We start from the raw sequence: 72,089 nt of genomic DNA on the forward strand, positions 1-72,089 counted from the left end.
CTTTTATTTAACTCGTCACAATGTTTACATGGACGACAGAAAGATCACCCGGATTGCCTAACCACACACGGCGGCCGACCCCAAGTGAGAGGGCATACTTCGCTAAATTGTGAGCCTCGACATTCGAGCTCCTAAATTCATGGCTAAAAGAACAAATAGCAAAAAACTTGGAACGATCTACAATCTCCCTAATGATAGCACCATAGGCCGCTGCACTCCCCTGTCTGATGTCATCAATAACATTTTTGCAGTCCGAGGCCACCGAGATCATGTGCTCGTAGAGGTCGTCCGCTAAAGCGAGTGACTCCCGAACTGCCAAGGCCTCAAGCGTCGTGGGATCGTCCAAACCCTAGAAGGTAATCGTGGACGCGCCCAAGAATACTCCATGCCGGTCCCTACACACCGCTGAAACCGCGCCGATCGGTCTGTTTGTCATCAACGCAGCGTCGACGTTGATCTTGCAGGTTCCCTCCCGGGGTGGCACCCACTGGCTCAAGAGCGGCTGGTTAGCTTTAGGGCTTCCATGTGGTTGAGCTAGGACCTGGAGATCTTTGATGAAAGAAACCACGAATGCATTAGTTGAGTAAGGTGTTTGGTGCACCCCTTCATTAATCAACTTTCTCCTGGAGCTCCAAATCGCCCACAAAGTGACACCGAGCCTTGTGAAGTCCGCATGTGATAACGAATTTGCCATAGTGAACAGCCATGCTTTGGCGCTTGGGTAGTCGCAGGTGCTCATCTACGCCACCAAGGAGTCAGGTGCCAAGGCCCAGGTACTTCTCGCCATCGTGCAATCAAGTAAGGCATGCCTCCAGGAGTCCGCCGCTCCGCACATCTGGCACGCCGGTGATGTAGCCATATTGCGGTGGTGCAGCATATCATACGTGGGTATAGACTCCCTTGCCAAACGCCACAGAAACACCCGAATCTTGTTAGGAACCTGTGTGTGCCAGAGAGATGACCAGCTGTTGCTCTCCTCGGTGCTGGACGGGCCCTCGGTACCATACAGCCAGTTCTCTCGACTGAGCTTCGTATTTTGGATCATGCGATATGCAGTGCGGACAGTGAAAATCCCTCTCTTTTCTCGGCTCCAAGCCCAGAAGTCGTCAACTCTCCTTGTGTTGGAAATATGCCCTAGAGGCAATAATAAAATGATTATTATATTTCCTTGTTCATGATAATTGTCTATTGTTCATGCTTTAATTGTATTATCCGGAAATAATACATGTGTGAATACATAAACCACAATGTGTCCCTAGTGAGCCTCTAGTTGACTAGCTCGTTGATCAACAGATAGTCATGGTTTCCTGGCTATGAACATGGGGATGTCATTGATAACGGGATCACATCATTAGGAGAATGATGTGATGGACAAGACCCAATCCTAAACATAGCACAAGATCGTATAGTTCGTTTGCTAGAGTTTTTCCATTGTCAAGTATCTTTTCCTTAGACCATGAGATCGTGTAACTCCTGGATACCGTAGGAGTGCTCTGGGTGTACCAAACGTCACAACGTAACTGGGTGACTATAAAGGTATACTACGGGTATCTCCAAAAGTGTCTGTTGGATTGACACGGATCAAGACTGGGATTTGTCACTCCGTATGACGGAGAGGTATCTCTGGGCCCACTCGGTAATGCATCATCATAATGAGCTCAAAGTGACCAAGTGTCTGGTCACGGGATCATGCATTACGGTACGAGTAAAGTGACTTGCCGGTAACGAGATTGAACGAGGTATTGGGATACTGACGGTCGAATCTCGGGCAAGTAACATACCAATTGACAAAGGGAATTGTATACGGGGTTGCTTGAATCCTCGACATCGTGGTTCATCCGATGAGATCATCGAGGAGCATGTGGGAGCCAACATGGGTATCCAGATCCCGCTGTTGGTTATTGACCAGAGAGTCGTCTCGGTCATGTCGACATGTCTCCCGAACCCGTAGGGTCTACACACTTAAGGTTCGGTGACGCTAGGGTTGTAGAGATATGAATATGCAGTAACCCGAAATTTGTTCGGAGTCCCGGATGAGATCCTGGACGTCACGAGGAGTTCCGGAATGGTCCGAAGGTGAAGAATTATATATAGGAAGTGCAGTTTCGGCCATCGGGAGAGTTTTGGGGTCACCGGTATTGTACCGGGACCACCGGAAGGGTCCCGGGGGTCCACCGGGTGGGGCCACCCATCCCGGAGGGCCCCATGGGCAAAAGTGGGGAGGGGAACCAGCCCATAGTGGGTTGGTGCGCCCCCCTTGGCCCACCCCATGCGCCTAGGGTTGGGAACCATAGGGTGGGGGGGCGCCCCACCTGGCTTTGGGGGCACTCCACCCCTTGGCCGCCCCCCCTAGAAGTTCCCATCTCCTAGGGCCGGCGCCTCCCCTAGGGGGCCTATATAAAGGGGGGGAGGGAGGGGCAGCCGCACCCTTGTGTCTTGGCGCCTCCCTCTCCCCTGCTACACCTCTCCCTCTTGCAGTATAACGGCGAAGCCCTGCTGCGGAGACGCCCTGCATCCACCACCACGCCGTCGTGCTGCTGGATCTTCATCAACCTCTCCTCCCCCCTTGCTGAATCAAGAAGGAGGAGACGTCACGCTGACCGTACGTGTGTTGAACACGGAGGTGCCGTCCGTTCGGCGCTAGGATCTCCGGTGATTTGGATCACGTCGAGTACGACTTCCTCATCCCCGTTCTTTGAACGCTTCCGCGCGTGATCTACAAAGGTATGTAGATGCAATCCAATCACTCGTTGCTAGATGAACTCATAGATGGATCTTGGTGAAACCGTAGGAAAATTTTTGTTTTCTGCAACGTTCCCCAACAGTGGCATCATGAGCTAGGTCTATTCGTAGTTCTCCTTGCACGAGTAAAACACAATTTGTTGTGGCCATCGATGTTGTCAACTTTCTTGCCGCTACTAGTCTTATCTTGCTTCAGCGGTATTGTGGGATGAAGCGGTCTGGACCGACCTTACACGTACGCTTACGTGAGACTGGTTCCACCGACTGACATGCACTAGTTGCATAAGGTGGCTAGTGGGTGTCTATCTCTCCCACTTTAGTTGGAGAGAATTCGATGAAAAGGGTCCTTATGAAGGGTAAATAGAAGTTGACAAATCACGTTGTGGCTATTACGTAGGTAAGAAAACGTTCTTGCTAGAACCCTTTTGTAGCCACGTAAAACTTGCAACAACAATTAGAGGACGTCTAACTTGTTTTTGCAGCAAGTGATTTGTGATGTGATATGGCCAAAGTTGTGATGAATGATGAATGATATATATGTGATGTATGAGATCATGTTCTTGTAATAGGAATCACGACTTGCATGTCGATGAGTATGACAACTGGCAGGAGCCATAGGAGTTGTCTTTATTTTTTGTATGACCTGCGTGTCATTGAGAAATGCCATGTAAATTACTTTACTTTATTGCTAAACACGTTAGCCATAGTAATAGAAGTAATAGTTGGCGAGCAACTTCATGGAGACACGATGATGGAGATCATGATGATGGAGATCATGGTGTCATGCCGGTGACAAGATGATCATGGAGCCCCAAGATGGAGATCAAAGGAGCTATGTGATATTGGCCATATCATGTCACTATTATTATTTGATTGCATGTGATGTTTATCATGTTTTTGCATCTTGTTTACTTAGAACGGCGGTAGTAAATAAGATGATCCATCATAATAATTTCAAGAAAGTGTTCCCCCTAACTGTGCACCGTTGCGACAGTTCATTGTTTCGAAGCACAACGTGATGATCGGGTGTGATAGATTCCAACGTTCACATACAACGGGTGTAAGACAGATTTACACATGCAAACACTTAGATTGACTTGACGAGCCTAGCATGTACAGACATGGCCTCGGAACACAGAAGACCGAAAGGTCGAGCATGAGTCGTATAGAAGATACGATCAACATGAAGATGTTCACCGATGTTGACTAGTCTGTCTCACGTGATGATCGGACACGGCCTAGTTAACTCGGATCATGTTATACTTAGATGACTGGAGGGATGTCTATCTAAGTGGGAGTTCATTATATAATTTGATTAGATGAACTTAATTATCATGAACTTAGTCTAAAATCTTTACAATATGTCTTGTAGATCAAATGTCCAATGTTGTCCTCAACTTCAACGCGTTCCTAGAAAAAACCAAGCTGAAAGACGATGGCAGCAACTATACGGACTGGGTCCGGAACCTGAGGATCATCCTCATAGCTGCCAAGAAAGATTATGTCCTACTAGCACCGCTAGGTGACGCACCCGTCCCACAGAACCAAGACGTTATGAACGCTTGGCAGACACGTGCTGATGATTACTCCCTCGTTCAGTGCGGCATGCTTTACAGTTTAGAACCGGGGCTCCAAAAGCATTTTGAGCGACACGGAGCATATGAGATGTTCGAAGAGCTGAAAATGGTTTTCCAAGCTCATGCCTGGGTCGAGAGATATGAAGTCTCCGACAAGTTCTTCAGCTGTAAGATGAAGGAAAATAGTTCTGTCAGTGAGCACATACTCACTATGTCTGGGTTACATAACCGCTTGACTCAGCCGGGAGTTAATCTCCCGGATGACGCGGCCATTGACAGAATCCTCCAGTCGCTTCCACCAAGCTACAAGAGCTTTGTGATGAACTTCAATATGCAGGGGATGGAAAAGACCATTCCTGAAGTATTTGCAATGCTGAAATCAGCAGAGGTAGAAGTCAAAAAGGACCATCAAGTGTTGATGGTGAATAAAACCACTAAGTTCAAGAAAGGCAAGGGTAAGAAGAACTTCAAGAAGGACGGCAAGGGAGTTGCCGCGCCCGGTAAGCAAGCTGCCGGGAAGAAGCCAAAGAATGGACCCAAGCCCAAGACTGAGTGTTTTTATTGCAAGGGAAGTGGTTACTGGAAGCGGAACTGCCCCAAATACTTAGCGGACAAGAAGGCCGGCAAAACGAAAGGTATATGTGATATACATGTAATTGATGTGTACCTTACCAGCACTCGTAGTAGCTCCTGGGTATTTGATACCGGTGCAGTTGCTCACATTTGTAACTCAAAGCAGGAGCTATAGAATAAACGGAGACTGGCGAAGGACGAGGTGACGATGCGCGTCGGGAATGGTTCCAAGGTCGATGTGATCGCCGTCGGCACACTGCCTCTACATTTACCCACGGGATTAGTTTTGAACCTCAATAATTGTTATTTGGTGCCAAGTTTGAGCATGAACATTCTGTCAGGATCTCGTTTAATTCGAGATGGCTACTCATTTAAATCCGAGAATAATGGTTGTTCTATTTATATGAGAGATATGTTTTATGGTCATGCTCCTATGGTGAATGGTTTATTCTTAATGAATCTCGAGCATAATGCTACACATATTCATAGTGTAAATACCAAAAGATGTAAGGTTGATAATGATAGTCCCACATACTTGTGGCACTGCCGCCTTGGTCACATAGGTGTCAAACGCATGAAGAAGCTCCATGCAGATGGACTTTTGGAGTCTCTTGATTATGAATCATTTGACACGTGCGAACCATGCCTCATGGGTAAGATGACCAAGATTCCGTTCTCAGGAACAATGGAGCGAGCAACCAACCTATTGGAAATCATACATACTGATATGTGCGGTCCGATGAGTGTTGAGGCTCGTGGTGGCTATCGTTATGTTCTCACCCTCACTGATGACTTGAGTAGATATGGGTATATCTACTTAATGAAACACAAGTCTAAAACCTTTGAAAAGTTCAAGGAATTTCAGAGTGAGGTTGAGAATCAATGTGACAGAAAAATCAAGTTTTTGCGATCAGATCGTGGAGGAGAATACTTGAGTCACGAATTTGGTACACACTTAAGAAAATGTGGAATAGTTTCACAACTCATGCCGCCTGGAACACCTCAGCGTAATGGTGTGTCCGAACGTCGTAATCGCACTCTATTGGATATGGTGTGATCTATGATGTCTCTTACCGATTTACCGCTGTCATTTTGGGGCTATGCTTTAGAGACTGCCGCATTCACTTTAAATAGGGCTCCGTCGAAATCCGTTGAGACGACACCGTATGAATTATGGTTTGGGAAGAAGCCTAAGCTGTCTTTTCTAAAAGTTTGGGGATGCGATGCTTATGTCAAGAAACTTCAACCTGAAAAGCTCGAACCCAAGTCGGAAAAATGCGTCTTCATAGGATACCCTAAAGAAACTATTGGGTATACCTTCTACCTCAGATCCGAAGGCAAGATCTTTGTTGCCAAGAATGGATCCTTTCTAGAGAAGGAGTTTCTCTCGAAAGAAGTAAGTGGGAGGAAAGTAGAACTTGATGAAGTATTACCTCTTGAACCGGAAAGTGGCGCAACTCAGGAAAATGTTCCTGTGGTGCCTGCACCAATTAGAGAGGAAGTTAATGATGATGATCAAGATACTTCTGATCAAGCTCCTACTGAACTTCGAAGGTCCACAAGGACACGTTTCGCACTAGAGTGGTACGGTAACCCTGTCTTGGAAATCATGTTGTTAGACAACGGTGAACCTTAAAACTATGAAGAAGCGATGGCGGGCCCGGATTCCGACAAATGGCTGGAAGCCATGAAATCCGAGATAGGATCCATGTATGAAAATGAAGTATGGACTTTGACTGACTTGCCCGATGATCGGCGAGCCATAAAAAATAAATGGATCTTTAAGAAGAAGACAGACGCGGATGGTAATGTGACAATCTATAAGGCTCGGCTTGTCGCTAAGGGTTATCGACAAGTTCAAGGGGTTGACTACGATGAGACTTTCTCACCCGTAGCGAAGCTGAAGTCCGTCCGGATCATGTTAGCAATTGTCGCATTCTATGATTATGAGATATGGCAAATGGACGTCAAAACGGCATTCCTTAATGGTTTCCTTAAGGAAGAATTGTATATGATGCAGCCGGAAGGTTTTGTCGGTCCTAAGAATGCTGACAAGGTGTGCAAGCTCCAACGCTCGATTTATGGGCTGGTGCAAGCATCTCGGAGTTGGAACATTCGCTTTGATGAGATGATCAAAGCGTTTGGGTTTATGCAGACTTATGGAGAAGCCTGCGTTTACAAGAAAGTGAGTGGGAGCTCTGTGTTGGGGAACGTAGCAGAAATTCAAAATTTTCCTACGTGTCACCAAGATATATCTATGGAGAAACCAGCAACGAGGGGAAGGAGAGTGCATCTACATATCCTTGTAGATCGCTATGCGGAAGCGTTCAAGAGAACGGGTTGAAGGAGTCGTACTCGTCGTGATCCAAATCACCGGAGATCCTAGTGCCGAACGGATGGCACCTCCGCGTTCAACACACGTACAACCCAGTGACGTCTCCCATGCCTTGATCCAGCAAGGAGAGAGGGAGAGGTTGAGGAAGACTCCATCCAGTAGCAGCACAACGGCGTGGTGGTGGTGGAGGAGCGTGGTACTCCAGCAGGGCTTCGCCAACCACCGCAAGAGACGAGGAGGAGAGAGGTAGGGCTGCGCCAGGGAGAGATCAAATCGTGTGTCTTGGGCAGCCCAAAACCCCCACTATTTATAGGAGAAGGGGAGGAGGGTGCGCCCCCTCTAGGGTTCCCACCCCTAGGGGGGCGGCAGCCCTAGATGGGATGGAGGGGGCGGCTAAGAGGGGGAGAGGGGGGCGCGCCCTAGGGTGGGCCTTAGGCCCATCTGCGCCTAGGGTTTCCCCCTTCTCCTCCTAGCTGCGCCTTGGGCCTTGTGGGAGGCGCACCAGCCCACTCAGGGGCCGGTCCCTTCCCACTCTTGGCTCATGCAAGCCTCCGGGGCTAGTGGCCCCACTTGGTGGACCCCGGGACCCTCCCGGTGGTCCCGGTATGTTACCGATAAAACCCGTCCGGTGACAAAAACAGGACTTCCCATATATAAATCTTTACCTCCGGACCATTCCGGAACTCCTCGTGACGTCCTGGATCTCATCTGGGACTCCGAACAACATTCGGTAACCACGTATATCTATTCCCTATAACCCTAGCGTCATCGAACCTTAAGTGTGTAGACCCTACGGGTTCGGGAGACATGCAGACATGACCGAGATGACTCTCCGGTCAATAACCAACAGGGGGATCTAGATACCCATGTTGGCTCCCACATGTTCCACGATGATCTCATCGGATGAACCACGATGTCAAGGATTCAATCAATCCCGTATTCAATTCCCTTTGTCTAGCGGTATTGTACTTGCCTGAGATTCGATCGTTGGTATCCCGATACCTTGTTCAATCTCGTTACCGGCAAGTCTCTTTACTCGTTCCGTAACACATCATCCCGTGATCAACTCCTTGATCACATTGTGCACATTATGATGATGTCCTACCGAGTGGGCCCAGAGATACCCCTCCGTCACACGGAGTGACAAATCCCAGTCTCGATTCGTGCCAACCCAACAGACACTTTCGGAGATACCTATAGTGTACCTTTATAGCCACCCAGTTACGTTGTGAAGTTTGGCACACCCAAAGTATTCCTACGGTATCCGGGAGTTGCACAATCTCATGGTCTAAGGAAATGATACTTGACATTAGAAAAGCTTTAGCATACGAACTACACGATCTTTGTGCTAGGCTTAGGATTGGGTCTTGTCCATCACATCATTCTCCCAATGATGTGATCCCGTTATCAACGACATCCAATGTCCATGGTCAGGAAACGTAACCATCTATTGATCAACGAGCTAGTCAACTAGAGGCGTACTAGGGACATGGTGTTGTCTATGTATCCACACATGTATCTGAGTTTCCTATCAATACAATTCTAGCATGGATAATAAACGATTATCATGAACAAGGAAATATAATAATAACCAATTTATTATTGCCTCTAGGGCATATTTCCAACAGTTTCCCACTTGCACTAGAGTCAATAATCTAGTTCACATCGATATGTGATTAACACTCAAGGTCACATCCCCATGTGACTAAGACCCAAGAGTTCTGGGTTTGATCATGTTATGCTTGTGAGAGAGGTTTCAGTCAACGGGTCTGCGGCATTCAGATCCGTATGTACTTCGCAAATCTCTAGGTCATATTATAAATGCTGCTTCCACGCTCCACTTGGAGCTATTCCAAATGGTTGCTCCACTATACGTATCCGGTTTGCTACTCAGAGTCATTCGGATAGGTGTTAAAGCTTACATCGATGTAACCCTTTACACCAAACTCTTTATCACCTCCATAATCAAGAAACATGTCCTTATTACTCCAAGGACAATTTTGACCGCCATCTAGTGATCCACTCCTGGATCACCTTTGTACCCTCTTGCCAGACATGTGGCAAGGCACAAGTGCGGTACTCAGCATGGCATACTGTATAGAGCCTATGACAAAAGCATAGGGGACGACATTCGTCCTTTCTCTTTCTTCTGCCGTGGTCGAGCTTTAAGTCTTAACTTCATACCTTACAACTCAGGCAAGAACTCCTTCTTTGACTGATCCATCTTGAACACCTTCAAGATCATGTCAAGGTATGTGCTCATTTGAAAGTACCATTAAGTGTTTTGATCTATCCTTATAGATCTTGATGCTCAATGTTCAAGTAGCTAAATCCAGGCTTTCCATTGAAAAACACTTTCCAAATAACCCTATATGCTTTCCAGAAATTCTACGTCATTTCTGATCCACAATGTGTCAACAACATATAGTCATCAGAAATTCTATAGTGCCCCCACTCACTTCTTTGGAAATACAAGTTTCTCATAAACTTTGTATACACCCAAAAACTTTGATAATCTCATCAAAGCATACATTCCAACTCCGAGATGCTTACTCCAGTCCTTAGAAGGATTTCTGGAGCTTTGCATACTTATTAGCATCTTTCAGGATTGACAAAACCTTCCGGTTGTATCACATACAACCTTTCCTCAAGAAAGTCATCGAGGAAACAATGTTTTGACATCCTATCTGCAAGATTTCATAAATAATGCAGTAATCGCTAATATAATTCCAACAGACTCTTAGCATCGCTACGAGTGAGAAAGTCTCATCATAGTCAACTCCTTGAACTTGTCGGAAAAAATCTTAACGACAAGTCAAGCTTTCTTAATGGTGATACTTACCATCATTGTCCGTCTTCCTTTTAAAATCCATCTGTACTCAACAGCCTTACGACCATCGAGCCGTTCTGCCAAGTCTACACTTTGTTTTTCATACATGGATCCTCTCTCGGATTTTATGGCCTCGAGCCATTTATCGGAATCCGGGCCCACCATCGCTTCTCCATAGCTCGTAGGTTCATTGTTGTCTAGCAACATGACTTCCAAGACAGGATCACGTATCACTCTGAAGTAGTACGCATCCTTGTCATCCCACAAGGTTTGGTAGTGACTTGATCTGAAGTTTCATGATCACTATCATAAGCTTCTACTTCAATTGATGTAGGTGCCATAGGAACAACTCCATGTGCCCTGCCACACACTAGTTGAAGAGACGGTTCAATAACCTCGTCAAGTCTCCACCATCCTCCCACTCAATTCTTTCGAGAGAAACTTTTCCTCGAGAAAGGACCCGATTCTAGAAACAATCCCTTATTGCTTTTGGATCTGAGATAGGAGGTATACCCAACTGTTTTGGGTGTCCTATGAAGATGCATTTATCCGCTTTGGGTTCAAGCTTATCAGCCTGAAACTTTTTCACATAAGCGTCGCAGCCCCAAACTTTTAAGAAATGACAGCTTAGGTTTCTCTAAACCATAGTTCATATGGTGTCATCTCATCGGAATTACGTGGTGCCCTATTTAAAGTGAATGTGGTTGTCTCTAATGCCTAACCCATAAACTATCGTGGTAATTTGATAAGAGACATCATGGTATGCATCATATCCAATAGGGTGCAGTTATGATGTTCGGACACACCATCACACTATGGTGTTCCAGGCTATATTAGTTGTGAAACAATTTCCACAATGTCTTAATTCTATGCCAAACTCGTAATTCAGATATTCATCTCTATGATCATATCATAGATCTTTTATCCTCTTGTCACGACGATCTTTCAACTTTACCCTGAAATTACTTGAACCTTTCAATAATTTAGACTCGTGATTCATCAAGTAAATATACTCAACATCTACTCAAATCATCTATGAAGTAAGAACATAACGATATCCACTGCACGCCTCAGCACTCATTGGACTGCACACATCAAAATGTATTACTTCCAGCAAGTTGCTTTCTAGTTCCATTTTACCGAAAACGAGGCTTTTAGTCATCTTGCCCATGTGGTATGATTTGCATGTCTCAAGTGATTCAAAACCAAGTGAGTCCAAACGGTCCATTTGCATGGAGTTTCTTCATGCATATACACCAATAGACATGGTTCGCATGTCTCAAACTCTTCAAAATGAGTGAGCCCAAAGATCCATCAACATGGAGCTTCTTCATGCGTTTTATACCGATATGACTTATGTGGCAGTGCCACAAGTAGGTGGTACTATCATTACTATCTTATATCTTTTGGCATGAACATGTGTATCACTACGATCTAGATTCAACAAACCATTCATTTTAGGTGCAAGACCATTGAAGGTATTATTCAAATAAACAGAGTAACCATTACTCTCCTTAAATGAATAACCGTATTGCGATAGACATAATCCAATCATGTATATGCTCAACGCAAACACCAATCTCGATGGTAGAGGGAGCGTGCGATGCTTGATCACATCAAGCTTGGAAAAACTTCCAACACATATTGCCAGCTCACCTTTAGCTAGTCTCCGTTTACTCCGCAGCCTTTTATTTCGAGTTTACTAACATTTAGCAACCGAACCGGTATCTAATACCATGGTGCTACTAGGAGTACTAGTAAAGTACACATTAACACAATGTACATCCAATATACTTCTATCGACCTTGCCAGCCTTCTCATTTACCAAGTATCTAGGGTAATTCTGCTCCAGTGGCTGTTCCCCTTATTACAGAAGCACTCAGTCTCGGGTTTGGGTTCAACCTTGGGTTTCTCCACTAGAGCAGCAGCTGAATTGCCGTTTCATGAAGTATCCCTTCTTGCCCTTGCCCTTCTTGAAACTAGTGGTTTCACTAACCATCAACAATTGATGCTCCTTCTTGATTTCTACTTTTGTGGTGTCAAACATCGCGAATATCTCAAGGATCATCATATATGTCCCTGATATATTATAGTTCATCACGAAGCTCTAGCAGCTTGGTGGTAATGACTTCGGAGAAATATCACTATCCCATCTGGAAGATCAACTCCCACTCGATTCAAATGATTGTTGTACTCAGACAATCTGAGCACAAGCTCAACAATTGAGATTTTCTCACTTAGTTTGCAGGCTAAGAAATCTTCGGAGGTCTTATACCTCTTGACGTGGGCACGAGCCTGAAATCCCAATTTCAGCCCTCGAAACATCTCATATGTTTCGCGATGTTTCAAAACGTCTTTGGTGCCTCAACTCTAAATCGTTTAACTGAACTATCACGTAGTTCTCAAAATGTGTATGTCAGATGTTCGCAACATCCACAGACGACGTTCGAGGTTCAGCACACTGAGCGGTGCATTAAGGACATAAGCCTTCCATGAAGCAATGAGGACAATCCTCAGTTTACGGACCTAGTCCGCATAATTGCTACTATCATCTTTCAACTAAATTTTCTCTAAGAACATATCTAAATAGTAGAACTGAAGTGCGAGCTACGACATAATTTGCGAAGACCTTTTGACTATGTTCAGGATAATTAAGTTCATCTTATGAACTCCCACTCAGATAGACATCCCTCTAGTCATCTAAGTGATTACATGATCCGAGTCAACTAGGCCATGTCCGATCATCACGTGAGACGGACTAGTCATCATCGGTGAACATCTTCATGTTGATCGTATCTACCATACGACTCATGCTCGACCTTTCGGTCTCTTGTGTTCCGAGGCCATGTCTGTACATGCTAGGCTCGTCAAGTCAACCTAAGTGTTTCGCGTGTGTAAATCTGGCTTACACCCGTTGTATGTGAATGTAAGAATCTATCACACCCGATCATCACGTGCTGCTTCGAAACGACGAACTTTTGCAACGGTGCACAGTTAGGGGGAACACTTTCTTGAAATTTTAATGAGGGATCATCTTATTTACTACCGTCGTTCTAAGCAAATAAGATGTATAAACATGATAAACATCAAATGCAATCAAAAAGTGACATGATATGGCCAATATCATTTTTGCTCCTTTTGCTCTCCATCTTCGGGGCTCCATGATCATCGTTGTCACCGGCATGACACCATGATCTCCATCATCATGATCTCCATCATCGTGTCTCCATGAAGTTGCTCGCCAACTATTACTTCTACTACTATGGCTAACACGTTTAGCAATAAAGTAAAGTAATTTACATGGCGTTTCTCAATGACACGCAGGTCATACAAAAAATAAAGACAACTCCTATGGCTCCTGCCGGTTGTCATACTCATCGACATGCAAGTCGTGATTCCTATTACAAGAACATGATCTCATACATCACATATATATCATTCATCACATCCTTTGGCCATATCACATCACAAAACACTTGCTGCAAAAACAAGTTAGACGCCCTCTAATTGTTGTTGCAAGTTTTTATGTGGCTGCTATAGGTTTCTAGCAAGAACGTTTCTTACCTACGCTAAAACCACAACGTGATATGCCAATTTCTATTTACCCTTCATAAGGACCCTTTTCATCGAATCCAATCCGACTAAAGTGGGAGAGACAGTCACCCGCTAGCCACCTTATGCAACTAGTGCATGTCAGTCGGTGGAACCAGTCTCACGTAAGAGTACGTGTAAGGTCGGTCCGGGCCGCTTCATCCCACGATGCCGCCGAATCAAGATAAGACTAGTAACGGCAAGTAAATTGACAAAATCAACGCCCACAACTGCTTTGTGTTCTACTCGTGCATAGAAACTACGCATAGACCTAGCTCATGATGCCACTATTGGGGAACGTAGCAGAAATTCAAACTTTTCCTACGTGTCACCAAGATCTATCTATGGAGAAACCAGCAACGAGGGGAAGGAGAGTGCATCTACATACCCTTGTAGATCGCTATGCGGAAGCGTTCAAGAGAACGGGTTGAAGGAGTCGTACTCGTCATGATCCAAATCACCGGAGATCCTAGTACCGAACGGATGGCACCTCCGCGTTCAACACACGTACAGCCCGGTGACATCTCCCATGCCTTGATCCAGCAAGGAGAGAGGGAGAGGTTGAGGAAGACTCCATCCAGTAGCAGCACAACGGCGTGGTGGTGGTGGAGGAGCGTGGTACTCCAGCAAGGCTTCGCCAAGCACCGCAAGAGACGAGGAGGAGAGAGGTAGGGTTGCGCCAGGGAGAGATCAAATCGTGTGTCTTGGGTAGCCCAAAACCCCCACTATTTATAGGAGAAGGGGAGGAGGGTGCGCCCCCTCTAGGGTTCCCACCCCTAGGGGGGCGGCAGCCTAGATGGGATGGAGGGGGGCGGCCAAGAGGGGGAGAGGGGGGCGCGCCCTAGGGTGGGCCTTAGGCCCATCTGCGCCTAGGGTTTCCCCCTTCTCCTCCTAGATGCGCCTTGGGCCTTGTGGGAGGCGCACCAGCCCACTCAGGGGCTGGTCCCTTCCCACTCTTGGCCCATGCAAGCCTCCGGGGCTGGTGGCCCCACTTGGTGGACCCCCGGGACCCTCCCGGTGGTCCCGGTACGTTACCGATAAAACCCGAAACTTTTCCGGTGACAAAAACAGGACTTCCCATATATAAATCTTTACCTCCAGACCATTCCGGAACTCCTCGTGACGTCCGGGATCTCATCCGGGACTCCGAACAACATTCGGTAACCACGTATATCTATTCCCTATAACCCTAGCGTCATCGAACCTTAAGTCTGTATACCCTACGGGTTCGGGAGACATGCAGACATGACCGAGATGACTCTCCGGTCAATAACCAACAGCAGGATCTGGATACCCATGCTGGCTCCCACATGTTCCATGATGATCTCATCGGATGAACCATGATGTCAAGGATTCGATCAATCCCGTATTCAATTCCCTTTGTCTAGCGGTATTGTACTTGCCTGAGATTCGATCGTTGGTATCCCGATACCTTGTTCAATCTCGTTACCGGCAAGTCTCTTTACTCGTTCCGTAACACATCATCCCGTGATCAACTCCTTGATCACATTGTGCACATTATGATGATGTCCTACCGAGTGGGCCCAGAGATACCTCTCCGTCACACGGAGTGACAAATCCCAGTCTCGATTCGTGCCAACCCAACAGACACTTTCGGAGATACCTGTAGTGTACCTTTATAGCCACCCAGTTACGTTGTGAAGTTTGGCACACCCAAAGTATTCCTACAGTATCCGGGAGTTGCACAATCTCATGGTCTAAGGAAATGATACTTGACATTAGAAAAGCTTTAGCATACGAACTACACGATCTTTGTGCTAGGCTTAGGATTGGGTCTTGTCCATCACATCATTCTCCCAATGATGTGATCCCGTTATCAACGACATCCAATGTCCATGGTCAGGAAACCGTAACCATCTATTGATCAACAAGCTAGTCAACTAGAGGCTTACTAGGGACATGGTGTTGTCTATGTATCCACACATGTATCTGAGTTTCCTATCAATACAATTCTAGCATGGATAATAAAGGATTATCATGAACAAGGAAATATAATAATAACCAATTTATTATTGCCTCTAGGGCATATTTCCAACACTCTGTAGCATTTCTCATATTATATGTAGATGACATACTTTTGATGGGAAATGATATAGAGCTTTTGGACAGCATTAAGGCCTACTTGAATAAGAGTTTTTCAATGAAGGACCTTGGAGAAGCTGCTTATATATTAGGCATCAAGATCTATAGAGATAGATCAAGACGCCTCATAGGTCTTTCACAAAGCACATACCTAGATAAGATATTGAAGAAGGTCAATATGGATCAGTCTAAGAAGGGGTTCTTGCCTGTGTTGCAAGGTGTGAAATTGAGCTCGGCTCAATGTCCGACCACGGCAGAAGAAATAGAAGAGATGAGTGTCATCCCCTATGCCTCAGCCATAGGTTCTATTATGTATGCCATCCTGTGTACCAGACCTGATGTAAACCTTGCCGTAAGTTTGGTAGGTAGGTACCAAAGTAATCCCGGCAAGGAACACTGGACAGCGGTCAAGAATATCCTGAAGTACCTGAAAAGGACTAAGGAAATGTTTCTCGTTTATGGAGGTGACGAAGAGCTCGTCGTAAAGGGTTACATCGACGCTAGCTTCGACACGGATCTGGATGACTCTAAGTCACAAACCGGATATGTGTATATTTTGAATGGTGGGGCAGTAAGCTGGTGCAGTTGCAAGCAAAGCGTTGTGGCGGGATCTACATGTGAAGCGGAGTACATGGCAGCCTCGGAGGCAGCACACGAAGTAGTCTGGGTGAAGGAGTTCATTACCGACCTAGGAGTCATACCCAATGCGTCGGGCCCGATGACTCTCTTCTGTGACAACACTGTAGCTATTGCCCTTGCCAAGGAGCCCGGGTTTCACAGGAAGACCAGGCATATCAAGTGTCGCTTCAACTCCATTCGTGAAAGTGTTCAAAATGGAGACATAGAGATTTGTAAAGTACATACGGACCTGAATGTAGCAGATCCGTTGACTAAACCTCTCCCTAGAGCAAAACATGATCAACACCAGAATTCCATGGGTGTTCGATTCATCACAATGTAACTAGATGATTGACTCTAATGCAAGTGGGAGACTGTTGGAAATATGCCCTAGAGGCAATAATAAAATGATTATTATATTTCCTTGTTCATGATAATTGTCTATTGTTCATGCTTTAATTGTATTATCCGGAAATCGTAATACATGTGTGAATACATAGACCACAATGTGTCCCTAGTGAGCCTCTAGTTGACTAGCTCGTTGATCAACAGATAGTCATGGTTTCCTGGCTATGGACATGGGGATGTCATTGATAACGGGGTCACATCATTAGGAGAATGATGTGATGGACAAGACCCAATCCTAAACATAGCACAAGATTGTATAGTTCGTTTGCTAGAGTTTTTCCAATGTCAAGTATCTTTTCCTTAGACCATGAGATCGTGTAACTCCCGGATACCGTAGGAGTGCTCTGGGTGTACCAAACGTCACCACGTAACTGGGTGACTATAAAGGTATACTACGGGTATCTCCGAAAGTGTCTGTTGGGTTGACACGGATCAAGACTGGGATTTGTCACTCCGTATGACGGAGAGGTATCTCTGGGCCCACTCGGTAATGCATCATCATAATGAGCTCAAAGTGACCAAGTGTCTGGTCACGGGATCATGCATTACGGTACGAGTAAAGTGACTTGCCGGTAACGAGATTGAACGAGGTATTGGGATACCGATGATCGAATCTCGGGCAAGTAACATACCGATTGACAAAGGGAATTGTATACGGGATTGCTTGAATCCTCGACATCGTGGTTCATCCGATGAGATCATCGAGGAGCATGTGGGATCCAACATGGGTATCTAGACCCCGCTGTTGGTTATTGACCAGAGAGCCGTCTCGGTCATGTCTACATGTCTCCCGAACCCGTAGGGTCTACACACTTAAGGTTCGGTGACGCTAGGGTTGTAGAGATATGAATATGCAGTAACCCGAAAGTTGTTCGGAGTCCCGGATGAGATCCTGGACGTCACGTGGAGTTCCGGAATGGTCCGGAGGTGAAGAATTATATATAGGAAGTGCAGTTTCGGCCATCGGGAGAGTTTTGGGGTCACCGGTATTGTACCGGGACCACCGGAAGGGTCCCGAGGGTCCACCGGGTGGGGCCACCCATCTCGGAGGGCCCTATGGGCCAAAGTGGGGAGGGGAACCAGCCCATAGTGGGCTGGCGCGCCCCCCTTGGCCCACCCCATGCGCCTAGGGTTGGGAACCCTAGGGTGGGGGGCGCCCCACCTGGCTTGGGGGGCACTCCACCCCTTGGTCGCCGCCCCCCTAGGAGTTCCCATCTTCTAGGGCCGGCGCCCCCCTAGGGGGCCTATATAAAGGGGGGGGGGAGGGAGGGGCAGTCGCACCCTTGTGTCTTGGCGCCTCCCTCTCCCCTGCTACACCTCTCCCTCTCGCAGTATAACGGCGAAGCCCTGCTGCGGTGACGCCCTGCATCCACCACCACGCCGTCGTGCTGCTGGATCTTCATCAACCTCTCCTCCCCCTTGCTGGATCAAGAAGGAGGAGACATCATGCTGACCGTACGTGTGTTGAACACGGAGGTACCGTCCGTTCGGCGCTAGGATCTCCGGTGATTTGGATCACGTCGAGTACGACTTCTTCATCCCCGTTCTTTGAACGCTTCCGCGCGTGATCTACAAAGGTATGTAGATGCAATCCAATCACTCGTTGCTAGATGAACTCATAGATGGATCTTGGTGAAACCGTAGGAAATTTTTTGTTTTCTGCAACGTTCCCCAACACCTTGTACATAAGGGAATCTTGAGTATGGCTTCCGCATCAATGGGAATAAACACCATGCCAACCAGATCCACTCTCCATGTAGACGTTGTTTGGTCGATCAGCTCATGCACTCGGGTGGGAGGATTGGCAACCAACGAGGTTATAGGCCTCAGAAATTCCTGCCGCGGGATCCAATTGTGTTCCCAGATCATCGTGCTCTCTCCCGTCCCGATCCTCCTTATGACTCCTTGCTTCATTATATCTCTTCCATCAATAATAGCACGCCAAATCTGTGAAGGGTGCGCACCCAGCTCGGCCTCAAGCAGCCCTGTGTTAGGAAAATATGTGGCCTTCAGGATTAAAGAGCTAAGTGTGTTCGGATTGTTTATCACTCTCCATGCTTGCCTCGCCAGTAAAGCAAGATTAAAGATCTCGAGATTGCGGAACCCCAAGCCTCCCATGTATTTAGGTCTTGTCATGATCTCCCATGATACCCATGCTGGTTTTCTCTTGCCTTGCTTACTGCCCCACCAGAACTGCCTTATGGTGGATGTAATGTTTTCACAAAGCCCCCTTGGTAACCTGAAGCAGGCCATAGAGTAAACCGGGATTGCCTGAGCAACAGATTTGATTAAGACTTCCTTCCCCGCTGCAGAAAGGAGCTTCTCCATCCACCCCTTGACCTTCTCCCATACACGGTCTCGAAGATATTTGAAAGTGCCATTCTTTGAGTGACCCACATCTGTTGGCATCCCCAAATATTTGTCACTTAACGATTCTTTATGGACTTGGACAGCTAGTTTCACACTGTCACGAGTAGTCTGCGGACATCCTCTACTAAAGAAGATTGTGAACTTATCATTGTTTACTCGCTGACCCGAGGCTCCACAATAAGAATTCAATAGGTTTGACACCGCTTCCGCACCCTCAACACTTGCTTTAAAAAACAGCAGGCTGTCATCTGTAAACAAGAGGTGGTTTACGGCCGGGGCCGTTGGTGCCACCTTGATTCCTCCAAGCACTGATGACTGAGAACAAGATTTTAAAAGGCACGAAAGGCCCTCCGCTGCAATCAAAAACAGGTAAGGTGAGATAGGGTCTCCCTGTCGAATGCCTCTTGTAGGCTTGAACTGCTCTAATTTCTCTCCATTGAAAAGAACTGAGAAAGAAACAGAAGATACCATATTCATCACTATGTCAATCCATGTCTGTGCAATTCCCAGCTTGGCCATAATAGCCCTCAAATATGGCCATTCCAAACGATCATATGCTTTCATCATATCCAGCTTGAGAGCACATGTGCTATTAGTCTTTGCTCTAGACCGCTTCATAAAATGTAGACACTCATATGCACATATGATATTGTCTGTAATTAGCCTTCCCGGGACGAACGCTGATTGTTCCTCAGAGATGATGTCAGGGAGTATTTGCTTTAGTCTGTTCACCACCACCTTTGAAGCAATCTTGTATAGGACATTGCACAAGCTTATTGGACGAAACTGAGATAGCAGAGTTGGGTTCATTACCTTTGGTATTAGCACCAAAACAGTATCATTAATACTCTCCGCACTTTCCTCCCCTCTAACAATTCTGAGGACCGCTCTCGTGATCTCCTCTCTGCATATGGGCCAGTGTCTCTGGTAAAAATGAGCCGGGAACCCATCCGGTCCTGGTGACTTCGTTGGAAACATTTGGAAAAGAGCCATCTTTACCTCTTCGTTCGTGTACGGAGCACAAAGAGTCTCATTCATACCTGTCGTCACCTTAACAGGGACATGCGCCATAACTTCCTGTAGCCCAATGACTCCTTCTGATGTGTACAAAGTTTGGTAAAAGTCCTTAACCATCTCTCTTAGCTCTCCTGGATCATCGATGAGCACTCCCAATGAACATGCCAAAGCCTTAACCATATTATTTTTGCGTCGGATACTGGCTCGAAGATGAAAAAACCGTGTGTTCTTATCTCCCGCAGCAAGCCACTCGATCCTGGACCTTTGTCGCCACATCAACTCCTCCCGGTGGTACAGCTCCACCAGTTTGTCATTAATTTTTATTTCCACATGTGAAGGTCCAGTCCGCGATGGGTCTCCACGCAAGCGGTCCAACTCTACCTTTAATGCTCGTATTTCCTTCCGCACGCTGCCAAAAGTATCCCGGTTCCATCTTGACAGATCTGTAGCTAGGCCAGCCAGTTTGCGTCTAATCTCCGCGACGGTGTGTCCCGAATGTTTGGAGCTCCATTTTTCCATGATGGTTTCCTGCCAATTCTCGTGAGTTTCCCACATGGTCTCATACCGAAAATCTTTTCGTCCCGGAGGCGTATTACTGTCGTTTATCTCCAAGAAAATAGGGCAATGGTCCGATGTTGCAGCTGTTAGATGGGACAAGCTTGCTAGTGGAAACTGGGCACTCCACTCCGCCGACCCCAGGGCCCTATCCAATCTGACACGGGTAAAAGTGCCGCCGGCCACTCTCTTCTCGAAAGTCCAGAAGCGGCCTCTATACCCCAAATCCATCAACATGCACACGTCAATAGTGTCTCGAAAACCCTGAATCTGGGCGTTGCTGCGTTGTCCCACCCCTTCGTGTTCATCCGGATGTAGGACCTCATTAAAATCACCGATGCAAAGCCATGGCAGGGCGCTTAGGCTACTAATATTTTTCAGCACTGTCCACGTTTGGTGTCTCATATGAGTTTGCGCTTCCCCGTACACACAAGTAAGACGCCACGGATCTTTTCCGGGTTCTTGGATCGAGCAATCAATATGGTAAACAGAGTAACCCAAAATCTCCATTTTTATTGAGTTGTTTCAAAAAATACCAATGCCTCCACTCCTCCCTTGGCTATCTATAGCGAAACTATTGTTATAACCCAAAGTTACAGCAAGTGCTTCTACCCTACCTCTTTCAATCTGTGTTTCTACAATACAGAGAATAGGGGCTCAATCCGGACGACTCCGCAGCGGTCTGAGCCCGTGGGCTCAGATAGCATCCGTCTCACGCAGGCCCGGCCCAGCAGCGAGCAGAGCCCAGAAGGCCTCGCCGCCGTCGCCCCGTCCCGGACAACCACCTCTGCACATCGGTCGCCGGCCGCGGGGAGACGCCAGCGCTGTACGAGCCGGGCAGCCACACGCGGATCCAGCGCGGGTTCGGAGTCGCCCTCGCCTCCGCCCGCGAACCAGCTCCGACGCCTCAACCTCGGCTCCTCGTCGCAGCTCGCCGTCTTCCACGCCAAGGTCGACGAGATCTCGCTCCTCGCCGTCAGCACCGCCACAGTCCACAGGCGTCAGCCCCGTAAGCGATCTCCCTCCTTCCCCGTCTCCTCTTGATTCTTGGTTAACTTGGGTTGGATGGATCCGTCTGGTGTACTAGCGTCTGTACTTTTGCCTCTGATGGAATTAGTGCTTCTGTACGATTTCTCGATCTGGTTGTAGCTAGAGGGAGTAACATTGGTGCTCAATTGTTGCTGGATTCATGATCCTGTTCTAGTGGGCAGCACATAAAATTGTTTCTGTGTTAGATTTACAATCAAGACATGTATTGAATTTCTGCTAGATAGCTACAGCGTATAGTTTCTTTATGTATAATCCAATGTAATTATGTACTGTACGGGTGGTATATATCTAATTAATTAGCTCGGAACTTAATCAAAAATATTTCCTAGAAACTGTATTGTACATGTTCCAGTAACACAAGTCAGAGTCTCTGTTCAGCCAGTAGGCAAAATATGAAGATATAATAGATGCTGCTACAGTTTACCTGACGGCCTACTGCCTGCTCTAGGAAATCAGGACGTAAACTGGCCGTGCTAGTTCTCATTCGCTCTTTTGATTAATGGCAGACGAGCGCTATATTTTTAGATGAAGCACATATTCAAGATCATCGCGGTGCTGGCGGCAATCTCCGCCGTCTGGGTTGCGCTCCTTGAAACCTCGACAGTCCCTCGCAGTTTTACTTGGTTGGTGAGTGACATTAAAAATTTTCACTCCTAATGTCATGAAGACATGCTCCTTTTAATTATGATGTTTGCTTGTGGCTTTTGTTGTTGTAGCTTCCCATCTACTTGGTAGTGGCGCTTGGATGCTATGGCCTTTTTATGGTTGGATATGGGCTCATGTTCTTCCCAACCTGCCCTCAAGAAGTGGTATTACTACAGCAGGTAGCTGACGTAGTCCTAGCAGCCTAATTTTCCTTTTTGTCTGCAGTCTTATTTCCATTTTGAAAGCTAGTAGTCTCTAGAACTTGCATCCTTTGTTATTTCCTGTTTTAGTTCCACACCTGTGCATTGTCTATTATCTTTTCTCTTGGTTTTCTGCTGGCATAACGAGATTCAAGGTATTATGCAGAAAGGAAACAAGGCAAACTCTGAAAACTTCATAAGTTTATTTGTACCTTATGTGTATCATTGTATGAATTTTCATAATGGTCACTACAAAGAAAACCAAGCCACCTGATCTTGAAACTTTGAAGTTTTCTGTACATCACATGTTTTTTCTTCCCATTTATAATTCTTTGAGCTCGACCAACTATGCAGGATATCATGGAGGCAAAGGATTTCCTATCAAAAAGAGGTGTTGATGTGAGCTCTGATTGAGGTCAATACCAATGATTTATGTTTCGTGACCAGTTTGAAGCTTCCTGGATACTGGATAGAAAAAATTATGACATTTCACTGTGTCTAGATATTTGTTACTAATGCAGTCTTTGTGAGTGGCGTGTTACAGTTCTACATTTTGTTAGTTCAGTGGATGGTTTGTCAGGATATTAGTTATGTCAGGAAAACAGTGTGAGAATAGCTAAATAGCTAATTAATGGTTTGTTAACAAGTCCATCAATGTTCAGACATGTTTGCTATTTAACAATCTGGTTTTCATCACTGGATGTGTATCAATTTTTTCTGTGCAGTATCATCTTTGGTGATGCTTCGAATTGCGAGCTACTTTGATGGTTCAGTCCCAGCATGCGGAATTTGCTGTCCAGTTCAGATATCCTTCATTTGCTAAATCTGGAATGACTTCTTGAGTTTTTCAAATTTGACAAAGTTCTCAACTCATGATTAGCAAAAGATCACAAAACCTTTACCAATACCATTATTGCTCCATGTTTACATAACAATTGTAGAATGAACCAGTATACACCCTGTGCAGTGAACCTGTGAAAACTCATAATCCTATTTTATACATGTTCAGTCACATGCCAAGTTGGCAGCAGACGGTCACCTGCTACCTTGAGGTAGCTGCTTCCGACGGGGACTTGTTTGAGTCTGGTCCATCATCTTCTCCAGCACCAGGAACTCGCTCTGCCATGCGGTTCTCTGTCGCTGCCTCCTCGTCAGTTGCGCCTGCGACCTGTGCAGTGTCCTCGGCAGCCTCCCTGGAGCCCCTGCTTGCAATAGTTCTAGTGGTCAGTTGTGAGCTTGTGACACTGTCAGGGTAGATGCAGGTAGTAGCTATCATGAATGTTTACGGGGGGGGGGGGCATCAGCTGAAGAAAACAGTACTTGTATGAGTAGATGATGAGACCAATTGCAGTGCCAGCAAAAGCAACAAAGTACATCCAATCGACCTGCAGATGCCCAATTTTTTTGCTCCCATCAGTTCAGTTAGGGCCTTGTTTGAAACGCGTGAATTCCACAGTAAACAAATCAATTTTAAGAAGGAATCTGAAAAAAAAAATCCCCTGTCCCAAGATAGAATTGGGTGTGCACAAACCTTCTCATGGTAAGCAAAGATACGGATTAGAACGGCCCACATGTCGGAGGTCAGAAGTGATAGGTTCAGCATGGTTGCGCCACATATCTGAAACAAATCAAATATGAACTGAACTCTAGCAAAAATATTTCAGGACAGTCATGAATTTGACCACAAGAGAATAGTGATCTACCTTCAGGATAATAGGCACTGTGGAGTAGAACAGGAACATTGCTAGTGCAAATCCAATAAAAGGGAGCACCTGAAAGGATACAGAAGGTCAGTGTCACAACTATAATTTTGATTACATATTATCGGCGTGGTGAATCTCTAATAGCATGCTGCAATGCCTTGAAATTTGCTGGCATCCACTGGAAGTTTGGATATAGCAAAGTTTTCAGTTGGATGACAGATGCTTAACATTCAACCTCTGATAAGATTTGGAAGGTTTTGTATGGCCCAACAACATTCCAACAAGTTCATACTTCATTTTCTCTGTGCTCTACTATTAGTTAGAATCTAAAGTTCAGACAAAGAAACAATAATTGTCCCTAAAAAAGAAATCCTGTAATTGTCTATGACTGTGGTTGGTTCAGTTTGATGACCCCAAATTGGAATGACTAAAGCTCAGGAGACTCACTGCGCTGGCATTCCATTCCGTCGATCTAAGTTCTTCCCGCTCAAGTATGCTTCTGTTGTAATGTCAAGGGTGTAGCATTCCAATTTCCAAAATGCATATTAGGTAACAGAAAGTTCAACAAAACGGTAAGGTTTATAGCCTAAAACTTTCCGGTTTCACTACTTCCTTGGTCCTCAGTCCTCACATCAATATATGTAGTTCGATGTGTCTTGACTGCCAACAAAATACAGTTTCTTCTCTTATCTGTCAAATTAAGTTGAAGCGCCACCGAAGAAAGTACAGTTCATGATTGCAATAAGCCAAAGGATACATCTGTATGCCACTTATAATTGCTCCAAAAACACCTAGCATCGCCATCACCTCAATCCTGCTGCTTTTCTTGACAATATACTCCTGAAATGTTGTAGAAACCAAACCTTCAATGTATTTTCCACCCATGTACATACACTTGGGCTGACAGATGACGTTTTGTTGATACCTCGGTGACATTGCTGACGGCGTAAAGCGTGGCCCCGGCGATGACAAGCATATCACCTTTCAAGGGGCTGGGTCCTTCTGCAGGACATTCCAAGATCATGTAATGTTAGAACTATTTACATGAGTTGGAGCTGTAAGCTACCAGCGGCGTAATCCCCTCAATTGTGATAGTTGTGTGAGGACTGAAGACTCCCATATGATATTATTGTTCTTACTTGATTTTCGTTCAGAGGCGTGCACATCGGAGAAGACCACCAGCACGACGCCAGCCACACAGATCCCGACGCCGAACAGCTTCCTCAGCCCGTACTTCGTCTTGAGGAAGATCCAGGTGAGGAAGAGGACGCAGGGGATCGCCCAGCAGTCCAGGAGCATCACGCTCGTCAGGGACGTGTACTGGTAAGCCTTCACGACTTTTATGAATGAACAGTTAAAAAGCAAAGCCAATTTCAGCGCCTTGATTACCCATTGTGATGAAAAACTAGATGAACTGAGATATCATTGATTTCAGTAACGGTAGCTGCGTTGGTCGTACCGATGTAGTTAGCCTCCACGTCGACGATGCTGAGGATCAAGTAGTAGTACCATTTCACCTGCAGAAAACAGAATGTGGAAGAAAACGTTCGTTTTCAGGGATTTTGCTGATAGGAACATTCACGATTTTTTGCGTCGTTGCGTCTCGCCGCATGGACAACTTGGTGATGAAGGAACAGCATGAACAACTTGTGAAGAGCAGCAGAATCAGAATATGCATAGCTATCCCTGTCCTGGGCAACAGGGGGGATAAGATGCACTAAACGCGCATCGCACACGCAGAAAATCAGGAAAAATCCAGTTGGGTTTTTGGAGATTTCATTTTACTAGAGCATAAGAACTGGGTATAGCAAATTATGGCTGTTATTCACTTGTCAGGATTAAAATCTGAACCAAGTTAGCATCGAAGCATCTCTTTTGGACAGTAAAAGGCGGCACCATACGTACCGTCAGAAGTTGCCGTTTGTAAATCATAATTCCTCCGTAGACAAGCGCGAGGAGGATGTAGTTCAGCAGGGACTGCGACGTCGGCGCATTGACGCCTGAAAAAGCAGGCATGATCATAACACTGCAAGCCTCCACTCGCAGTTTAACCATCTTCCATTTTTGCTCACAGAGGGTAGCAGAGAACAGAAGCAAACGAGAATAAGCGATAAGCCAAATAAATGCTCGTGTTGCACTACAATTTTTCCTTTTTGGCCTAAACACATGAGAACTGGAACCAATAATTTTTCCTTTTGTTCAGAGTTTCTTTCAGAGTGGTGTGCTAGAATTCAGTACTCCCTCCGTTCACTTTTGTAAAACGTTTTATGCTTTTAAGACAACACCTAAAACAGTTCAATTTCAGCTGTCTTAAACGTCTTACAAAAGTGAACAGAGGGAGTAGATGTTGTCACGAAATTATGAATGGTGACAGAGGCAATTCCCTGTCAAGCTAGGTCCTAACTAATGTCAAATACCAAGATAATCCATAAGTAGACCAGGCAAAATGGCATTGCGGAGTAGACGGCGGAGTAGCCGTCCGGCAACGCGCACGTACCTCGGCGGGCGAGCTCGGAGGAGGAGAAGCCGGTGGAGGTGATAAGCAGCGAGACGAACTGCCCGAGCGCGAGCCCCACGAGCACCTCCCGCCGGAGCCACCTCGGCGCCGGCAGCGCCATTGCCGGCTAGCTAGCTGGTTGCTGGGTGCCTGCCCTGCTCTCGTCTTCTTCGCCAACGTCGCCGTCCGCCCACTCGTGTCGTATAGCAGGCTGATGGCTTAAACAACAAAGCTGCTTGCTAATGTATGTACACGGGCGACTTGGTTAGCGTCTCTGTCTCGTGGGCCCTATGCGCTGCCTGTGGCACAAAGCCGCCGGTTTTTTTGGTTTTGTTCCCACGGAAATGCAGCTCTTTCCAGCAGAGTTCGTGCAAAATCATCTACTCCCTCCGCTCCCAAATATTTGTATTTCTAGAGATTTCAATAAATAACTAGTAGATATGAAGTAAAATGAGTGAATCTATATTTTAAAATATGTCTATATACATCTGTATTTGGCAGTTCATTTGAAATATTTGAAAAGATAAATATTTAAAAACAGAGGAAGTACTAGTTAGTGTAAAAAAGGCTTTTATATTATGAGACGAAGGAGTAGTATGTAGTAGTAATTCTCTTGAAAATTTGCATATATTTTAAATTCTCTTGAAAAGAGTAGTATATATATAGTGCTATTCATCATCCAGGGTGCAGAATAAGTTTTCTTCACCCGAGGTAATCTTACGATCATTTCATAATTAAATTACGTGTGGAATTCAAATAGTTACATTCTTATTGATTCACTACGTAAAATTTGACATAAGAAAATAAAAATATAGGTCATAAAACAAGAAAATTTGCAGTTTATGTGTATTTTAGACTATGTTTTTACGTTTGTAATTTTACATAACATAAAATATTTTTTAACGGCGATTATATATTTTCTTACGGTCCTTTTTTGCGTCGGAAATAAGACAAAACTTACGGAACGTAAAATTACGGTGCATTGATGGTAAAATAAAGGGGGTGAAGAATAACAATTCCTCACCCAGGGTGACGAATAGCGCGATTCATCACCCAGGATGCAGAATAAGTTTTCTTCACCCGAGGTAATCTTACGATCATTTCATAATTAAATTACGTGTGGAATTCAAATAGTTATATTCTTATTGATTCACTACGTAAAATTTGACATAAGAAAATAAAAATATAGGTCATAAAACAAGAAAATTTGCAGTTTATGTGTATTTTAGACTATATTTTTACGCTTGTAATTTTACATAACACAAAATATATTTTAACGGCGATTATATATTTTCTTATGGTTCTTTTTTGCGTCGAAAATAAGACAAAACTTACGGAATGTAAAAGTACGGTGCATTGATGGTAAAATAAAGGGGGTGAAGAATAACAATTCCTCATCCAGGATGACGAATAGCGCGATCTTAGTGTTACTATTCATCACCCAGGGTGCAGAATAAGTTTTCTTCATCCGAGGTAATCTTACGATATATATATATATATATATATATATATATATATATATATATATATATATATATATATATATATTTCATACGACTAAATTTCAGTAGTACAACATTTTTTTTGCAGATCATCTTGCGGTCACAAAAAGTGATATAGTTGAGGAGGGCATAGAAGAATACACGAAGTAAATTATATTTTCTCACAAAAACTAGCAGGTGCATGTCGTCAGGCTTTGTTTCAGGATTTTTTGGAACTTGAAAAATATGTTTTTCCAAATTTCCTAATCTAACTAAAGAGTGCAAGCTAGCCCAGGAGCACAAAATTCACTCTCTGATGGCTAAACAACAAAGCTGCTTGTGCTAGCTAAGAGCATCTCCAGCCGCGCTCCCAACAAACCATCCTCAGACAAATTTTTAGCGCCGACAGGCGAAAATCGGCCCAGTCGCGTCTCCAGGACTTAGTTTTTTGCTGGGTTGGGCCGAAATAACAGCCGGCGCATCCAAGCCGAACCCGGCGCGCTGGGGGCGCTTGGGGGCGCCGGCACAAGCGAAAAGGGGCGTGGGGCCTCTCTGTCGGCGAGAGGAGAGCCTTTTCCCGCTGTTTCTTCCCGCTTCCTCCCCGGCTTCCCTCTCATTTTCTCCATTCCTCCCGCCAATCTCCCTCCTTCTCCCCTCGCCGGCAACCATGCCGCCGAAGAAATACGTGATCCCCCACGCCGTGACGGTTGCGACCGCCGCCGCCCAGCCGAAACAAAGGAAGCTGAGGGCGCCGCCGTCCAAGCCGTCGGGCATGTCCAACGCCGACTGGAGGGCGGAAGTCCAGCGTCGGGAGGCCGTCACCACCGACCGGCGGAACAGGGCCAACGCCAAGAAGGCCAGGGACAACACGACGCTCGCGGCTGCGGCTGCGGTCGAACAAGCCGAGGCGGCTCGCGTGGGGATGATGAATCCTCCCGGGGGGCATGCCCAGTACGCGCCCTGGAGCCAGCAAAGCGTCGGTTTTTCCGTCGGCTTCTCGTCGTCGTCGTAACCCCGGGGATGCACGCCGTCGCTGGGCTACGCCGACGGGGACGCACACGGTGGGTTCAACCCAACATCACCTTCCCCCATGATCACCCGGCCCAGCGCACGCCCTCGCCCACCTTCGCCGGCGTGCAGTACTCTCCATACAACTACTTGTTGGGGAACGTAGCAGAATTTTAAAATTTTCTACGCATCACCAAGATCAATCTATGGAGTCATCTAGCAACGAGGGAGAGGGGAGTGTATCTACATACCCTTGTAGATCGCGAGCGGAAGCGTTCAAGAGAACGAGGTTGATGGAGTCGTACTCGTCACCGATGACCGAGCGCCGAACGGACGACACCTCCGCGTTCAACACACGTACGGTTAGGGAAGACGTCTCCTCCTTCTTGATCCAGCAAGGGGAAGGAGAGGTTGATGGAGATCCAGCAGCACGACGGCGTGGTGGTGGAAGCAGCGGTGATCTCGGTAGGGCTTCGCCAAGCTCCAACGAGAGAGAGAGAGGTGTTACGTGGGGAGAGGGAGACGCCAGAGACTTGGTGCGGCTGCCCTCCCTCCCCCCCACTATATATAGGACCCCTAGAGGGGTGCCGGCCCTAGGAGATGGGATCTCCAAGGGGGGGGCAAGGGGGACTTGCCCCCCAAGCCAAGTGGAGCGCTCCCCACCCCTAGGGTTTCCAACCCTAGGCGCAGGGGGAGGCCCATGGGGGGCGCACCAGCCCACCAAGGGCTGGTTCCCCTCCCACTTCAGCCCATGGGGCCCTCCGGGATAGGTGGCCCTGTTGGGGAACGTAGTAATTTCAAAATTTTCCTACGCACACGCAAGATCATGGTGATGCATAGCAACGAGAGAGGAGAGTGTGATCTACGTACCCTTGTAGACCGACAGCGGAAGCGTTAGCACAACGCGGTTGATTTAGTCGTACGTCTTCACGGCCCGACCGATCAAGCACCGAAACTATGACACCTTCGAGTTTTAGCACACGTTCAGCTCGATGACGATCCCTGGACTCCGATCCAGCAAAGTGTCGGGGTAGAGTTCCGTCAGCACGACGGCGTGGTGACGATCTTGATGTACTACCGTCGCAGGGCTTCGCCTAAGCACCGCTACAATATTATCGAGGATTATGGTGGAAGGGGGCACCGCACACGGCTAAGAATATGATCACGTGGATCAACTTGTCTGTCTAGGGGTGCCCCTGCTCCCGTATATAAAGGAGTAAGGGGAGGAGGCCGGCCGGCCCCTATTGGCGCGCCAGGAGGAGTCATCCTCCTAGTAGGAGTAGGACTCCTACTAGGAGGGGGAAGGAAGTGGGGAGGGAGAAGGAAAGGGGGGCACCGCCCCCCTCTCCTAGTCCAATTCGGACCAGGGGGGAGGAGGCGCGCGGCCCACCCTGGCTGCCCCTCTCTCTCTCCACTAAGGCCCATATGGCCCATTACTTCTCCCGGTAGGGTTCCGGTAACCCTTCGGCTCTCCGGTTTTCTTCGAAATCACCCGGAACACTTCCGGCGTCCGAATATAGCCGTCTAATATATCAATCTTTATGTCTCGACCATTTCGAGACTCCTTGTTATGTCCGTGTTCACATCCGGGACTCCGAACTAACTTCGGTACATCAAAACTCATAAACTCATAATATAACTGTCATCGAAACCTTAAGCGTGCGGACCCTACGGGTTCGAGAACAATGTAGACATGACCGAGACACGTCTCCGGTCAATAACCAATAGCGGAACCTGGATGCTCATATTGGCTCCTACATATTCTATGAAGATCTTTATCGGTCAGACCGCATAACAACATACGTTGTTCCCTTTGTCATCGGTATTTTACTTGCCCGAGATTCGATCGTCGGTATCTCAATACCTAGTTCAATCTCGTTACCAGCAAGTCTCTTTACTCGTTTCGTAATACATCATCTCGCAACTAACTCATTAGTTAAAATGCTTGCAAGGCTTATGTGATGTGCATTACCGAGAGGGCCCAGAGATACCTCTCCGACAATCGGAGTGACAAATCCTAATCTCGAAATACGCCAACCCAACATGTACCTTTGGAGACACCTGTAGAGCTTCTTTATAATCACCCAGTTACGTTGTGACGTTTGGTAGCACACAAAGTGTTCCTTCGGTAAACGGGAGTTGCATAATCTCATAGTCATAGGAACATGTATAAGTCATGAAGAAAGCAATAGCAACATACTAAACGATCGGGTGCTAAGCTAATGGAATGGGTCATGTCAATCACATCATTCTCCTAATAATGTGATCCCGTTAATCAAATGACAACACATGTCTATGGTTAGGAAACATAACCATCTTTGATTAATGAGCTAGTCAAGTAGAGACATACTAGTGACGTTTGGTTTGTCTATGTATTCACACAAGTATTATGTTTCCGGATAATACAATTCTAGCATGAATAATAAACATTTATCATGATATAAGGAAATAAAATAATAACATTATTATTGCCTCTAGGGCATATTTCCTTCAGTCTCCCACTTGCAGTAGAGTCAATAATCTGGATTACACAGTAATGATTCTAACACCCATGGAGCTTTGGTGCTGATCATGTTTTGCTCGTGGAAGAGGCTTAGTCAACGGGTCTGCTACATTCAGATCCGTATGTATCTTGCAAATCTCTATGTCTCCCACCTGGACTAGATCCCGGATGGAATTGAAGTGTCTCTTGATGTGCTTGGTTCTCTTGTGAAATCTGGATTCCTTTGCCAAGGCAATTGCACCAGTATTGTCACAAAAGATTTTCATTAGACCCGATGCACTAGGTATGACTCCTAGATCGGATATGAACTCCTTCATCCAGACTCCTTCGTTTGCTGCTTCCGAAGCAGCTATGTACTCCGCTTCACATGTAGATCCTGCCACAACGCTTTGTTTAGAACTGCACCAACTGACAGCTCCACCGTTTAATGTAAACACGTATCCGGTTTGCGATTTAGAATCGTCCGGATCAGTGTCAAAGCTTGCATCAACGTAACTATTTACGATGAGCTCTTTGTCACCTCCATATATGAGAAACATATCCTTAGTCCTCTTCAGGTATTTCAGGATGTTCTTGACCGCTGTCCAGTGATCCACTCCTGGATTACTTTGGTACCTCCCTGCTAGACTTATAGCAAGGCACACATCAGGTCTGGTACACAGCATTGCATACATGATAGAGCCTATGGCTGAACCATAGGGAACATCTTTCATTTTCTCTCTATCTTCTACAGTGGTCGGGCATTGAGTCTGACTCAACTTCACACCTTGTAACACAGGCAAGAACCCTTTCTTTGCTTGATCCATTTTGAACTTCTTGAAAATCTTGTCAAGGTATGTGCTTTGTGAAAGTCCAATTAAACGTCTTGATCTATCTCTATAGATCTTTATGCCTAATATGTAAGCAGCTTCACCGAGGTCTTTCATTGAAAAACTCTTATTCAAGTATCCCTTTATGCTATCCAGAAATTCTATATCATTTCTGATCAGTAATATGTCATCCACATATAATATCAGAAATGCTACAGAGCTCCCACTCACTTTCTTGTAAGTACAGGCTTCTCCAAAAGTCTGTACAAAATCAAATGCTTTGATCACACTATCAAAGCGTTTATTCCAACTCCGAGAGGCTTGCACCAGTCCATAAATGGATCGCTGGAGCTTGCACACTTTGTTAGCTCCCTTTGGATCGAGAAAACCTTCCGGTTGCATCATATACAACTCTTCTTGTAGAAATCCATTCAGGAATGCAGTTTTGACATCCATCTGCCAAATTTCATAATCATAAAATGCGGCAATTGCTAACATGATTCGGACAGACTTAAGCATCGCTACGGGTGAGAAGGTCTCATCGTAGTCAATCCCTTGAACTTGTCGAAAACCTTTTGCGACAAGTCGAGCTTTGTAGACAATAACATTACCGTCAGCGTCAGTCTTCTTCTTAAAGATCCATTTATTCTCAATTGCTTGTCGATCATTGGGCAAGTCAACCAAAGTCCATACTTTCTTCTCATACATGGATCCCATCTCAGATTTCATGGCTTCAAGCCATTTTGCAGAATCTGGGCTCACCATCGCTTCTCCATAGTTTGTAGGTTCATCATGATCTAGTAGCAGGACTTCTAGAACAAGATTACCGTACCACTCTGGTGCGGATCTTACTCTGGTTGATCTACGAGGTTCAGTAGTATCTTGTTCTGAAGCTTCATGATCATCATCATTAGCTTCCTCACTAATTGGTGTAGGTGTCACAGAAACTGGTTTTTGTGATGTACTACTTTCCAATAATGGAGCAGGTACAATTACCTCATCAAGTTCTACTTTCCTCCCACTCACTTGTTTCGAGAGAAACTCCTTCTCTAGAAAGTTTCCGAATTTAGCAACAAAAGTTTTGCCTTCAGATCTGTGATAGAAGGTGTATCCAATAGTTTCCTTTGGATATCCTATGAAGACACATTTCTCCGATTTGGGTTCGAGCTTATCAGGTTGAAGCTTTTTCACATAAGCATCGCAACCCCAAACTTTCAGAAACGACAACTTTAGTTTCTTGCCAAACCATAGTTCATAAGGCGTCGTCTCAACGGATTTTGATGGTGCCCTATTTAACGTGAATGCGGCCGTCTCTAGAGCATAACCCCAAAACGATAGCGGTAAATCAGTAAGAGACATCATAGATCGCACCATATCTAGTAAAGTACGATTACGACGTTCGGACACACCATTACGCTGTGGTGTTTCGGGTGGCGTGAGTTGCGAAACTATTCTGCATTGTTTCAAATGTACACCAAACTCGTAACTCAAATATTCTCCTCCATGATCAGATCGCAGGAATTTTATTTTCTTGTTACGATGATTTTCAACTTCACTCTAAAATTCTTTGAACTTTTCAAATGTTTCAGAGTTATGTTTCATTAAGTAGATATACCCATATCTGCTTAAGTCATCTGTGAAGGTGAGAAAATAACGATATCCACCACGAGCCTCAACATTCATCGGACCACATACATCTGTATGTATGATTTCCAAGAAATCTGTTGCTCTCTCCATAGTACCAGAGAACGGTGTTTTTGTCATCTTACCCATAAGGCACGGTTCGCAAGTACCAAGTGATTCATAATCAAGTGGTTCCAAAAGCCCATTAGTATGGAGTTTCTTCATGCGCTTTACACCGATATGACCCAAACGGTAGTGCCACAAATAAGTTGCACTATCATTATCAACTCTGCATCTTTTGGTTTCAACATTATGAATATGTGTGTCACTACTATCGAGATTTAATAAGAATAGACACACTCTTTAAGGGTGCATGACCATAAAAGATATTACTCATATAAATAGAACAACCATTATTCTCTGATTTAAATGAATAACCGTCTCGCATCAAACAAGATCCAGATATAATGTTCATGCTTAACGTGTTGGGTTTCGTAGTAATTTAAAAAAATTCCTATGCACACGCAAGATCATGGTGATGCATAGCAACGAGAGGGGGAGAGTGTGATCTACGTACCCTTGTAGATTGACAACGGAAGCGTTTGGTTGATGTAGTCGTACGTCTCCACGGCCCGACCGATCAAGCACCGAAACTACGGCACCTCTGAGTTCTAGCACACGTTCAGCTCGATGACGATCCCCGGACTCGATCCAGCAAAGTGTCGGGGAAGAGTTCCATCAGCACGACGGTGTGGTGACGATCTTGATGTACTACCGTCGCAGGGCTTCGCCTAAGCACTGCTACAATATTATCGAGGACTATGGTGGAAGGGAGCACCGCACACGGCTAAGAATATGATCACGTGGATCAACTTGTGTCTCTAGGGGTGCCCCTGCCTCCGTATATAAAGGTTCAAGGGAGGGGGGCCGGCCGGCCAGGAGAGGTGCGCCAGGAGGAGTCCTACTCTGGGAGTAGGACTCCCCCCCTTTTCCTAGTTGGAATAGGATTCGTGAGGTGGGAAAAGAGAGAGAGAGAAGGAGGGGGGCGCCGGCCCCCTCTCTCCTTGTCCTATTCGGACTAGGGGTGGAGGGGCGCGCGGCCCAGCCCTGGCTGCCTCTTCTCTTCTTCCACTAAGGCCCACTAAGGCCCATATACCTCCCAGGGGGGTTCCGCTAACCTCCCGGTACTCCGGTAAAATCCCGATTTCACCCGGAACACTTCCGATATCCAAACATAGGCTTCCAATATATCGATCTTTATGTCTCGACCATTTCGAGACTCCTCGTCATGTCCGTGATCACATCCGGGACTCCTAACAACCTTCGGTACATCAAAATGCATAAACTCATAATATAACTGTCATCGTAACCTTAAGCGTGCGGACCCTACGGGTTCGAGAACAATGTAGACATGACCGAGACACGTCTCCGGTCAATAACCAATAGCGGAACCTGGATGCTCATATTGGCTCCTACATATTCTACGAAGATCTTTTATCGGTCAGACCGCATAACAACATACGTTGTTCCCTTTGTCATCGGTATGTTACTTGCCCGAGATTCGATCGTCGGTATCCCATACCTAGTTCAATCTCATTGCCGGCAAGTCTCTTTACTCGTTCTGTAATACATCATCCCGCAACTAACTCATTAGTTGCAATGCTTGCAAGGCTTAAGTGATGTGCATTACCGAGAGGGCCCAGAGATACCTCTCCGACAATCGGAGTGACAAATCCTAATCTCGAAATACGCCAACCCAACATGTACCTTTGGAGACACCTGTAGAGCTCCTTTATAATCACCCAGTTACGTTGTGACGTTTGGTAGCACACAAAGTGTTCCTCTGGCAAACGGGAGTTGCATAATCTCATAGTCATAGGAACATGTATAAGTCCTGAAGAAAGCAATAGCAACATACTAAACGATCGGGTGCTAAGCTAATGGAATGGGTCATGTCAATCAGATCATTCAACTAATGATGTGATCCTGTTAATCAAATGACAACTCTTTGTCCATGGTTAGGAAACATAACCATCTTTGTTTAACAAGCTAGTCTAGTAGAGGCATACTAGTGACACTCTATTTGTCTATGTATTCACACATGTATCATGTTTCCGGTTAATACAATTCTAGCATGAATAATAAACTTTTATCATGATATATAAGGAAATAAATAATAACTTTATTATTGCCTCTAGGGCATATTTCCTTCAGTCTCCCACTTGCACTAGAGTCAATAATCTAGATTACACAGTAATGATTCTAACACCCATGGAGCCTTGGTGCTGATCATGTTTTGCTCGTGGAAGAGGCTTAGTCAACGGGTCTGCAATATTCAGATCCGTATGTATCTTGCAAATCTCTATGTCTCCCACCTGGACTAGATCCCAGATGGAATTGAAGCGTCTCTTGATGTGCTTGGTTCTCTTGTGAAATCTGGATTCCTTCGCCAAGGCAATTGCACCAGTATTGTCACAAAAGATTTTCATTGGACCCGATGCACTAGGTACGACAGCTGGATCGGATATGAACTCCTTCATCCAGACTCCTTCATTTGCTGCTTCCGAAGCAGCTATGTATTCCGCTTCACACGTAGATCTCGCCACGACGCTTTGTTTAGAACTGCACCAACTGACAGCTCCACCATTTAATGTAAACACGTATCCGGTTTGCGATTTAGAATCCTCCGGATCAGTGTCAAGGCTTGCATCAACGTAACTGTTTACGGTGAGCTCTTTGTCACCTCCATATACGAGAAACATATACTTAGTCCTTTTCAGGTACTTCAGGATGTTCTTGACCGCTGTCCAGTGATCCACTCCTGGATTACTTTGGTACCTCCCTGCTAGACTTATAGCAAGGCACACATCAGGTCTGGTACACAGCATTGCATACATGATAGAGCCTATGGCTGAACCATAGGGAACATCTTTCATTTTCTCTCTATCTTCTACAGTGGTCGGGCATTGAGTCTGACTCAACTTCACACCTTGTAACACAGGCAAGAACCCTTTCTTTGCTTGATCCATTTTGAACTTCTTGAAAATCTTGTCAAGGTATGTGCTTTGTGAAAGTCCAATTAAACGTCTTGATCTATCTCTATAGATCTTTATGCCTAATATGTAAGCAGCTTCACCGAGGTCTTTCATTGAAAAACTCTTATTCAAGTATCCCTTTATGCTATCCAGAAATTCTATATCATTTCTGATCAGTAATATGTCATCCACATATAATATCAGAAATGCTACAGAGCTCCCACTCACTTTCTTGTAAATACAGGCTTCTCTAAAAGTCTGTATAAAACCAAATGCTTTGATCATACTATCAAAGCATTTATTCCAACTCCAAGAGGCTTGCACCAGTCCATAAATGGATCGCTGGAGCTTGCACACTTTGTTAGATCCCTTTGGATCGACAAAACCTTCTGGTTGCATCATATACAACTCTTTTTCCAAAAATCCATTCAGGAATGCAGTTTTGACATCCATCTGCCAAATTTCATAATCATAAAATGCGGCAATTGCTAACATGATTCAGACAGACTTAAGCATCGCTATGGGTGAGAAGGTCTCATCGTAGTCAATCCCTTGAACTTGCCGAAACCCTTTTGTGACAAGTCGAGCTTTGTAGACAGTAATATTACCGTCGGCGTCAGTCTTCTTCTTGAAGATCCATTTATTCTCAATTGCTTGCCGATCATTGGGCAAGTCAACCAAAGTCCATACTTTGTTCTCATACATGGATCCCATCTCAGATTTCATGGCTTCAAGCCATTTTGCGGAATCTGGGCTCAGCATCGCTTCTTCATAATTCGTAGGTTCATCATGATCTAGTAGCATGACTTCCAGAATAGGATTACCGTTCCACTCTGGTGCGGATCTTACTCTGGTTGATCTACGAGGTTCAGTAGTATCTTGTTCTGAAGTTTCATGATCATTATCATTAGCTTCCTCACTAATTGGTGTAGGTGTCACAGAAACAGTTTTCTGTGATGCACTACTTTCCAATAAGGGAGCAGGTACAGTTACCTCGTCAAGTTCTTCTTTCCTCCCACTCACTTCTTTCGAGAGAAACTCCTTCTCTAGAAAGTTTCCGAACTTAGCAACAAAAGTCTTGCCTTCGGATCTGTGATAGAAGGTGTATCCAATAGTCTCCTTTGGATATCCTATGAAGACACATTTCTCCGATTTGGGTTCGAGCTTATCAGATTGAAGCTTTTTCACATAAGCATCGCAGCCCCAAACTTTCAGAAACGACAACTTTGGTTTCTTGCCAAACCATAGTTCATAAGGCATCGTCTCAACGGATTTTGATGGTGCCCTATTTAACGTGAATGCGGCCATCTCCAAAGCATAACCCCAAAACGATAGTGGTAAATCAGTAAGAGACATCATAGATCGCACCATATCTAGTAAAGTACGATTACGACGTTCGGACACACCATTACGCTGTGGTGTTCCGGGTGGCGTGAGTTGCGAAACTATTCCTCATTGTTTCAAATGTACACCAAACTCGTAACTCAAATATTCTCCTCCACGATCAGATCGTAGAAACTTTATTTTCTTGTTACGATGATTTTCAACTTCACTCTGAAATTCTTTGAACTTTCCAAATGTCTCAGACTTATGTTTCATTAAGTAGATATACCCATATCTGCTTAAGTCATCTGTGAAGGTGAGAAAATAACGATATCCGCCACGAGCCTCAATATTCATCGGACCGCATACATCTGTATGTATGATTTCCAACAAATCTGTTGCTCTCTCCATAGTACCGGAGAACGACGTTTTAGTCATCTTGCCCATGAGGCACGGTTCACAAGTACCAAGTGATTCATAATCAAGTGGTTCCAAAAGTCCATCAGTATGGAGTTTCTTCATGCGCTTTACACCGATATGACCTAAACGGCAGTGCCACAAATAAGTTGCACTATCATTATCAACTCTGCATCTTTTGGGTTCAACATTATGAATATGCGTGTTACTACTATCGAGATTCAATAAGAATAGACCACTCTTCAAGGGTGCATGACCATAAAAGATATTACTCATATAAATAGAACAACCATTATTCTCTAATTTAAATGAATAACCATCTCGCATCAAACAAGATCCAGATATAATGTTCATGCTTAACGCTGGCACCAAATAACAATTATTTAGGTCTAATATTAATCCCGAAGGTAGATGTTGAGGTAGCGTGCCGACTGCGATCACATCGACTTTGGAACCGTTTTCCACGAGCATCGTCACCTCGTCCTTAGCCAATCTTCGCTTAATCCGTAGTCCCTGTTTCGAGTTGCAAATATTAGCAATAGAACCGGTATCAAATACCCAGGTGCTACTGCGAGTATTAGTAAGGTACACATCAATAACATGTATATCACATATACCTTTGTTCACCTTGCCATCCTTCTTATCCGCCAAATACTTGGGGCAGTTCCGCTTCCAGTGACCAGTCTGCTTGCAGTAGAAGCACTCAGTTTCAGGCTTAGGTCCAGACTTGGGTTTCTTCTCTTGAGCAGCAACTTGCTTGCTGTTCTTCTTGAAGTTCCCCTTCTTCTTCCCTTTGCCCTTTTTCTTGAAACTAGTGGTCTTGTTGACCATCAACACTTGATGCTCCTTTTTGATTTCTACCTCCGCAGCTTTCAGCATTGCGAAGAGCTCGGGAATAGTCTTATTCATCCCTTGCATATTATAGTTCATCACGAAGCTCTTGTAGCTTGGTGGTAGTGATTGGAGAATTCTGTCAATGACGCAATCATCTGGAATATTAACTCCCATTTGAATCAAGTGATTATTATACCCAGACATTTTGAGTATATTCTCATAGACAGAACTGTTCTCCTCCATCTTGCAGCTATAGAACTTATTGGAGACTTCATATCTCTCAATCCGGGCATTTGCTTGAAATATTAACTTCAACTCCTGGAACATCCCATATGCTCCAAGACGTTCAAAACATCATTGAAGTCCCAGTTCTAAGCCGTAAAGCATGGCACACTGAACTATCGAGTAGTCATCAGCTTTGCTCTGCCAGACGTTCACAACATCTGGTGTTGCTCTAGCAGCAGGCCTGGCACCCAGCGGTGCTTCCAGGACGTAATTCTTCTGTGCAGCAATGAGGATAATCCTCAAGTTACGGACCCAGTGCGTGTAATTGCTACCATCATCTTTCAACTTTGCTTTCTCAAGGAACACATTAAAATTCAACGGAACAACAACACGAGCCATTTATCTACAATCATACATAAACAAGCAAGATATTATCAGGTACTAAGTTCATGATAATTTTAAGTTCAATTAACCATATTACTTTAAAGAACTCCCACTTAGATGGACATCCCTCTAATCCTCTAAGTGATTACGTGATCCAAATCAACTAAACCATGTCCGATCATCACGTGAGATGGAGTAGTTTCATTGGTGAACATCACTATGTTGATCATCTACTATATGATTCACGCTCGACCTTTCGGTCTCCGTGTTCCGAGGCCATATCTGTATATGCTTGGCTCGTCAAGTATAACCTGAGTATTTCGCGTGTGCAACTGTTTTGCACCCGTTGTATTTGAACGTAGAGCCTATCACACCCGATCATCACGTGGTGTCTCAGCACGAAGAACTTTCACAACGATGCACACTCAGGGAGAACACTTCTTGATAATTTAGTGAGAGATCATCTTATAATGCTACCGTCAATCAAAGCAAGATAAGATGCATAAAAGATAAACATCACATGCAATCAATATAAGTGATATGATATGGCCATCATCATCTTGTGCTTGTGATCTCCATCTCCGAAGCACCGTCATGATCACCATCGTCACCGGCGCGACACCTTGATCTCCATCGTAGCATCGTTGTCGTCTCGCCAATCTTATGCTTCCACGACTATCGCTACCACTTAGTGATAAAGTAAAGCATTACAGCGTGATTGCATTGCATACAATAAAGCGACAACCATATGGCTCCTGCCAGTTGCCGATAACTCGGCTACAAAACATGATCATCTCATACAATAAAATTTAGCATCATGTCTTGACCATATCACATCACAACATGCCCTGCAAAAACAAGTTAGACGTCCTCTACTTTGTTGTTGCATGTTTTACGTGGCTGCTACGGGCTTAAGCAAGAACCAATCTTACCTACGCATCAAAACCACAATGATAGTTTGTCAAGTTGGTGCTGTTTTAACCTTCGCAAGGACCGGGCGTAGCCACACTCGGTTCAACTAAAGTTGGAGAAACTGTCACCCGCAAGCCACCTATGTGCAAAGCACGTCGGGAGAACCGGTCTCGCGTAAGCGTACGCGTAATGTCGGTCCGGGCCGCTTCGTCCAACAATACCGCCGAACCAAAGTATGACATGCTGGTAAGCAGTATGACTTATATCGCCCACAACTCACTTGTGTTCTACTCGTGCATATAACATCAACATATAAAACCTAGGCTCGGATGCCACTGTTGGGTTTCGTAGTAATTTCAAAAAAATTCCTACGCACACGCAAGATCATGGTGATGCATAGCAACGAGAGGGGGAGAGTGTGATCTACGTACCCTTGTAGATTGACAACGGAAGCGTTTGGTTGATGTAGTCGTACGTCTCCACGGCCCGACCGATCAAGCACCGAAACTACGACACCTCCGAGTTCTAGCACATGTTCAGCACGATGACGATCCCCGGACTCCGATCCAGCAAAGTGTCGGGGAAGAGTTCCGTCAGCACGACGGTGTGGTGACGATCTTGATGTACTACCGTCGCAGGGTTTCGCCTAAGCACCGCTACAATATTATCGAGGACTATGGTGGAAGGGGGCACCGCACACGGCTAAGAATATGATCACGTGGATCAACTTGTGTCTCTAGGGGTGCCCCTGCCTCCGTATATAAAGGTTCAAGGGAGGGGGCCGGCCGGCCAGGAGAGGCACGCCAGGAGGAGTCCTACTTCGGAGTAGGACTCCCCCCTTTTCCTAGTTGGAATAGGATTCGTGAGGTGGGAAAAGAGAGAGAGAAGGAGGGGGGCGCCGGCCCCCTCTCTCTTTGTCCTATTCGGACTAGGGGTGGAGGGGCGCGCGGCCCAGCCCTGGCTGCCTCTTCTCTTCTTCCACTAAGGCCCACTAAGGCCCATATACCTCCTGGGGGGGGGTCCGGTAACCTCCCGGTATTCCGGTAAAATCCCGATTTCACCCGGAACACTTCCGATATCCAAACTGAAGGAAATATGCCCTAGAGGCAATAATAAAGTTATTATTTATTTCCTTATATCATGATAAATGTTTATTATTCATGCTAGAATTGTATTAACCAGAAACATAATACATGTGTGAATACATAGACAAACAGAGTGTCACTAGTATGCCTCTACTTGACTAGCTCGTTAATCAAAGATGGTTATGTTTCCTAACCATGGACAAAGAGTTGTTATTTGATTAACGGGATCACATCATTAGTTGAATGATCTGATTGACATGACCCATTCCATTAGCTTAGCACCCGATCGTTTAGTATGTTGCTATTGCTTTCTTCATGACTTATACATGTTCCTATGACTATGAGATTATGCGACTCCCGTTTGCTAGAGGAACACTTTGTGTGCTACCAAATGTCACAACATAACTGGGTGATTATAAAGGTGCTCTACAGGTGTCTCCAAAGGTACATGTTGGGTTGGCGTATTTCAAGATTAGGATTTGTCACTCCGATTGTCGGAGAGGTATCTCTGGGCCCTCTTGGTAATACACATCACTGAAGCATTGCAAGCATTGCAACTAATGAGTTAGTTGCGAGATGATGTATTACGGAACGAGTAAAGAGACTTGCCGGTAACGAGATTGAACTAGGTATTGAGATACCGATGATCGAATCTCGGGCAAGTAACATATCGATGACAAAGGGAACAACGTATGTTGTTATGCGGTCTGACCGATAAAGATCTTCATAGAATATGTAGGAGACAATATGGGCATCCAGGTCCCGCTATTGGTTATTAACCGGAGACGTGTCTCGGTCATGTCTACATTGTTCTCGAACCCGTAGGGTCCGCACGCTTAAGGTTTCAATGACAGTTATATTAGGAGTTTATGAGTTTTGATGTACCTAAGGAGTTCGGGGTCCCGGATGAGATCGGGAACATGACGAGGAGTCTTGAAATGGTCGAGATGTAAAGATCGATATATTGGACGACTATATTCGGACATCGGAAAGGTTCCGAGTGATTCGGGTATTTTTCGGAGTACCGGGTAGTTACGGGAGAGGCAATGGGCCTTGATGGGCTTTAGTGGGAAGAGGAAAAAGGGCCAACGGGCTGGTGCGCCCCCCCTCCCCTCTAGTCCGAATTGGACTAGGGAAAAGGGGGCCGGCCACCTTTCCTTCTCCTCTACTTCCTTCTCCCTTCCTCCCCTCTTGGTGGACTCCTACTAGGACTTGGAGTCCTAGTAGGACTCCACATCCTGGCCGCACCAATTGCCTTGGCCGGCCTCCTCCTCCTCCATCCTTTATATACTGAGGCAAGGGGCACTCCATGAACACAAGTTGATCCACGTGATCATATTCTTAGCCGTGTGCGGTGCCCCCTTCCACCATAGTCCTCGATAATATTGTAGCGGTGCTTAGGCGAAGCCCTGCGACGGTAGTACATCAAGATCGTCACCACGCCGTCGTGCTAACGGAACTCTTCCCCGAAACTTTGCTGGATCGGAGTCCGGGGATCGTCATCGAGCTGAACGTGTGCTAGAACTCGGAGGTGCCGTAGTTTCGGTGTTTGATCGGTCGGGCCGTGGAGATGTACGACTACATCAACCAAACGCTTCCGTTGTCGATCTACAAGGGTACGTAGATCATACTCACCCCTCTCGTTGCTATGCATCACCATGATCTTGCGTGAGTGTAGGAATTTTTTTGAAATTACTACGTAACCCAACAGTGGCATCCGAGCCTAGGTTTTATATGTTGATGTTATATGCACGAGTAGAACACAATTGAGTTGTGGGCGATATAAGTCATACTGCTTACCAGCATGTCATACTTTGGTTCGGCGGTATTGTTGGACGAAGCGGCCCGGACCGACATTACACGTACGCTTACGCGAGACCGGTTCTCCCGACGTGCTTTGCACATAGGTGGCTTGCGGGTGACAGTTTCTCCAACTTTAGTTGAACCGAGTGTGGCTACGCCCGGTCCTTGTAAAGGTTAAAACAGCACCAACTTGACAAACTATCGTTGTGGTTTTGATGCGTAGGTAAGATTGGTTCTTGCTTAAGCCCGTAGCAGCCACGTAAAACATGCAACAACAAAGTAGAGGACGTCTAACTTGTTTTTGCAGGGCATGTTGTGATGTGATATGGTCAAGACATGATGCTAAATTTTATTGTATGAGATGATCATGTTTTGTAACCGAGTTATCGGCAACTGGCAGGAGCCATATGGTTGTCGCTTTATTGTATGCAATGCAATCACGCTGTAATGCTTTACTTTATCACTAAGCGGTAGCGATAGTCGTGGAAGCATAAGATTGGCGAGACGACAACGATGCTACGATGGAGATCAAGGTGTCGCGCCGGTGACGATGGTGATCATGACGGTGCTTCGGAGATGGAGATCACAAGCACAAGATGATGATGGCCATATCATATCACTTATATTGATTGCATGTGATGTTTATCTTTTATGCATCTTATCTTGCTTTGATTGACGGTAGCATTATAAGATGATCTCTCACTAAATTATCAAGAAGTGTTCTCCCTGAGTATGCACCGTTGCGAAAGTTCTTCGTGCTGAGACACCACGTGATGATCGGGTGTGATAGGCTCTACGTTCAAATACAACGGGTGCAAAACAGTTGCACACGTGGAATACTCAGGTTATAATTGACGAGCCAAGCATATACAGATATGGCCTCGGAACACGGAGACCGAAAGGTCGAGCGTGAATCATATAGTAGATATGATCAACATAGTGATGTTCACCAATGAAACTACTCCATCTCACGTGATGATCGGACATGGTTTAGTTGATTTGGATCACGTAATCACTTAGAGGATTAGAGGGATGTCTATCTAAGTGGGAGTTCTTAAGTAATATGATTAATTGAACTTAAATTTATCATGAACTTAGTCCTGGTAGTATTTTGCAAATTATGTTGTAGATCAATAGCTCGCGTTGTTGCTTCCCTGTGTTTATTTTGATATGTTCCTAGAGAAAATTGTGTTGAAAGATGTTAGTAGCAATGATGCGGATTGGATCCGTGATCTGAGGTTTATCCTCATTGCTGCACAGAAGAATTATGTCCTTGATGCACCGCTAGGTGACGGACCTATTGCAGGAGCAGATGCAGACGTTATGAACGTTTGGCTAGCTCAATATGATGACTACTTGATAGTTTAGTGCACCATGCTTAATGGCTTAGAATCGGGACTTCAAAGACGTTTTGAACGTCATGGAGCATATGAGATGTTCCAGGAGTTGAAGTTAATATTTCAAGCAAATACCCGAGTTGAGAGATATGTAGTCTCCAACAAGTTCTATAGCTAAAAGATGGAGGAGAATCGCTCAACTAGTGAGCATGTGCCCAGATTGTCTGAGTACAACAATCGCTTGAATCAAGTGGGAGTTAATCTTCCAGATAAGATAGTGATTGACAGAATTCTCTAGTCACCATCACCAAGTTAGTAGAACTTTGTGATGAACTATGATATGCAAGGGATAACGGAAACGATTCCCAAGCTCTTCGTAATGCGGAAATTGACGAAGGTAGAAATCGAGAAAAACATCAAGTGTTGATGGTAGACAAGACCACTAGTTTCAAGAAAAGGGCAGAGGGAAGAAGGGGAACTTCAAGAAGAACAGCAAGCAAGTTGCTGCTCAAGTGAAGAAGCCCAAGTCTGGTCCTAAGCCTGAGACTAAGTGTTTCTACTGCAAAGGGACTGGTCACTGGAAGCGGAACTACCCCAAGTGATTGGCAGATAAGAAGGATGGCAAAGTGAACATAAGTATATTTGATATACATGTTATTGATGTGTACTTTACTAGTGTTTATAGCAACCCCTCAGTATTTGATACTAGTTCAGTTGCTAAGATTAGTAACTCGAAACGGGAGTTGCAGAATAAACAGAGACTAGTTAAGGGTGAAGTGACGATGTGTGTTGGAAGTGGTTCCAAGATTGATATGATCATCATCGCACACTCCCTATACTTTCGGGATTAGTGTTGAACCTGAATAAGTGTTATTTGGTGTTTGCGTTAAGCATGAATATGATTTGATCATGTTTATTGTAATACGGTTATTCATTTAAGTAAGAGAATAAATTGTTGTTCTGTTTACATGAATAAAACCTTATATGGTTACACATCCAATGAAAATAGTTCGTTGGATCTCCATCGTAGTGATACACATAATCATAATATTGAAACCAAAAGATGCAAAGTTAATAATGATAGTGCAACTTATTTGTAGCACTGCCGTTTAGGTCATATTGGTGTAAAGCGCATGAAGAAACTCCATGCTGATGGGATTTTGGAATCACTTGATTATGAATCACTTGATGCTTGCGAACCATGCCTCATGGGCAAGATGACTAAGACTCCATTCTCCGGAGCGAGCAACTGACTTACTGGAAATAATACATACTGATGTATGCGGTCCGATGAGTGTTAAGGCTCACGGAAAGTATCGTTATTTTCTGAACTTCACAGATGATTTGAGCAGATATGGGTATATCTACTTGATGAAACATAAGTCTGAAACATTTGAAAAGTTCAAAGAATTTCAGAGTGAAGTGGAAAATCATCGTGACAAAGAAAATAAAGTTTCTACGATCTGATCGCGGAGACAAATATTTGAGTTACGAGTTTGGTCTTCAATTAAAACAATGTGGAATAGTTTCACAAACTCATGCCACATGGAACACCACAGCATAATGGTGTGTCCGAACGTCATAACCGTACTTTATTGGATATAGTGCAATCTATGATGTCTCTTACCGATCTACCACTATCGTTTTGGGGTTATGCATTAGAGACAGCTGCATTCACGTTAAATAGGGCACCATCTAAATCCGTTGAGACGACACCATATGAACTATGGTTTGGCAAGAAACCTAAGCTGTCGTTTCTTAAAGTTTGGGACTACGATGCTAATGTGAAAAAGTTTCAACATGATAAGCTCGAACCCAAATCGGAGAAGTAAATCTTCATAGGATATCCAAAGGAAACTATTGGATACACCTTCTATCACAGATCCGAAGGCAAGACTTTTGTTGCTAAATTCGGAAACTTACTAGAGAAGGAGTTTCTCTCGAAAGAAGTGAGTGGGAGGAAAGTAAAAAACTTGATAAGGTAATTGTACCTTCTCCCTTATTGGAAAGTAGTTCATCACAGAAATCTGTTCCTGTGACTACTACACCAATTAGTGAGGAAGCTAATGATGATGATCATGTAACTTCAGATCAAGTTACTACCGAATCTCGCAGGTAAACCAGAGTGAGATCCGCACCAGAGTGATACTGTAATCCTGTTCTGAAAGTCATGTTACTAGACCATGACGAACTTGCGAACTATGAGGAAGCGATGATGAGCCCAGATTCCGCAAAATGGCTTGAGGCCATGAAATCTGAGATGGGATCCATGTATGAGAACAAAGTATGGACTTTGGTTGACTTGCCTGATGATCGGCAAGCAATTGAGAATAAATGGATCTTCAAGAGGAATACGGACGCTGATAGTAGTGTTACTATCTACAAAGCTAGAATTGTCGCAAAAGGTTTTCGACAAGTTCAAGGTGTTGACTACGATGAGAGTTTCTCACTCGTATCTATGCTTAAATCTGTCCGAATCATGTTAGCAATTGCCGCATTTTATGAAATCTGGCAAATGGATAACAAAACTGCAATCCTTAATGGATTTCTTAAAGAAGAGTTGTATATGATGCAACCAGAAGTTTTGGTCAATCCTAAAGGTGTTAACAAAATATGCAAACTCCAGCAATCCATCTATGGACTGGTGTAAGCATCTCGGAGTTGGAATATACGCTTTGATAAGTTGATCAAAGCATATAGTTTTATACAGACTTGAGGTGAAGCCTGTATTTACTAGAAAGTGATTGGGAGCACTACAGCATTTTTGATAAGTATATGTGAATGACATATTGTTGATCAGAGACAATGTAGAATTATTCTGCAAAGCATAAAGGAGTGTTTGAAAGGAGTTTTTCAAAGAAAGACCTCGGTGAAGCTGCTTACATATTGAGCATCAAGATCTATAGAGATAGATCAAGACTCTTGATAAGTTTTTTTCAATAAGTACAAACCTTGATAAGATTTTGAAGTAGTTCAAAATGGAGCAGTCAAAGAAAGAGTTCTTGCCTGTGTTACAAGGTGTGAAGTTGAGTAAGACTCAAAGCCCGACCACGGCAGAAGATCGAAAGAGAATGAAAGTCATTCCCTATGCCTCGGTCATAGGTTCTATAAAGTATGCCATGCTGTGTACCAGATCTATTGTATACCATACACTGAGTTAAGAAAGGGAGTACAATAGTGATCTAGGAGTAGATCAATGGACAGCGGTCAAAATTATCCTTACTGGAATAAGGATATGTTTCTTGATTACGGAGGTGACAAAAGGTTCGTCGTAAAGGGTTACGTTGATGCAAGTTTTGACACTGATCCAGATGACTCTAAGTCTCAATCTGGATACATATTGAAAGTGGGAGCAATTAGCTAGAAGTAGCTCCATGCAGAGCATTGTTGACATAGAAATTTGCAAAATACATGCGGATCTGAATGTGGCAGACCCGTTGACTAAACTTCTCTCACAAGCAAAACATGATCACTTTTTGGTTCTTAATCACATAGCGATGGAACTAGATTATTGAATCTAGTAAACCCTTTGGGTGTTAGTCACATGGAGATGTGAACCAATCACATAAAGATGTGAACTATTGATGTTAAATCACATGGCGATGTGATCTAGATTATTGACTCTAGTGCAAGTGGGAGACTGAAGGAAATATGCCCTAGAGGCAATAATAAAGTTATTATTTATTTCCTTATATCATGATAAATGTTTATTATTCATGCTAGAATTGTATTAACCGGAAACATAATACATGTGTGAATACATAGACAAATAGAGTGTCACTAGTATGCCTCTACTTGACTAGCTCGTTAATCGAAGATGGTTATGTTTCCTAACCATGGACAAAGAGTTGTTATTTGATTAATGGGATCACATCATTAGTTGAATGATCTGATTGACATGACCCATTCTATTAGCTTAGCACCCGATCGTTTAGTATGTTGCTATTGCTTTCTTCATGACTTATACATGTTCCTATGACTATGAGATTATGCAACTCCCGTTTGCCGGAGGAACACTTTGTGTGCTACCAAACATCACAACGTAACTGGGTGATTATAAACGAGCTCTACAGGTGTCTCCAAAGGTACATGTTGGGTTGGCGTATTTCGAGATTAGGATTTGTCACTCCGATTGTCGAAGAGGTATCTCTGGGCCCTCTCGGTAATGCACATCACTTAAGCCTTGCAAGCATTGCAACTAATGAGTTAGTTGCGGGATGATGTATTGTAGAATGAGTAAAGAGACTTGCCGGCAACGAGATTGAACTAGGTATGGGATACCGACGATCGAATCTCGGGCAAGTAACATACCGATGACAAAGGGAACAACGCATGTTGTTATGCAGTCTGACCGATAAAAGATCTTCGTAGAATATGTAGGAGCCAATATGAGCATCCAGGTTCCACTATTGGTTATTGACCGGAGACGTGTCTCGGTCATGTCTACATTGTTCTCGAACCCTTAGGGTCCGCACGCTTAAGGTTACGATGACAGTTATATTATGAGTTTATGAGTTTTGATGTACCGAAGGAGTTCGGAGTCCCGGATGAGATTGGGGAAATGATGAGGAGTCTCGAAATGGTCGAGACGTAAAGATCAATATATTGGACGACTATATTCAGACATCGAAAAGGTTCCGAGTGATTCGGATATTTTTCGGAGTACTGGGTAGTTACGGGAGAAGCAATGGGCCTTGATGGGCTTTAGTGGGAAGAGGAAAAAGGGCCAAGGGGCTGCTGCGCCCCCCCTCCCCTCTAGTCCGAATTGGACTAGGGAAAAGGGGGCCGGCCACCTTTCCTTCTCCTCTACTTCCTTCTCCCTTCCTCCCCTCTTGGTGGACTCCTACTAGGACTTGGAGTCCTAGTAGGACTCCACATCCTGGCCGCACCAATTGCCTTGGCCGGCCTCCTCCTCCTCCATCATTTATATACTGAGGCAAGGGGCACCCCATGAACACAAGTTGATCCACGTGATCATATTCTTAGCTGTGTGCGGTTCCCCCTTCCACCATAGTCCTTGATAATATTGTAGCGGTGCTTAGGCGAAGCCCTGCGACGGTAGTACATCAAGATCGTCACCACGCCGTCGTGCTGATGGAACTCTTCCCCGACACTTTGCTGGATCGGAGTCCGGGGATCATCATCGAGCTGAACGTGTGCTAGAACTCGGAGGTGCCGTAGTTTCGGTGCTTGATCGGTCGGGCCGTGGAGACGTATGACTACATCAACCAAACGCTTCCGTTGTCGATCTACAAGGGTACGTAGATCATACTCTCCCCTCTCGTTGCTATGAATCACCATGATCTTGCGTGAGCGTAGGAAATTTTTTGAAATTACAACGTAACCCAACACAAACATAGGCTTCCAATATATCGATCTTTATGTCTCGACCATTTCGAGACTCCTCGTCATGTCCGTGATCACATCCGGGACTCCGAACAACCTTCGGTACATCAAAATGCATAAAATCATAATATAACTGTCATCGTAACCTTAAGCGTGCGGACCCTAAGGGTTCGAGAACAATGTAGACATGACCGAGACACGTCTCCGGTCAATAACCAATAGCGGAACCTGGATGCTCATATTGGCTCCTACATATTCTACGAAGATCTTTTATCGGTCAGACTGCATAACAACATACGTTGTTCCCTTTGTCATCGGTATGTTACTTGCCCGAGATTCGATCGTCGGTATCCCATACCTAGTTCAATCTCGTTGCCGGCAAGTCTCTTTACTCGTTCTACAATACATCATCCCGCAACTAACTCATTAGTTGCAATGCTTGCAAGGCTTAAGTGATGTGCATTACCGAGAGGGCCCAGAGATACCTCTTCGACAATCGGAGTGACAAATCCTAATCTCGAAATACGCCAACCCAACATGTACCTTTGGAGACACCTGTAGAGCTCCTTTATAATCACCCAGTTACGTTGTGATGTTTGGTAGCACACAAAGTGTTCCTCCGGCTTATCGAGGATTATGGTGGAAGGGGGCACCACACACGGCTAAGAATATGATCACGTCGATCAACTTGTCTGTCTAGGGGTGCCCCCTGCCCCCGTATATAAAGGAGCAAGGGGAGGAGGCCGGTCGGCCCCTATTGGCGCGCTAGGAGGAGTCCTCCTCCTAGTAGGAGTAGGACTCCTACTAGGAGGGGGAAGGAAGTGGGGAGGGAGAAGGAAAGGGGGGCGCCGCCCCCTCCCCTCTCCTAGTCCAATTCGGACCAGGGGGGAGGAGGCGCGCGGCCCACCCTGGCTGCCCCTCTCTCTCTCCACTAAGGCCCATATGGCCCATTACTTCTCTCGGTAGGGTTCCGGTAACCCTCCGGCTCTCTGGTTTTCTCCGAAATCACCCGGAACACTTCCGGTGTCCGAATATAGCCGTCTAATATATCAATCTTTATGTCTCGACCATTTCGAGACTCCTCGTTATGTCCGTGATCACATCCGGGACTCCGAACTAACTTCAGTACATCAAAACTCATAAACTCATAATATAACTATCATCGAAACCTTAAGCATGCGGACCCTACGGGTTCGAGAACAATGTAGACATGACCGAGACACGTCTCCGATCAATAACCAATAGCGGAACCTGGATGCTCATATTGGCTCCTACCTATTCTACGAAGATCTTTATCGGTCAGACCGCATAACAACATACGTTGTTCCCTTTGTCATCGGTATTTTACTTGCCCGAGATTCGATCGTCGGTATCTCAATACCTAGTTCAATCTCGTTACCGGCAAGTCTCTTTACTCGTTTCGTAATACATCATCTCGCAACTAACTCATTAGTTGAAATGCTTGCAAGGCTTATGTGATGTGCATTACCGAGAGGGCCCAAAGATACCTCTCCGACAATCGGAGAGACAAATCCTAATCTCGAAATACGCCAACCCAACATGTACCTTTGGAGACACCTGTAGAGCTCCTTTATAATCACCCAGTTACGTTGTGACGTTTGGTAGCACATAAAGTGTTCCTCCGGCAAACGGGAGTTGCATAATCTCATAGTCATAGGAACATGTATAAGTCATGAAGAAAGCAATAGCAACATACTAAACGATCGGGTGCTAAGCTAATGGAATGGGTCATGTCAATCACATCATTCTCCTAATAATGTGATCCTGTTAATCAAATTAGACACATGTCTATGGTTAGGAAACATAACCATCTTTGATTAATGAGCTAGTCAAGTAGAGGCATACTAGTGACGTTTGGTTTGTCTATGTATTCACACAAGTATTATGTTTCCGGATGATACAATTCTAGCATGAATAATAAACATTTATCATGATATAAGGAAATAAAATAATAAAATTATTATTGCCTCTAGGGCATATTTCCTTCAGGCCCCACCCGGTGGACCCCCGGGACCCTTTCGGTGGTCCCGGTACAATACCTGTTACCCCCGAAACTTTCCTGATGGCCAAAACTGGACTTCCTATATATAAATCTTCACCTCCGGACCATTCCGGAACTCCTCGTGACGTCCGGGATCTCATCCGAGACTCCGAACAAGTTTTGGGTTACCGCATACTAATATCTCTACAACCCTAGCGTCACCGAACCTTACGTGTGTAGACCCTACGGGTTCGGGAGACACACAGACATGACCGAGACGACTCTCTGGTTAATAACCAACAGCAGGATCTGGATACCCATGTTGGCTCCCACACGTTCCTCGATGATCTCATCGGATGATCCACGATGTCGAGTATTCAGTCAATCCCGTATTCAATTCCCTTTGTCAATCAGTATGTTACTTGCCCGAGATTCGATCGTCGGTATCCCAATACCTCATTCAATCTCGTTACCGGCAAGTCACTTTACTCGTACCATAATGCATGATCCCGTGACCAAACACTTGGTCACATTGAGCTCATTATGATGATGCATTACCGAGTGGGCCCAAAGATACCTCTCCGTCATACGGAGTGACAAATCCCAGTCTCGATCTGTGTCAACCCAACAGATACTTTCAGGGATACCTGTAGTATACCTTTATAGTCACCCAGTTACGTTGTGACGTTTGGTACACCCAAAGCACTCCTACGGCATCCGGGAGTTACACGATCTCATGGTCTAAGGAAATGATACTTGACATTGGAAAAGCTCTAGCAAACGAACTACACGATCTTGTGCTATGCTTAGGATTGGGTCTTGTCCATCACATCATTCTCCTAATGATGTGATCCCGTTATCAATGACATCCAATGTCCATAGTCAGGAAACCGTGACTATCTATTGATCAACGAGCTAGTTAACTAGAGGCTCACTAGGGACATGTTATGGTCTATGTATTCACACATGTATTATGATTTCCGGATAACACAATTATAGCATGAACAATAGAAAATTATCATGAACAAGGAAATATAATAATAATCATTTTATTATTGCCTCTAGGGCATATTTCCAATAGTCTCCCACTTGCACTAGAGTCAATAATCTAGTTACATTGTGATGAATCGAACACCCATAGAGTTCTGGTGTTGATCATGTTTTGCTCGCGGAAGAGGTTTAGTCAACGGATCTGCGACATTCAGATCCGTATGTACTTTGCAAATATCTATGTCTCCATCTTGAACATTTTCACGAATGGAGTTGAAGCGACGCTTGATGTGCCTGGTCTTCTTGTGAAACCTAGGCTCCTTGGCAAGGGCAATAGCTCTAGTGTTGTCACAGAAGAGAGTGATCGGCCCCGACGCATTGGGTATGACTCCTAGGTCGGTGATGAACTCCTTCATCCAGATTGCTTCATGCGCTACCTCCGAGGCTGCCATGTACTCCGCTTCACATGTAGATCCCGCCACGACGCTTTGCTTGCAACTGCACCAACTTACTGCCCCACCATTCAAAATATACACGTATCCGGTTTGTGACTTTGAGTCATCCAGATCTGTGTCGAAGATAGCGTCGACGTAACCCTTTACGACGAGCTCCTCATCACCTCCATATACGAGAAACATATCCTTAGTCCTTTTCAGGTACTTTAGGATGTTCTTGACCACTGTCCAGTGTTCCATGCCGGGATTACTTTGGTACCTTCCTACCAAACTTACGGCAAGGTTTACATCAGGTCTGGTACACAGCATGTGACGCCCCCGATTTAATCGTACACTAATCATGCACGCAAATGTGTACGATCAAGATCAGGGACTCACGGGAAGATATCACAACACAACTCTAAAACATAAATAAGTCATACAAGCATCATAATACAAGCCAGGGGCCTCGAGGGCTCGAATACAAGTGCTCGATCATAGACGAGTCAGCGGTAGCAACAATATCTGAGTACATACATAAGTTAAACAAGTTTGCCTTAAGAAGGCTAGCACAAACTGGGATACAGATCGAAAGAGGCGCAGGCCTCCTGCCTGGGATCCTCCTAACTACTCCTGGACGTCGTCAGCGGGCTGCACGTAGTAGTAGGCACCTCTGGTGTAGTAGGGGTCGTCGTCGACGATGGCGTCTGGCTCCAGGGCTCCAGCATCTGGTTGCGACAACCAGGTAGAAGGGAAAGGGGAAAAAGAGGGAGAAAAGCAACCGTGAGTACTCATACAAAGTACTCGCAAGCAAGGAACTACACTACATATGCATGGGTATATGTGTAAAGGGCCATATCAGTGGACTGAACTGCAGAATGCCAGAATAAGAGGGGGGATAGCTACTCCAATCGAAGACTACGCTTCTGGCAGCCTCCGTCTTGCAGCATGTAGAAGAGAGTAGATTGAAGTCCTCCAAGTAGCATCTCCAAGTAGAATCTCCAAATAGCATCTCCAAGTAGCATCTCCAGTAGCATCTCCAGTAGCATCGCATAGCATAACCCTACCCGGCGATCCTCCCCTCGTCGCCCTGTGGAAAAGCGATCACCGGGTTGTCTGTGGAACTTGGAAGGGTGTGTTTTATTAAGTATCCGGTTCTAGTTGTCATAAGGTCAAGGTACAACTCCAAGTCGTCCTGTTACCGAAGATCACGGCTATTTGAATAGATTAACTTCCCTGCAGGGGTGCACCAACTTACCCAGCACGCTTGATCCCATTTGGCCGGACACACTTTCCTGGGTCATGCCCGGCCGCGGAAGATCAACACGTCGCAGCCCCACCTAGGCACAACAGAGAGGCCAGCACGCCGGTCTAAACCTAAGCGCGCAGGGGTCTGGGCCCATCGCCCTGAGCACACCTGCACGTTGCATGGGCGGCCGAAAGCAGACCTAGCCTAGTGGCGTTCCAGTCCAATTCGGCGCGCGCCGCTCCGTCGCTGACTCTGAAGTGCTTCGGCTGATATCACGACGCCGGGATACCCATAACTACTCCCACGTAGATGGTTAGTGCGTATAGGCTTGTAGCCAACCCAGATCAAATACCAAGATCTCGTTAAGCGTGTTAAATATCCGCGAACGCCGAACAGGGCCAGGCCCACCTGTCTCCTAGGTGGTCTCAACCTGCCCTGTCGCTCCGCCACAAAGTAACAGTCGGGGGCCGTCGGGAACCCAGGCCCACCTCTACCGGGATGGAGCCACCTGCCCCTTCAGCCCCCATCTCCGAACAGTATCACAGGTAATGTAACTGTGTAAAGTATATCGTATATGCCCGTGATCACCTCCCGAAGTGATCACAGCCCAGTAGTATAGCATGGCAGACGGACAAGAGTGTAGGGCCACTGATGGAACACTAGCATCCTATACTAAGCAGTAGGATAGCAGGTAAAGGTAACAACAATAGTAGCAAGGACAGGCTATGCAGCAGTATAGGATTAACTGAAAGCAGTAACATGCTACACTACTCTAATGCAAGCAGTATAGAGTAGAATAGGCGATATCTGGTGATCAAGGGGGGGGGCTTGCCTGGTTGCTCTGGCAAGAGAAAGGAGTCGTCAACTCCGTAGTCGAACTGGTCAGCAGCAGCGTCGGTCTCGTAGTCTACCGGAGAGAAGAGGGGGAAGAAATAATGAATACAGAGCAAACAAAGCATCACAAAATATAACAAGGCAAAACGCGATGTTCGGTGTGCCCTAACGCGGTAGTAGGTGATACCGGTGAAGGGGGGGAAAACATCCGGGAAAGTATTCCCGGTGTTTCGTGTTTTCTGACAGATGAACCGGAGGGGGAAAATTGCGGGTTTGATATGTTAGGGGTGTGTGGTGGACGAACGGGCTACGTATCCGGGTTCGTCTCGTCGTTCTGAGCAACTTTCATGTACAAAGTTTTTTCATCTGAGCTACGGTTTATTTTATATTAATTTTAAAAGATTAAAATCATTTTTAGCATTTATTTAATTATTTTAATCCAACATTATCCAGAACAGTGCACGCTGACGTCAGCATGACGTCAGCAGTCAACGGAGGCGTTGACTGGTCAACTGACGTGTGGGTCCCGTTTGTCATTGACTGTTTAGTCTAATTAATGTTTAACTAATCTAATTACTGTTTAATTAAACTAATTAGTTAATTAGGTTAATCTAATTATGATTAATTAACTTAATTAATTCCTTAATTAAATAATTAATTTAATTATTATTTATTTATTTAACTATTTTTATTAATATATTTTTTAAACGTTTCTGGGACTGGGGCCCCCATGCCAGTGGCCTAGAGGGGCCATAGCGGGCGTGGGTTCACAGGCGTCGGGCGCCGGGTGCGGGCACACCCGAGCGGTCGCTGGGTGACGGGCACCAGCCCGCCCGGCAAGGCACATCGAGGCGAGGCCATGGCCGGCTGCGGGCGCGGGAGCAGCACAGAAGGGGGCTGCGGGCGAGGCCAGGGCGAGTGGGAGCGCGGTCGGAGCCGAGGCCAGGGGCTCCAGCATGGGCACGCGCGGGGGTGATGGAGGGCGCGGCGAACTCGGCAGGTCGCCAAGGCAGGGGAGGCTGGTGGCCACGGCGAGCGCGGGCCGGGGCGCGGTGACCGCGGGCGGTGGCGAACGGGGGTGAGGTCGGGGCGGTGACCGCGAAGCACGGGGCCACGTGAGTGCGTGCACGGGACGCACGTCGAGGCGAGGGAGAGAGAGGGGGCCGGGGCCTCACCAGGTGCCTGCAGGGAACGAGGCAGTGGGCGTGATGGAGGGCGGGGAGGGCCGACGAGGGAGATCCGGCGGAGCGGGTGGCAGTTCGGCGGGGGAGCGTTCCGGCGAGATCCGTGGAGCTTCGGGCGGCGCCAGGCGTGCGGCGAGGGAGGTGCGGTCGAGGCGGCCGGCGAGGTGGCGCGGGCGGCGATTGGCATGGCGAGCGTCGGGCGGTGGAGTCGGGGGTTCCAGGCGGCGGTGGCCTCCCCTGGACCACGATCCAGATCGGGAGAGAGGAGGGGGGCGCGCGGGGTGGGGGGGGAGGAGGCGTGCGGGGACAGGCGACGGGGTCAGGCCTCTCCCCGATCCAGATGGGATCGAGAGGAGAGGGGGGAGAGGGAGTGGCGTCGTGGGGAGGGGAAGTGGGTGACGGGGTGGTTAGGGTTTCGGGGGGGAATGGATAAGGGGAGGGGGTGGCCGGTTGGGCATGCGCCCGAATGGGCCGGCCAACGAGGCCAGTAGGCCGAGGGAGGGGGTTCCCTCTTTTTTTTGTTAGTTTCTTTCTTTTATTTATTTTCCTTTTCTGTTTTTATTTATTTTAAAATACTTAGGCAGTTTATAAAATTGTGTTTATTACACCATATTGACTTATGTAAAATATGGCATCTCCCGAACACTTTTGTTTTGAATTTTGAAAAACTTTTATTGTTTGCTTTGATTTTGAAATTTGAATCCGAATGGGATTGAATCATCGCGAGGTTTACAACAGTAAGAGTGGTGATGAGGCACCATTAGCAGAGGTTACTGTAGCTTGATTATCCGGGCGTCACAATTCTCCTCCACTACAAGAAATCTCGTCCCGAGATTTAGGAGGGGAGTAAGGGGGAAGAATAGGTTACGAAATTCTAACGATTCTTCTCGGTCTTGGTTGCTCTTCTCGAAGTGGTCGATCCATAGCGCTGATGTCTTCATTCCTATGCATCAATGCATCATGATGAGGTTGTCGTCCTTTCTTCAGGAACTCCATCGTACTTACGATAATGATAAGGGGTAACTACTGAAGAACGGACCTTCAAGGTCAACTACCTAGCAGATAACTGAGAGAATGTGGTAGAAGTAACTCTCGAATAGATACTTAAGAAATTATCGAGAGTAAAGTAAGAAGGTACCATGAGAAGTTTCAAACGGGTAGGCAGTCGTTCGATGTCTGAAACAACACGCGAAAGGGGTCCAAAGCAACGAGATTGAATATTGCATCTATTTCCAGAATAGATCACTAGGAAGGTGGCTCGTGAATTACACACGAAGCCAAGCGTGAGTATTGACTTTGGGAAAGGGGGTACAGGAGGGTCAGGTTTCGATCCTGTGGAACTGTGGGTTATGGGCCCACCATGTGGGTTAAAAGTAGGAAAGGCAATGACGTCTTGCACAATCATGTAAGCAAGGCATGTTAGAGGATAGCCTGACAGTTATGTCGGCAACAATGTCGGTACCAAGGGCGAGGGACAAAGAGAACCATCTTCCTGCTCGTTCAACGAGGCGGACCAATAGGCAAAGTTCTCGTCCATCGGTGGTTACCGGAATGTCATCACCAAAATAACAGGGTCTTTCTGACAGCATTGTACACCGAGGTGTTTACAAAAGTAGGAGAATATTACTGCTTAGATCTCATAGATCACAAGAAAGGTTAAACCAAACAATGGAAAGGAAGATATGATTATCGGATTTAACCAGATCAATGGAAAGGAAAAATGTGTTTAAACACATTTTCCAGGGGTATATCCTTCCCAAGGACAAGCAGATGATATCCATGACAGGATAGCAGGTAGAAAACCATTTTAGGTAAGGGGAGAAAATTTCATGACATTACCCATACAACGGTGTTAGGATAAATGATAAATAAAATTTAGCATCGTGCTTCAAATGTTCCTGTTGAAAATCGGAGTACCATTGACATGCTTCGAGATAGCATTGACATGGTCTTCAGGTGAAGATCAGACTTTGGAAACACGAAGGATCCATCAGGAATAACTTGTAGAATAAGTCTTACAATTTCCTCCAGGAAGAATGGTTGTCCTTGCAAAAGAAATTATAACGATAGGTCCTCCACCCAGGGGGGGGGGGGTGCTAGGCATGACATCATGTTACCGGGTCACGTAGAGATCAATGTTACAACTCTTGGAGATATGTCCCAACCATCATATCTGACCGAGATTCAGATCCGGTTGGTGTCAGGATACCTCAGACTTAGGATACCTGAGAAGAAAAAGGTGCAACGCAAATTGACGAGATCACATTGTAAGATTCTCGGGGAAATGAACTATGAAGTGATTTCCGTTATCAAGAGTCCATCATTAACCCAAGCAGAGGACAAGGAGGTGTCTGGTGAACTCAACGGCAATTCACCGAGATTCCCAAAAGATGGATGTCCACAATTAAGTGAACAAGGAGATAACATTTGTCAGATCAAATGATATAAGGAAGTATGCTCGAGGAAAACATACACAATTAAACATTGGTTGAAAGGTGCGCCCAAAATATGGGTTGGGTTGCACGACCAATGTCAGAATGGTGATGCAATAATCAATAGCCTAAGAATGAACTTTCGACCATTAACTTCAAAGAGATAGGGTTGCTAGAAGGAAAGAATCCAAACAACACCATTCACTTGTTGGAATTAACATAGGGACCAAGAAAGAATGGTGATGGTGAGAAGTATTTCTATGTCAAGAATTCTCAAGAGGTGGAACAAATCTCAGAACATTCTTGACATAAAGGACGGTAATACTCCAAGGTAAAGAAGAACAATTGCTGGATAGCAAGGAAACCAAGGTACAACACAAATTGTGAACAAGTTTGTGTTGGGAGGGGGGGGAGGCAAGAATGTTGCCGATGATAACTCGAATCATCGAGGGACAAGGATGGTATTTCTCATCATGAATTCAATTGATATCCTGGAAGAACTCATAAGGTTGATGAGGATCACGACACATTTGTCGACAGATTTCATGAAGAAGTAATCAATCAGCGACGACATCAAGTCCAAGGAATGGTGAAGCCAAAAGTCATTGGAACCATGGGTACGACACAAACTCGAACTCAAGCTTGTTGTTTAAGGTGAAAGGGTATGACGAGGAAAATCGACGTAAGGTTAGTTCATCGTCGAAAATTGGTGCTCCGAGAATAAGGACCAGGTAGCACCGTTAGAATCGTCACGACAATGATATAGCCAAACAGGCTAGGAATGGCGTGATCGGGTACAAACTCGTACTTATAGAAGCTTACTGAAGAGTTGTTGAACCGTAGAGCGGACTCGGTTCAGTTATTGGTGTCTTTGAGTGTTCAATAACTCCGAGTCCGTGAAAAATTGGAATCAGTGGGAAGGTAGCACTTGATGAAGAACTCATAAAAAGTTATGCAGTTCCATGATAATCTCGAGATACCAGGGGGTAATACTCGACACAAGATCAAAGTAAAGGTTGGACTGGGGTATTAATCCGCAGAAGACCAATGTTTAAACTTGCTCGAGAAATGGGAACAAAGAAGAACAATATGGTCGAAACCATAACTACAAGGGGTCCAATTTAATAACACCGAAAGAATTACTCGAATGAGTAAATATTTGGCAAGAAGCTACCATGATAAGTTCCACATCAGGTCCATGGGCATGAACTCAGGGTTCAAGGTCGACTCCCACTTCTCCAATGCATACCCTTTCATTCACTTCTCGCTTTTGATGAAGTTATAGCATTGAAATTTTATCTGGCAAAATACAAGAAGAGTACGACTCGTGAAAACTTTCGAGTTCACACATATTGAGGAAGGCATAGGTTCAACCCATCGGGGCATCTTAGAATCATATACCAGAATCTTTAGAAGTAATTAACTCAAGCTCGAAGACAGAGCATGGTTAAGAAAGCAGAGGATACAATTTACCAAAGGCATTATGTATCAGAGGAAAGGCTCACAAGGTTATAGAATATGAAGGGCGTTGTCAGATAAAATCCAACAAAGGATCTGGTGGTCCACAAGGGATCTGACGTGAGCATCGGTACTCAACTAGAGGAAGAAGATTGCAAGGAGATCAGATTATAGAAACAACTGACTAATCCCGAGCTCAAATGCAAAGGAATTATGATCTCCAAATTAAGGGAACAGAAGCAATGTCCTGATTAGGGGTGGATAAGTTGAATAGCCTTAGGGGTACTATCGACGGCATTTGGATTGGTTGAGAACCAGCTCATGTTAAAAATGACGTCTGAGACGGAAAGATAATTTAAAAGGATCAACTGATGATTGCGTGCATTCGCACTCATGTTGAATCAAAAGGATCAAAATGACGATGCCTAAGGATACTAACGAATATTGCCAGACATATGGAAAGCATCCATCATGCAAGTAGACAAGTATGACAGAGCAATAAGCTACTAAGGATTTTTGGAGGATTGAATAGTATTTCGAAGATCATTGTGAAACACATGAACAACTGGGGGATGAGCGGATACTCGATAAGTGCGAGAATTATCCATAGGGGTATTCAGGTGACAAAGAACAGCAAGGCGATAAGCTCAAAGGATTATCGAAACAACGACGAGTGTTTCGAGGTATCTGGTAATAACAAGACCAACTGGGGATGAATGTAAGAATAACAACTGCAAGTAGTTATCCACTAGGGTTGACGGTGGAAGGGGAATTGCAAATGCGATGAACATAAGTTCTCGGGTTAACAGCGGAGAGTATCTTCAGGGTCTTCACGTGCCGCAGACGATCATCATTAATAAGGGGCTCTCCGGCTGAAAGTGATAACGAGATCCTAATGTTAGATTTGGCAAAAATCATTTAACCCGAATAGAAGAGAGATCAGAGTCCCAGAGTAAGATCGAGGAGTAAAAGATCCTAATACCAGCCAATGGCGACGTGGGCCCATGGGCCACACAGCCAAGTTAGTAAAAGTTCTGTAAAGTCTAGACTCGACTTCGGCCAAGGAGTATGGAAGGGGGATTCCTACAGGCAGTCGGCTCTGATACCAACTTGTGACGCCCCCGATTTAATCGTACACTAATCATGCACGCAAATGTGTACGATCAAGATCAGGGACTCACGGGAAGATATCACAACACAACTCTAAAACATAAATAAGTCATACAAGCATCATAATACAAGCCAGGGGCCTCAAGGGCTCGAATACAAGTGCTCGATCATAGACGAGTCAGCGGAAGCAACAATATCTGAGTACAGACATAAGTTAAACAAGTTTGCCTTAAGAAGGCTAGCACAAACTGGGATACAGATCGAAAGAGGCGCAGGCCTCCTGCCTGGGATCCTCCTAACTACTCCTGGACGTCGTCAGCGGGCTGCACGTAGTAGTAGGCACCTCCGGTGTAGTAGGGGTCGTCGTCGACGGTGGCGTCTGGCTCCAGGGCTCCAGCATCTGGTTGCGACAACCAGGTAGAAGGGAAAGGGGAAAAAGAGGGAGAAAAGCAACCGTGAGTACTCATCCAAAGTACTCGAAAATAAATAAAAGAAAGAAACTAACAAAAAAAAGAGGGAACCCCCTCCCTCGGCCTACTGGCCTCGTTGGCCGGCCCATTCGGGCGCAGGCCCAACCGGCCACCCCCCTCCCCTTATCCATCCCCCCCCCCCCGAAACCCTAACCACCCCGTCACCCACTTCCCCTCCCCACGACGCCACTCCCTCTCCCCCCTCTCCTCTCGATCCCATCTGGATCGGGGAGAGGCCTGACCCCGTCGCCCGTCCCCGCACACCTCCTCCCCCCCACCCCGCGCGCCCCCCTCCTCTCTCCCGATCTGGATCGGGATCCAGGGGAGGCCACCGCCGCCTGGAACCCCCGACTCCACCGCCCGACGCTCGCCACGCCAATCGCCGCCCGCGCCACCTCGCCGACCGCCTCGACTGCACCTCCCTCGCCACACGCCTGGCGCCGCCCGAAGCTCCACGGATCTCGCCGGAACGCTCCCCCACCGAACTGCCACCCGCTCCGCCGGATCTCCCTCGTCGGCCCTCCCCGACCTCCATCACGCCCACTGCCTCGTTCCCTGCAGGCACCTGGTGAGGCCCCGGCCCCCTCTCTCTCCCTCGCCTCGACGTGCGTCCCGTGCACGCACTCACGTGGCCCCGTGCTTCGCGGTCACCGCCCCGACCTCACCCCCGTTCGCCACCGCCCGCGGTCACCGCGCCCCGTCCCGCGCTCGCCGTGGCCACCAGCCTCCCCTGCCTTGGCGACCTGCCGAGTTCGCCGCGCCCGCCATCACCCCCGCGCGTGCCCACGCTGGAGCCCCTGGCCTCGGCTCCGACCACGCTCCCACTCGCCCTGGCCTCGCCCGCAGCACCCTTCCGTGCTGCTCCCGCGCCCGCAGCCGGCCATGGCCTCGCCCCGATGTGCCTTGCCGGGCGGGCTGGTGCCCGTCGCCCAGCGACCGCTCGGGTGCGCCCGCACCCGGCGCCCGACGCCTGTGAACCCACGCCCGCTATGGCCCCTCTAGGCCACTGGCATGGGGGCCCCAGCCCCAGAAACGTTTAAAAATATATTAATAAAAATAATTGAATAAATAAATAATAATTAAATTAAATAGTTAATTAAGGAATTAATTAAGTTAATTAATCATAATTAGATTAACCTAATTAACTAATTAGTTTAATTAAACAGTAATTAGATTAGTTAAACATTAATTAGACTAAACAGTCAATGACAAACGGGACCCACACGTCAGTTGACCAGTCAACGCCTCTGTTGACTGCTGACGTCATGCTGACGTCAGCGTGCACTGTTCTGGATAATGTTGGATTAAAATAATTAAATAAATGCTAAAAATGATTTTAATCTTTTAAAATTAATATAAAATAAACCGTAGCTCAGATGAAAAAACTTTGTACATGAAAGTTGCTCAGAACGACGAGACGAACCCGGATACGTAGCCCGTTCGTCCACCACACACCCCTAACATATCAAACCCGCAACTTTCCCCCTCCGGTTCATCTGTCAGAAAACACGAAACACCGGGAATACTTTCCCGGATGTTTTCCCCCCTTCACCGATACCACCTACTACCGCGTTAGGGCACACCGAACATCGCGTTTTGCCTTGTTATATTTTGTGATGCTTTGTTTGCTCTGTATTCATTATTTCTTCCCCCTCTTCTCTCCGGTAGACTACGAGACCGACGCTGCTGCTGACCAGTTCGACTACGGAGTTGACGACTCCTCTCTCTTGCCAGAGCAACCAGGCAAGCCCCCCCCCTTGATCACCAGATATCGCCTATTCTACTCTATACTGCTTGCATTAGAGTAGTGTAGCATGTTACTACTTTCAGTTAATCCTATACTGCTGCATAGCATGTCCTTGCTACTATTGTTGTTACCTTTACCTGCTATCCTACTGCTTAGTATACGATGCTAGTGTTCCATCAGTGGCCCTACACTCTTGTCTGTCTGCCATGCTATACTACTGGGCTGTGATCACTTCGGGAGGTGATCACGGGCATATACGATATACTTTACACAGTTACATTACCTGTGATACTGTTCGGAGATGGGGGCTGAAGGGGCAGGTGGCTCCATCCCGGTAGAGGTGGGCCTGGGTTCCCGACGGCCCCCGACTGTTACTTTGTGGCGGAGCGACAGGGAAGGTTGAGACCACCTAGGAGACAGGTGGGCCTGGCCCTGTTCGGCGTTCGCGGATATTTAACACGCTTAACGAGATCTTGGTATTTGATCTGAGTTGGCTACGAGCCTATACGCACTAACCATCTACGTGGGAGTAGTTATGGGTATCCCGGCGTCGTGATATCAGCCGAAGCACTTCAGACGTCAGCGACGGAGCGGCGCGCGCCGAATTGGACTGGAACGCCACTAGGCTAGGTCTGCTTTCGGCCGCCCATGCAACGTGCAGGTGTGCTCAGGGCGATGGGCCCAGACCCCTGCACGCTTAGGTTTAGACCGGCGTGCTGGCCTCTCTGTTGTGCCTAGGTGGGGCTGCGACGTGTTGATCTTCCGCGGCCGGGCATGACCCAGGAAAGTGTGTCCGGCCAAATGGGATCAAGCGTGCTGGGTAAGTTGGTGCACCCCTGCAGGGAAGTTAATCTATTCGAATAGCCGTGATCTTCGGTAACAGGACGACTTGGAGTTGTACCTTGACCTTATGACAACTAGAACCGGATACTTAATAAAACACACCCTTCCAAGTTCCACAGACAACCCGGTGATCGCTTTTCCACAGGGCGACGAGGGGAGGATCGCCGGGTAGGGTTATGCTATGCGATGCTACTGGAGATGCTACTGGAGATGCTACTTGGAGATGCTATTTGGAGATTCTACTTGGAGATGCTACTTGGAGGACTTCAATCTACTCTCTTCTACATGCTGCAAGACGGAGGCTGCCAGAAGCGTAGTCTTCGATAGGAGTAGCTATCCCCCCTCTTATTCTGGCATTCTGCAGTTCAGTCCACTGATATGGCCCTTTACACATATACCCATGCATATGTAGTGTAGTTCCTTGCTTGCCTTTTCTGTTTTTATTTATTTTAAAATACTTAGGCAGTTTATAAAATTGTGTTTATTACACCATATTGACTTATGTAAAATATGGCATCTCCCGAACACTTTTGTTTTAAATTTTGAAAAACTTTTATTGTTTGCTTTGATTTTGAAATTTGAATTCGAACGGGATTGAATCATCGCGAGGTTTACAACAGTAAGAGTGGTGATGAGGCATCATTAGTAGAGGTTACTGTAGCTTGATTATCCGGGCGTCACACATCATGGCATACATGATAGACCCTATGGCTGAGGCATAGGGGACGACACTCATCTTTTCTCTATCTTCTGCCGTGGTCGGACATTGAGCTGAGCTCGAGCTTCACACCTTGCAATACAGGCAAGAACCCCTTCTTGGACTGATCCATATTGAACTTCTTCAATATCTTATCAAGGTATGTGCTTTGTGAAAGACCTATGAGGCGTCTCGATCTATCTCTATAGATCTTGATGCCTAATATGTAAGCAGCTTCTCCAAGGTCCTTCATTGAAAAACACTTATTCAAGTAGGCCTTAATACTGTCCAAAAGTTCTATATCATTTCCCATCAAAAGTATGTCATCCACATATAATATGAGAAATGCTACAGAGCTCCACTCACTTTCTTGTAAACGCATGCTTCTCCATAAGTCTGCATAAACCCAAACGCTTTAATCATTTCATTAAAGCGAATGTTCCAACTCCGAGATGCTTGCACCAGCCCATAGATGGAGCGCTGGAGCTTGCATACCTTGTTAGCATTCTTAGGATCGACAAAACCTTCCGGCTGCATCATATATAATTCTTCCTTAAGAAAGCCGTTAAGGAATGCCGTTTTGACGACCATTTGCCATATCTCATAATCATAGTATGCGGCAATTGCTAACATGATTCGGACGGACTTCAGCTTCGCTACGGGTGAGAAAGTCTCATCGTAGTCACCCCCTTGAACTTGTCGATAACCCTTAGCGACAAGTCGAGCCTTATATATGGTAACATTACCATCCGCGTCCGTCTTCTTCTTAAAGATCCATTTATTCTCTATCGCTCGCCTATCATCGGGCAAGTCTATCAAAGTCCATACTTTGTTTTCATACATGGATTCTATCTCGGATTGCATGGCTTCAAGCCATTTGTTGGAATCTGGGCCCGCCATTGCTTCTTCATAGCTCGAAGGTTCACCATTGTCTAACAACATGATTTCCAGGACAGGGTTGCCATACCATTCTGGTGTGGAAGGTGTCCTTGTGGACCTTCGAAGTTCAGTAGCAACTTGATCCGAAGTACCTTGATCATCATCATTAACTTCCTCTCTAGTCAGTGCAGGCACCACAGGAACATCTTCCTGAGCTGTGCTACTTTCCGGTTCAAGAGGCAGTATTTCATCGAGTTCTACTTTCCTCCCACTTACTTCTCTCGAGAGAAACTCTTTCTCCAGAAAGGACCCGTTCTTGGCAACAAAGATCTTGCCTTCAGATCTGAGGTAGAAGGTATACCCAATGGTTTCCTTAGGGTATCCTATGAAGACGCATTTTTCCAACTTGGGTTCAAGCTTTTCAGGTTGAAGTTTCTTGACATAAGCATCGCATCCCCAAACTTTTAGAAACGATAGCTTAGGTTTCTTCCCAAACCATAATTCATACGGTGTCGTCTCAACGAATTTAGACGGTGCCCTATTTAAAGTGAATGTAGCTGTCTCTAGAGTGTATCCCCAAAAAGATAGCGGTAAATCAGTGAGTGACATCATAGATCGCACCATATCCAATAGAGTGCGATTACGACGTTCGGATACACCGTTACGCTGAGGTGTTCCAGGCGGCGTGAGTTGTGAAACGATTCCACATTTCCTTAAGTGTGTACCAAATTCGTGACTTAAATATTCTCCCGAATGATCTGATCGTAAGAATTTTATCTTTCGGTCACGTTGATTCTCTACCTCATTCTGAAATTCCTTGAACTTTTCAAAGGTCTCAGACTTGTGTTTCATCAAATAGACATACCCATATCTACTTAAGTCATCAGTGAGAGTGAGAACATAACGATAGCCACCGCGAGCTTCAACGCTCATTGGACTGCACACATCAATATGTATAATTTCCAATAAGTTGGTTGCTCGCTCCATTGTTCCGGAGAACGGAGTCTTGGTCATTTTACCCATGAGGCATGTGTCGGTGTCAAAACCAGCGGATCTCGGGTAGGGGGCCCCGAACTGTGCGTCTAAGGCGAATGGTAACAGGAGGCATGGGACACGAAGTTTTACCCAGGTTTGGGCCCTCTTGATGGAGGTAAAACCCTACGTCCTGCTTGATTTATTCTTGATGATATGGATATTACAAGAGTTGATCTACCACGAGATCGGAGAGGCTAAACCCTAGAAGCTAGCCTATGGTATGATTGTATGTTGTACATGTTATCTATCGACTAGCCTGGCCTCAGTTTATATAATGCACTAGAGGCCTAGGACAACAAGAGTCCTAGCCGAATACGCCGATGGGGAGGAGTCTTTGTCTTGATCGCCAAGTCTTGTGGAATCTTCCTTGTATGCGGCAGCTGTCCGAACTGGCCCATGAGTATACGGCCATGGGGGTCCTCGGCCCAATCTAACAGATCGAGATACGATGTGGTGAGTACCCCCTAGTCCAGGACACCATCAGTAGCCCCATGAACCGGTCTTCAAGTTAGGGATGCTCCTCAATTCTTCCGAATTGTTCTTCATCTTCGGTTGTTGGTCTTGAAAACTGGTTCAATAAATCTTCTCATCTTCGATCTTGAGGATCGCCGAAATGCATTCAACGAGTTTACACGTCGGGTATCCGAGGAGCCCCTTTAAGTTCCGGCCTTTATCAATGCCTTGTTATTTTTATGCCACACCTCGGGTTTGAAGTTGTTCCCGGGAGGCAGTGTCCTCTTGCGTCCGAGCTCTAACGCCGGACTGCATTCGAGGTATTTTTTGCAGCCGAGCAGCAATGCCGAACTGCTTCCGAGCTCCAACGCCGAAATGTATCCGAGCTCCAACGCCGGACTGTGTCCAAGCTCCAACGCCAGACTATATCCAAGATGTCATAGATCATCTTGGTCCAAAAAAGTTGAACAAGTTTAGCTGAGATTAATGCCGGAAATGCCCTATATATATATGGAGCCAGCCACTAGCGACCGAGCTTTATGCCGGACTGCTTCCGAGATGGTGCACCACCCCGACTGTGGGCCGATTTTTTGTCAATATTTTTATTGGTGCAATTTATTCTCTGTCGAGATATACAGCCAGTAGCCCTCAAGGTGTGTATCGGTCTAAAACCCGAGATGCACCTGAAGGATGACGTAAGACCGCTGATCCCAGTAGCCGCTGAGACTCAGGTTGATTTGCAAAATCAGCCTGAGGATCAAGTCCTAGCTCGGCAGAATACTTCGGGACACAAAAAGCGGCGTGCTCAGTCCTCGAGACTCAGGTTGGGTGCGGCCGACCAACCTGAGGATCAAAATCTCCTCGGAAACTGTATTACACTTAAAGTTTTCTGCATTGTACAGGCAATGCAGTAGCCCCGAGACACTGGTCGGGTGGCAACACCAGATCAGGGGATCGATGTGCCCCTTTAATATTTGTGAATAATAAGCCCGAAGCCCAGTAGCCCCCGAGCCTTAATGCGGGCACGGGTGACCGAATTAAGGATTGATATCCATAGTAAAATCACAAATTATTTGTAATGACTCTATGTATCCAAGTACTTTACGTCATTAATGCTCGGATCCGCATTGTACAAAACTTTGTTGACCGACCATTGGCTTCCACCTCCTCGGCCAATAACCGAGGAGTGTTTGTCCTACTTTATAAAGCCTTTATGAGGGCAAAGATTTACAACAAACAAGGAAATCTGTCCATACGGTTTTATAAACAAAGGTACGCAGAAAGATATGTTATATTACTGTTTAACAGAAGAAATGTCTTCCAAAGAAAATAGTCCCGCTATCGGTTCCTTTCTTTGTGTTGTCATACTAAGCATGATCATGAAACCTCAGCTCTAATGTAAGAGCAAAATATCGAGGATTTAGTTTGGGAGGCCAGTTAATAGCCCCCCGTAGTGTTCGGCGACAGTCGGGGTCAAGCCGTAAACACTTCGGCCATTGTTATGAATGGCCCGCCATTTAACACAGGCATCGGATCGCTGACTAGTTTACGCTTATTGTGACAGTCAGTTTTCGGCTTTCTCCACTGAGGTGCTTAACCATGTGAGCTGGAAGCACAATCGCAGTGGTTCTCCCTTTGCACACCTAGCCGAACAAAGCGGAACGTAGGAGGCAAGTGCAGGAGCTGAGCAAATTGACCGAAGACACAATTCGAAACCGATGTATATATAGCAATATCCGAGAATGTTTTTGCTGAATCTCTAAAGGTGTCCGACGTTGCACTGCGAGACTCGTGCTGAAAACACACAAATAGCTTAAAAGTGCCAAAAAGCTTGAAAAACCAAAAAACGTCAGTAAAAACATGACGTCCGAACAAGATCAAGTGTTCGGTGCCAATCCGAAAATTGGCCTTAGCAAAAGAAGTGCTTCTGTCGTGCTTTAACATGATACATCCTATCTCAAGACTTCAAGCGGGTCAGCCTACGGCTTCAACCTCCTATCTCGAGGGCGGAGTACTTCTCATTAGGCCAGTTTAGCAAACTAAACTCTAGCGGCTTTGAGAGATAAATTAGGCTCCCCGACTAGCGACCACACACTCGTGTCGAAAAAAGAAGTGATAGATAATAATAATAATAATAATAATAATAATAATAATAATAATAATAATAATAATAATAATAATAATAATAATAATAAAACTTTGCAACGACTAAGAAGAAGAACACTTATCATAAAACGGCTCATATAAATTTAAGAGCCTCCAAGTGACTTGGGTAAAAGAATGATTGCATGTACCGAAGTACTTCTATCATATCTATGTTCAACCGAACTTTAAACGCGTCTTAACCGACCGTTGGCTTCTCCCTCTTTGGTCAAGGACCGAAAAGTGTTATGTACTCCATCTGTCGAGAATATCGACGATGTTTCCAATAACCAGGCAATCGGGCCATAAGGTTGTAACAGACAAAGCGCGCTCGGAGAACTTATGCTATATTACTGCGAAGTGTAAGAAGCATCTTCGAAGAAAATAGTACCCCCACCAATACCTTTCTTCGGTGCTCATTGCTATTATGAGACTTGTGCAATAAATTTTTTGTACTCATGAGTTCCGTTGTGTGCCGACCATCATTGAAAACTATAAGAGCGCTAGCTTTCGGCTTCACCCAGTCTGAGGCCCGGCTCGGATGACCCGATCGTGAAATCGCAGAGGTTCTCCCTTTACTCCCTAGCCGAACAATCGGGAACGTAGGGGTAAACACAGGAGCGAGGCAACCCAGTTTGCAAATCACTTAAGTCAATATGGTGCATATTGTGGCTTAATACACGAACAAGGAACGAAGCCGTACAAGTATAATCATATGCAAGAGGAAAAGCTTCATGAAGGAAGCCCCCAAGTGAATTGGGTATTTGAATTTATGCGTCACAAACAAAGTTTGGACCAGGAAATTTTTTACAAGCAACTTTTTTCCCAAAAAGTATAATGCCTGGTCGAACCGAACACAAGTTAGAAATTAAAGCTTTGAGCATGAAAGCGACTTAGCTGGTTAATGTGTTCGGTATTTATGACGCGGTCCGAGCTTGATGCGGGACAAGGTTCCATCCCCCAAGCCGGTCCCGAGGTGGCAGAGTGGAGAGCTCGACACATCGAAGTGGTGACATAGCACGGTCAATACAGACCGGCAGAGTGACGCCGATGTCCCCGGATCATTTTCCTGTGCACAAAAAATAGTGCAAACCGGAGATAATAGTAATAATGATAATTAATTAAAAAAATCATTGCATAATAATTAATTTATGCAAAGTGAGTAATAAAAGAAATATGGCATGGCGCCGA

At 45.7% G+C, this 72,089-nt stretch overlaps 2 protein-coding genes across 2 annotated transcripts; one reads left to right on the forward strand and one right to left on the reverse strand.

Annotated features, from left to right (window-relative positions):
• Window positions 1-21,403: 21,403 nt before the first annotated feature.
• LOC123104380 (dolichol-phosphate mannose synthase subunit 3) lies at window positions 21,404-23,310 on the forward strand. The gene is made up of 4 exons (XM_044526215.1): window positions 21,404-21,728; window positions 22,276-22,396; window positions 22,486-22,593; window positions 22,969-23,310. The coding sequence occupies exons 2-4, from the start codon at window positions 22,295-22,297 to the stop codon at window positions 23,026-23,028; spliced, it is 270 nt and encodes an 89-aa protein (XP_044382150.1). The 5' UTR covers window positions 21,404-21,728; window positions 22,276-22,294; the 3' UTR covers window positions 23,029-23,310.
• A 144-nt stretch (window positions 23,311-23,454) lies between these two features.
• LOC123104379 (solute carrier family 35 member F1) lies at window positions 23,455-27,024 on the reverse strand. Its single transcript, XM_044526214.1, has 11 exons — window positions 26,815-27,024; window positions 26,223-26,317; window positions 25,777-25,834; window positions 25,457-25,654; window positions 25,243-25,319; window positions 25,075-25,157; window positions 24,765-24,816; window positions 24,318-24,386; window positions 24,146-24,232; window positions 23,935-23,999; window positions 23,455-23,816 (listed from the first exon to the last, which is right to left on the reverse strand). The coding sequence occupies exons 1-11, from the start codon at window positions 26,933-26,935 to the stop codon at window positions 23,657-23,659; spliced, it is 1,065 nt and encodes a 354-aa protein (XP_044382149.1). The 5' UTR covers window positions 26,936-27,024; the 3' UTR covers window positions 23,455-23,656.
• Between the last annotated feature and the right edge of the window lie 45,065 nt (window positions 27,025-72,089).

This window comes from Triticum aestivum, chromosome 5A (assembly GCF_018294505.1).
Source record: "Triticum aestivum cultivar Chinese Spring chromosome 5A, IWGSC CS RefSeq v2.1, whole genome shotgun sequence".
Lineage (NCBI taxonomy): Eukaryota > Viridiplantae > Streptophyta > Magnoliopsida > Poales > Poaceae > Triticum > Triticum aestivum.

Bases quoted from the DNA above. Each gene is read 5' to 3' on its own strand.
- LOC123104380 (XM_044526215.1), top strand. From the start codon at position 22,295: ATGAAGCACATATTCAAGATCATCGCGGTGCTGGCGGCAATCTCCGCC. The intron at 22,397-22,485 runs GTGAGTGACATT...TTGTTGTTGTAG, and splicing joins CTCGCAGTTTTACTTGGTTG to CTTCCCATCTACTTGGTAGT. The intron at 22,594-22,968 runs GTAGCTGACGTA...CCAACTATGCAG, and splicing joins AAGTGGTATTACTACAGCAG to GATATCATGGAGGCAAAGGA.
- LOC123104379 (XM_044526214.1), bottom strand. From the start codon at position 26,935: ATGGCGCTGCCGGCGCCGAGGTGGCTCCGGCGGGAGGTGCTCGTGGGG. The intron at 25,158-25,242 runs GTATCAACAAAA...ACAACATTTCAG, and splicing joins CCGTCAGCAATGTCACCGAG to GAGTATATTGTCAAGAAAAG. The intron at 24,387-24,764 runs GTGAGTCTCCTG...GTATCCTTTCAG, and splicing joins CGGAATGGAATGCCAGCGCA to GTGCTCCCTTTTATTGGATT.